Source organism: Sarcophilus harrisii, chromosome 1 (genome assembly GCF_902635505.1).
Source record: "Sarcophilus harrisii chromosome 1, mSarHar1.11, whole genome shotgun sequence".
Classification (NCBI taxonomy): domain Eukaryota; kingdom Metazoa; phylum Chordata; class Mammalia; order Dasyuromorphia; family Dasyuridae; genus Sarcophilus; species Sarcophilus harrisii.
This window is the reverse complement of record NC_045426.1, coordinates 58,054,737-58,115,684: the sequence shown is the minus strand read 5'-3', so window position 1 is coordinate 58,115,684 and position 60,948 is coordinate 58,054,737. Positions and strand designations below refer to the sequence as shown.

Below are 60,948 nucleotides of genomic sequence, written 5' to 3'. Positions count from 1 at the left end.
TCTAAGACAATTTCAAAGAACTCATGGTACCCCAGAGAGAGAGCGTAGTGCAAATTGAAGTCTCTCTCTCTCTCTCTTTCCCTGGCTTTCTCCTTCCTTTCCTCGAACTCCTTTCTCTCTTTCCTCCCTCCTCTCCCTCTCATATATAGTAACATCACATCGATTTTTCTTCTAAATGAATAGGAGAGGGATTGGAGGGCTTCCTAAATAAATATTTACTTAAGATTTTAAAAGTAGTATAAAAAAATCAAACCAAAGAAATGGCATTCTCTGAAGGCTTCTCACTATCTAGAGTAGGAGGACCTGGGTTCGAGATCCAGGTTGCACAAACTTCACTCCCCGTGTGACCTTTAGCTGGTCACAACCTCTCTGAACCTCATCCGTAATATAAAGGTACTGGACCCCTGAGGTCCCTTTTAGTGCTAATGGTCTGGATTGTTGCATTGGTCCTGTTCCTTGGTGGAGAGGTATGGCAGGGGGTTGCGAGGCTGGTGAGAGGATGGCCTTCGGGAGATGACCAGAGACTGTCTCTTTAAGAGAAAATTCAACGCGTCCCGCCTCAGACTGCTTCCATTGGTTACTTCTGCTATTTACTTTCTCTTTTAAGCCGAGATCTCAGAGTGCTTCAGTCCCATTGGCTACTCCGTGATGGAGAGGCGGGGATGGACGTTACACCCAGGGATGACAGATAAATTTTTAGTCCCTGCTGGTTGGCGAGTTTGGGTATTTTTCCACCTCCACAATCCCCTCCCCCTTGCTCCCAGCCTTCACGGACTGCCTTTCGGCTGGTCCCGGAGCCAGATGAGGGAGTCCAGGAGGGGCCGAGCTTCCCCAGACGCGACCGCGACTTCCGCGTTTCGGTGTCCGCCAGGTGAGGCTCTTGGGCGACGGTCCTTGCCCTGCCGGTCAGGCTGTTCGTTTTCCCCTGCCCCTCCTCCTCCTCCTCTCCTCCGCGTCCTCTGGGTCGGAAGCGGCGGAGGAGCCGGAGGAGCCCGAGGCTGCTGGGCCTTTGAGGGCCGGGGAGGGGGCGGCTGATGGGCCGCCCGGGAGTCGGGCGCTGAGCGGCTGCAGATTCGAGGTGTTCAGGTAAGGAGGCCCCCGAGGGCCGGCGCCTCTCTCTCCATCCTGTCCCTTCCCCAGTAGCCTTGGTCACAGCTGGGGCCGCAGCCTCCCAGTTGGGGGCACAGGTGGAGTGGGAACCCGTGACCCGCTCCTGGTCACAGCTGGTCACGGGGCGTCTGTCTCCTCTCTGTCACAGCTGGAGAGCGAGACACCCCCGCCACATCTGGAAAGAGATTTCCCCCTCCTTACCACATCCGGAGACAGACCCACAATCCCCCCTTGTTAACATCTGGAGGGAGCCACCCCCATATCTGGATAGACAGTCACCTTCTTGTGCGACTGGAGAGAGCCACTCCTGGAACACCACCTGGAGATGGACAGGCGGACATCCCCCTTCTCACATCTGGAGACAGAGCCATCCCCTCTTAAACTCCTGGCACAGCTGGAACAGAGAAGCAAGGAGGGTTCCGAAGGACCTCGGTTCGAATCCCGCTTCTCCCTGCCTGTACCCCTTGCTTAACTACCCAAGGGTAAAGTGAGGGAGTTGGACTAGATGTCCGCCAAAATCCTTTTCAGTTTCAGTGTAGTCTGTGTGATCTTTGATCTTCCACTTCCTCTCCTTGGGTCACAGCTGCTGCAGAGTCAGAACCTATTGTAGCTGAATAGACAACAGTTCTCTTATTTCTCAATTTACTGAGCAGGAAACTGTCCCCTTCCCACCCACTTCCCATAGGGAAGGGAATCCGGGCAGCCCTGGCCCCATCTCTAAATTCCGCATATCCATGAGCAACCCTAGGCCTCCTGTGTTGGAGAACAAACCTGTAAAAACCATCTGCTTTTCTGTATATGGCAGACAAAACTCAAGAGCAAGAGTTAGAAAAATTCCATCCTACCTGCTTAAGACACCTGCCAGTTAATTTCCTGAGACACACTTAACGTTTTTATAAATGTCTAACATGCATTCTTTACAGAAATCAGGGAAGAGTTATGGAATTGAAAAGCAATTCATTGCTCATGGGTAGGCCATGTCGATATCATTAAAAATGAATGTACCATCTAAATTTAAAAATGGATTCCTATACCAACTAACTAGTAGCCCAAAAGGACTATTTTGTAGGACTAGATGAAATAATTAATTTGGTTAAACAAAAGCCCAAGAACCTCAAGGAAGATCACAAAAAAGATGCAATTGTGCAGGTGACCTAGCATTTTTACTGCATCTGAAGTTGTACTATTAAACCATAGTCATTAAAACAGTTTGGTCCTGGTTTTTAAAAAAAATGGAAAAGTACATACGTGGAACAAGAAGTACCCAAAAGTAATTGAGCAAAGTAGCCTAGTGTTTTTTGTTTTTAAATAAATACTTGCTCCAAGCTGCTAGAGAAAGATCTGTACTTTACAAGAGCTGCTAGTAAATGTGGAGAGCAGCCTGCCAGGAGAGGATTAGATCTTATATTGCACGTGATTTAAACATGATATGTGTGTATATACTCACAGACATATCAATATATAATCAAATATTTGTATGTATGTATGTACACATATGTATTCACTGTATATATACACATATTTGCCATAATCTCCAAATGACTCTATGACCTAAATAGAAAAGGTCCCATTATAAAAAAATTAGAGGACAACAGAAGAAACTTTACAAAGCTATGACAAGGAATATAATTCTTAAACAAATGAAGCATAAAAGAAAGAATAAAATAGTCAAATAATATTTAAACTTTAAAAAATGATTTTTTTTCATGAATGAAGTAGAATCAGAAGTTTTTTTTAAACTATTTTATAGAAATCTGATATTCAAATAAGGAGAATTAACTCTAATATATGATTACCATGTGACTCTAATAAGTGGATAAAGGATATAAAAAGTATTGAAAAGGAGGGATGTAACCTATTAATAACCACATGGAAAATTGCTCAGAATCACTGGTAGAATAAATTAAAACAATTCTGAGACTTCACCTAATTCCTGTCGCATTAGAAAGATGATAATCCACGTTGGAGAACCAGAAGACTGGAATCTCAATATCCCATTAATGGAGCTGTGGATTGATCCAATCTTTCTGTAAAAGTAAATTTGGAATTACATGAAAAAGTTATTAAACTGTTCATCCCCTTTGACCCAACAATTGCTCCACTGGGCAGTCCCCTGAGGAAGTCAAAGACAAAAGGTCTTATGTTTGCCAAAAATATTCCAAGTGGCTTTTTTGTGGCTACAAAAGCTGGAGACAAAAGTGACTGCCCATTGATTAGGGAATGCTTTTTACAAATTGTGGCAGATGAAGGTAATGAAAGTCTGAGATTTTCCCATTCCTTTTCCTCCTTAAATACTATTTATTTTGATCCCTCAGAGTCCTCTCTGGCCACTTCATCCAATTTGGCTGCCTTTCCTAGCTCTTTGGATTTTTTAAGTGCTGTTGCTGACTTTGGCAAGCAGTGTTTAGCCAGGGACCACATCTTGATTATGTCACAGTTAATTAAAAGATGGACAGAATTTAAGATCCCACAAGATGCATTGGCTTATTATTTATCAATTATGAAAGACATTTAATTTGGTAGAACAAAACAGATTCTTACATTACAATGTGTCTGTTTCCTCACCATGTCAGCATCCAAAGATTCCTAGGAAAACACCACAGCAGAAATAACTCTGTTTGAGACAACCAGGTGGTACAATGGCTAATGTGGTTTCAGGTACTTAATAGCTTTGTGATCCTAGACAAGTCACTTAATCTCTGCCTCAGTTTCATCTGTAGAAGTGGAGATAATAATAACGTTTAACCTTCCAGGGTTGTTGTGAGAATCTAATAAAATAATATTCTTAAAATGCTTAACATAGTGCTTGGCTTTTTTCGTCCTTTCTTTCCTTTCTGGTCAATGATTCTCTGCTCACAAACATTAGGTGAAACATAAAATAGGAAGCTGTATGCTTACCAAAGGCATATGCTGGAGAGAAAGACACAGGTCAAAGAGGAAATTCAGAGGAAGGTGAATCCTCTGGATCCTTCTGTTTGCTGATGATATTTTGCTTATTGCATCAAGCCCTAGAACATCGCAGAGACTGCAAGAGATCTGCAATGAAAAGATTTTAATCCTAATCATCCACATAGGAAAGATATGTGGATGAAGAATTTTTATTTTGCCCAGATTTCAGTACGTCCAAATGGAGAGCTTGTCTATCACTATGAATGCTTAGGACAAAAATACCAAAGACACTGAGTTGGGCTCAAAACTTAGCTGAAAGCAGAAGAGATTGGGCTGGATTGCTCTCAGAAAATTGCAAAGCTCTTTTTTTCTGACCCCATGCCTCATGAAAGTGAAGACATGGAGATGTTTAGAGAATGAAAATTGAATCTGTCCCAGAGGATGGAAAGGCTTATGATGGGCCTGAGCAGAATGGGATGTGGAACTGTCAGAATCCTGAAGAACTAGAGCAAAAGCTGTCTTTGGGTCATCAATCAGCAAGAAGGAGGAATGAGAGGGGGATAACCAGAGCACTCTACCAGAGACCCTGAAAAACCAGGAGAAGTCCAGGAAGATCACAAGCACATGAGATGCCTCTTCCCTGTCCATCCCCAACCCAGAGTGAGCTTCAGAATGTCTGTGGGCATGAAGGTCTGGGGGACTGTGAATTGTGGCATGGGAAGAGCTCCTGAACTGGTGAGACCCCAGAGTATTACTGTTTCTAGCACCCTTTGTTGCTTTTTTCCAACAAAGTATTCATGATATTCAGGCATGAGTCTGGCTGCTCTCCTTCCTTTTCTAATGTGTTTTTCACTGTTCCCGGGTTCTTTTCTTCTGTGTATTTAAGTCACAGAGTATCCAAGATGATGGTTTAATTTGTAGGATTTCTGTGCTTCTCCACCCCTTAGAAATGGTGGTCTAAATGCTGCTGCTATTCTTAGTTCCTAGTTACCTTTTTGCAGATACTAAACATGTGAGCAATACGAGATGTCTGGAGGTTGTGTGACATGACAGTTTCCTGATGCTTTTGAAATGAATCCTGACAACTTGGCCTTTCTAAGGAGATCTTGGGAGTCATCCCGCCCTCAGCTGCAGCTCCCTTCTGTTCTCTGCTCCTGTAGTTTTTCTTTATTACAAATTTAATAATCTTCCACAAAAGAGATGATTGATTGTGTGTGAATCTACAAGCTTATGTATGATTTTCTTCAAGCATATATTACATCTGACAAGGTAGTCACAAAATAGTTCTGTATCCCCTTCTGACTCATTCTCCTTCCCCCTTCCAAATCAACACATATTGGCCAGTCTTGCTTTTCTCCACTGGTTTCATTTATGATGAGAATGTCAGTGGTGAAGATGCTTTTCCTCTAATAGTGTGTCCCCTCCTTGGCTAGGTACCTCCTGTGTTAAGGTGGTCTTTGTGGATGGCTGCACGATTAGGGAACTCTTAGCACCCTCGGACCCCATCTCCATCACTGTCACGGTCTTGCCGGGGAGGGCAGGTCTCCAACAGCACTAAGTTGCTGGGTGGTGATATCTTGAGTTGTGGTTGCCATGGCCAAGGGGTTGCCTCCTGGGGCCTGATGAGCCTTCTTTCCCTTGGCTGTCACTGGGTCCAAGGCCTTTTCCAGAGACAGGTAGCTTGCCCTTGGGTGCCTTGGAGGAGCCAGGGTTACTCACTTCTGTGATGATTTAGAGTAGAATTTGGTGAAGGGCAAAAACCTAAAGATGCTCATTTTCACAATGTGGCCTGCGATCTCCTTGGTATGGAGAGGATGCCTCCTGCCCTTCTGACCCTCAACTTAGAGTTGAAGTTTACTAGTGTAAAAAAGAGATGTCAGCCGAGGCAAAACAGAGGGGTTTCTGGGGTGCTGAGCCAGAGGAGGCCTTGGTTTGGTTTGGTTTGTTGTTTTGGGAAAAGTAGATGGTCTGTTCATTTGTCCTTTAGGAAGCAAACCTGGAACCAACTGGTTTCATTCAGGAATCACAGGAGGTTCGGGGTTGGAGCCAGCGGCCCATCTCCAGCTGGGGCAGCAGCTTGGAAGGGCATCGAGGCACACAGAAGGGCCCAGTCAGAAGAGTCACATTTGAGGCTGCCCTTCTGGGATATTTCCCTCCTTTGGGTCTTTGATTCCTCATCCCTAAAGTCAGGGTTTTGGCCTGGAGCAGGTGTTCCTAATCTTTCTCTGTTACTCACCCCTTGGTCAGCAGTCCGATGAAATCTCTGGATCTCTTCTTAAAATCAGTCTTTGAAATAAAATACAGTGGACTAACCACAAAGAAACCTTTTATGTTGAAATGCTATTTGTTATCTAGGTGTTTTAAAAAAGACAGAAACAAGGTCACAAACCCCAGGGGGAGAACTCCTGGCTTGTACATGTTCTCTTTGGGGCACCTGAGATTGCTGGATGTCTCTAAGGATAACAAAAGGTCCTATAGGCTGGGTCCGGGCCAAGATGGCCGCACAGTGCATGTGCCTCAGGACTCTCCGGGCACAGCGCCTCTGTTCCCTTAGCTGTGAGGAGCTGCTGGAGACTCATGCTGCCCACTGGGTGGTGTGGAGGTCGGCTAAGGGGCAGGCTGACCTTGAGAAGCAGGTGGGTTGCTTTTTGTCAACCTGGCTTTGTAGCTGCCAGCAAGTGATGGGAGACTGTCTGTCCTTAACGCTGCTCTGGGAGCCTGGGCCATCTGATGGGCTCAGAGAGCCAGGCTTTGTAGGGTGAGATGGCTGTTGCAGTGGGGAGGAGGATCCTGTCTGTGGCAGCTGCAGGGGGTGGGGGGGGAGGCACCCTTCACTTCTGGCTCAGGTGACTGAGAGGGCCTAACTGCCCTAGTTGGCCAGTCCCAAGGCTAGCCTTCCACCTGCCGCCTCTAAAGGCCTTGGCAATGAGAACACCGTCCACCCCCTTGCTTGTGTTCCCCAGCCCTCGCCCGGGAAGTATCCAATTCACAGGTTTGTTTCACACAGAAGTGCAGTAAATAGGTCACATTTCTGTCCCTCTCCTGAACATCAGACTGCCACATTGTTTTCTCTCTCCTTTCCAGAGATTGATCTTTAGTGTTTAGGGGAGGTGGGTTTCAGAGGAAGACCCAGGAGGTGACATCCCATTATACCCAAGGAGCCTGTCATTGCAGGTGCCGAGGAGCAGGGATGAGGGACGTGAGCGCCAGCCGGGATCCTTGGTGTCAGCCTCCATGATGCCCTGCCGGCTTGGTGCCTTGGAGCCCGAAGGGATGTCTTGAGTGTGCCCCTGGAAGTCACCAGGCCGGTAGAGCAAGTAACAAGCCTTAGTCACTTAAGACTTATTTGTTCTTAGATTCCTGGGCCACTTCCTGCTCCTCTAGTCCAGGTGGGACTTCTGTGTTAGGATCCCTGCCAGGAGGCTGAGAACAGGCTCTCCAGCAGTGGATTTTTTCCTCTTCCCAAGGTTTGAGGGGAGACTGAGCAATGGAAGGTCAGAGGGCCGGCCAGGGGTTAGCTCCCTTCATGCCCCTTTGCTCCTTTCCCCCCCTGGTTGGAAGGCTTCCTACTTCTTGTTATTTTCCCTTGGAGACCCGAGGCAGGGAGGCTATAATAAAGAAGAACCATCACTAGGTGAGTTGGGAGTCCCCAGACCCTGAGGAGGAAACTGAGGCAGAGAGAGAGCTCATGGTCCCCGCCACTCCTCTCCCACTGCAGTCATCATTGTGGCCAGCATTTCTGTAGTACATGAAATCCTGCCAAGGGCTTAACCACACATATTCTCTCCTTGTGCCCTCCAAGGTGGGTGGTCACTGCCCTCCATTATAGGAAGCCGAGTAGTGAACCTGGCTAATGAGTATCTGAGGTTGCTCTGGAAGGCTGATCTCCCTGACTCCGGAGTTTGTCCCTGCCACGGGCATCCTGTGGGCTGGGCTGATGGAGATGGAAAAGGGAGTCTGGGGGGAGGGGCTGAGGAAAGATGGCACTGGAGGCCCTAATTAGGTGGGCGTGGTGACTCTGAGGTACACCCTGAGCCAGTTCGTTTCTGAGCTTTTATGGGCTTGGTTGTGAATACCTGGGTAGCTGCTCACCATGGTATTTCCCTGCCAAACTGGAGAGAGGAAACTGAGGCCGGGGAAGCCACTCAGCAGGCCAGTGGGAAGCCAGGGCAAGAGTTGTCACTTTGTTCTTGTCCATAAGTGATCTCCCTCTGACTTCTGGACAGGATGGAACTTCCTCCTTCCCTGAAATGGGTTCTGGTTCTGTTCAAGCGTCCCCTCCCCATCCCTCCATTGCTTCATATTTGCCATGTAGAAATTTTGTGTTTGCTCCCCCAAGTACCTAGCATCTCCCCTCCCCTTGGGATGTAAACTCATTGAGGTCTGGGCTTGTTTGGTTTTTGTGTAGGTGCTTAACAATTGCTTGTTGAACAGATCCTGCCCTGCTGGGCACTGTCAATGTGAGCCAGGCAAGTCACAACTTTCTCAACCTCAGCTGGTCATCTGCAGAGTGAGGGCCTGAACCAGGGAGAAGAAGGGTATCCAAGGTCCCTTCTTCCTCCGAAAGCACAATTAGAGCACATTGGCCCCTGGCGCTCAGCAGGGGAAGACTAAAGAAGTTTCTTCTGACTTTCTGGGCCTCCGTCCCAGGGTGGAAGTGGGATTTCCAGTCATCAGCCTTTTTCCAAGGGTGCCAAAGATGGAACCTGGCACCTGGAGCTTGGGGCCAGGGATGAGAACCTTTCCCTGCTCCTTGCTGCTTCTTCTGGTTTCTGCTGTGCTTCCACTCACAGTCAGGACTCTTAAACAGGCCCACAGGTATTAGGCGCTTGGCCAAGGTCACTCAAGTAGTAGAGAATCACGCAAAAAGTCTCAGGACTCCTCCTTAGATCAATGTTTTCTCCCTTGAGAATGATTCTTAAATACTGGAGCATCTGCCAATATTCCATTTACTGATGTCAGTTGCAACACCTCTGTATTTCAGCAGGCAGTGCTTACCTGTGGGGATGGCCGGAAAATTAATTAGCTGGTCCTTCCCCCTGTCGTTTAGCTATTCTAATTATAATAGCAATCATTTATAGAGCGCTTTGCATAGCACATTACAAATAGATCACTTGATTCTAGCAATGACCCTGGGAGGGGGAAATTGAGACAAGTAGCTGTAGTGACTTGTTTAGGGCCACACAGCTACTAAGTGTCTGAGATTGGATTGGAATTCAGGCTTTCCTGATTGCAGGTCATTCCCCCTGGATACCTCATGATCCAAAGACAAAACACACTATCTCTGTCCTGGGGCCATACTTTCTAGCTTGTCCTCCATTGGCATCCAGAGCCCAGTGCTGCTTCCATGTGGTGATGAAAGATATAAAGGTGGGCTTTAGTGAGAAGAGCTCCCCTTTCCATGGAGCTTAAAAGTTTACCAAACCCTGATGCAAAGATTCCTGTCCCTATTTCACAGATGACACCGAAGGGACACGGGAGGGAAAGCGATCTGGCCAAGACGCAGTAGCTGCCGGTCAGGATCCCAGCGCTGTTCACCCAGCTCACTCCAGTGCACGTTTCCTTGTGCCAATGGGGAGAAACACCAGCCAGCTCACTGGCTTTTAAAATTAAGGCCCAGAATCTCAGTCTTTATTAAGTACACAAGACTCTGGCACAGTTCCCTTTTTAATAAGAGACCCAAGAGAGAAGTCTTACCTATGGACAGGGGTCTAGGAATAGCACAAACCTGCTCACTATTTTACTCGCAGTGTAAGGTGAAATACAGACTCATCCCCTGGGCCTTTGTAGGCCTCCGCTCTGACTTCAACTTCCTCCACTTACATTACTTCCCTTCACAGACTTTGTCCTTGTTCCTCTGAGCTCCATCTCCCACCTGCCTATCCTGGATGCGCTCCTTCCCTCCAAACAGTCTTTAACTTCCTTCTAGTAGAGTTTCCTTTCCTTCCTTCCTTTCCTAGTAGAGTTGAAGCCTTTAGGATTAGAGTCTCACCTTTAATTGGTATCAGTTTCTCTGTTTGCCAGTTGGATTTCCTTCCCCACCTCCCCTCCCCAAACCTTATAAATTAAGTTTCTGAAGGGCAAGAACTGTTTTCCATTTTGTCTTTTATTCTTTGCATCTTATATCTAATTGGTTCTTAATGAGTGCATTAGGTGGGAGTTGGGGTTATAAAAAGGAGGATGCTAGCAGAGAGTTCAGAAATCATTCTAGTCTTTTTTTGTCCATTTTCCTGATGAGACACTGAGGCCCAGGGGTTAAAGGGCTTGTTCCAGATTGACGCCCATCTGACTTGTGCTGGTTCTCAGACTAAATTTTATGTTTGGTTTCCTGGCTCACATAGCACTTCCTAGGAAAGTGTGTATCTGAAGGTGCTCCATTCTTACAGATGTTAGAATTCATGTAAGGAACTTTTTCAATTCCCTCTGAGTGATGGAAGGGGATTCTTGGAATGTCCTGGTAGCCTGCCCAGGGCTTCAGGAGATCTGCATTCTAGTCCTGACTGGTACAATTTTGTTATTTGGCCTTAGGCCAGTTGTGTTATTTCTGTGGGTCTCGGTTTCTCCATCTGTAAAATAAAGGGTTTGGACAAGATCAGAGGTACTGAAACTGTTAGATACTTAGAAAGCCACAAATTCACATTATCTGAGTTGTTTATATTTTTATTTAATAATGAAACATTCCCCAGTTGCATTTTAATCTGATTGGGTCAAGAGTTTCGCAGTCTGCAAGTTTGGAATAGATGATTCCTCTTGGGGCCATGGTTTTCTGTGGCTCCACAAGGCCTCATTTCCCCCCCACTGATTGCATTCTGACCTTTCTTTCTCTTGTCTCAGCTCTCTCTCCTTTTAGAGAATGTTTTCCCTATAAAATGCTTTGATTTTAATTGGAGGGCTTTTTCTGTCCTTACTTCATCCTAACTTGAGTTCTCAGTACACATTGCCCTCGGAGCCAGTGGGCTGGTTTTCAGTCATGCATCTGCCAGTGAGTAATAATGACTTTAAACATTTGGCTTGTCCATTTTTTTCCTCCTGAACATTTAGATTAGGCCATATCCTTGTTCCTTGAAAGGTATAATTCTGTGATGAATTTATTTGGTTTCCCTTGCTAACCTGAGGAGCTGAAAACCAGGTCTTCTCAGGCCACACAGATGACAACTGGTGTGGCTGCATTTCTCCATCTCTGGGCAGGAAAGGGGCACCCAGTAGATGTTTAATTTGAGAAACCTTGGGATGGGCAGTGAATATAGGCCCAGATTGGGGGCAGGCCACAGCCTTCCTTGCACCTCTACACACTAGGACAAGTTAAGTTACCGGGGTTTCTGCCGGGATACAGGACAGCCTGGCTCTCCCACTGGCCTGCCCACCATGGCCCTGCTTCTGGTCTTCTGTCCTCCTTCCTGGGCCGCTCCGTCAAAGCCATTCTCCAGAAGATGAGTGGCCATTGCTATCCTAGACCTTGCCAGGCTTGTGGTCCACTGGCAGGTAGGGCCTCCTTCTCTGGCCTCCAGCCCATTTTACTGCCTTGTTTGACATTATCTTATACCATTAAGTTCTCATCCTTCCTCTCTGACTCTCTGCCTCCTCTTGATAGTAGTAGTAGTGTTAACTAGCAGTGATAGAGCGCATTAAGTTTTGCAAAGCACTTCACAAACATCTCATTTTATCCTCACAACAAAGTGAGAGGTGGGTGTTCTTATTATACCTGTTTGACAAGGGAAGAAACTGAAAAGAATGAAGTGACTTGCTCAGGGTCACACAGCTAGCAAATGCCTGTGGCCGGATTTGTGCTCAGGTTTCCCGACTGGCCCGGTGCTATAGCCATTGAGATACCTGGCTGCCTCTTCTCCTCAGCTCCCCATCTGGGTGCTTTGTCTCTTGCTTTCTCTCTGCCTCCTCTCCTGGTGATTTCCATCCCCTCTGTACAGATGGATGCCGGATGTCCAGTTCCAGTCTGACCTTTCTCCCAGCTCCCCGGCCTATTAGATTGCCTAAGGGAGCACTCTCGTGGGAGATGGCACCCAGAGGGAGTTTGTTGTCCTTAGTCCCAACAAATACTTTCTTTGATTGCCTCATTGGTAACAGATTTTGGAGGATTACAGGGAGAGTGTGGTCCCTCCTCAGCAATCCTCATCACTCGCCGCAGTGTCAACCTCATTTTACAGAGCTAGACTTCACTGTCAGGAGATCAGAATTTGGGATCTAGAGCCAAGACTCTGCCACTTACTTGCTGTGTGACTTTGGGGGAGACTTTACCTTTTCTGGACTTCAGTTTCCCTCATCTATAAAATTAAAATATCAGATTTGCTCTTTCTTTTGAAGTGAGGGAATAAAAACAATAGACCAAGGATCCAGAAGCTCTTTCACACATCAAAATTTGGCCTTAAATTTTGGGTGGTTTTTTCCCCCCGTTTAAAATTTTGGTACAGTTGTACAAATAATTGACAGAATACACAAATTAGACACGACTTTTCACCAAGCTTCAGTTTCTATTTAAATTGTTAAAATGTTGAAATTTACAAGCAGAATAATCAGTAATTATGTAAATTTTTAAAATTGCTTCCCAGTAGAAAACAATCTCACGTGGGCAGTAACATTTCTAGTTTTGGGCAAACCCATCTGCTCACAGTCTCCCTCCAAAACAAAACATTTCCCATCACCAGGCCTTTGCACCAATAGCTTGCCGAGTCCATCTGGTAGAATCCCAAATTTTTGTCCAAGAACAGCTCAGGTGCTACTTCCTACAAAGAGGCCTTTTCCTGAGCTCCCCATTGTTATCATTTCCTTGAAATAATTTTGTATTTGCATTCGTGCATTATCTGTTTTATTCCCTTCCTTCCTCATTGTAGAATGTCAGCTCCCTGAGAACAGGAATGACTCCTTCCTGTCTCTTTACCTTTGTTCTTTCCTTTCAGGTCTCTTCATAATGGCATAGCATCCTTCTCAGACTCTTGCAGCCCTGCTCCACATTTCCCCTCTCTCCAATTAGGAGCCTGTAATTTAGGAGTGTAAGGGACTTTTGAGGCTAGTCCAACAACTTCATTTTACAAAGAAGGAAATTAGGAGTCCCCCAGGAAAACTGACTGCCAAAGCCTCCTAGGTGGCAGAGTTGGTTTGGATTTGAACCCAGGCCTTGTGCCCTCAAATCCAGGGCTCTTTCTGCCATCCTGTGCTGTCTCCTCAGTATCCTGACTTCTCCACCTCAGTGATTGGCATTTTCCAAGACCCATCTCCTCCCTGAGGTGAAAAGTGCTAACTGTTCCCTCTGGGGGTCCTACAGAAAGAGCTGCCTTTGAGGATACCTGCATCAGTTGAAGCTCGTATCTCCTGTTTCTGCTGTTAATCTCTTCTCCTCTTGATCTATCCTCAGGGTTACCGCAAAGGCAAGATGGCGGACGGGGACACTAGCAACACCACGCTAGCCCCCTCCCCTCTGCCCAACATCACCAGCCCGCACCGGTGTTTGCTTCTGCTCTATGAGGATATCGGCACCTCCCGGTGAGTGGGGGGAGAGGAGGCACAGCTGGGGGGTCTGTGCCTCTGTAGGGCCAGGGACATCCCAAGTAGCACCTCCCTGGGTCGTGTGGGGCCACAAGGTCCAGGGTGTCATGGGGATGGGAGGAAGGGGGTGGGCTGGGCTGGGCTGGACCTCCCTAACCCAGTCTTGGCCTGTGGCTCAGGGTGCGGTACTGGGACCTCGTGCTGCTAATCCCCAATGTGCTGTTCTTCACTTTCCTGCTCTGGAAGCTGCCATCGGCTCGTGCCAAGATACGTATCACCTCCAGTCCCATCTTTACCACTTTCTATATCCTGGTGAGTCCTGGGTTGTTCCTCCCCCCTCCTCCCCCCCCCACTTCCAACACTGCCGGCGGCGCCTCATTTTATAGTTGAGGAAATTGAGAACCAGAGAGGTCCAATTTTACTCGCCAGTCCCAGGGAATTTCCTTTGTTCAGATCCCTCTCTGAGAACAAAGGAGATAAGGTTTGTATAAACAGTGCTTGATACTTAGTAGGCACTTAATAAATGCTTATTCCCTTCCCAAGGTCCCTCTACTGCTGCTTGTTTGTTTTGTCTGGGCGGTTTCATAACTGTGGGCTTCTGGAGACTGGCAGAGCAGGTAGTCCTTAGGGACCCCACTAAACCTGGGAAGTGAGAGGCTCCAAACTTGGGATCTCTTCCTCTGGGACCCCGCCTCCTTATCCACCCAGGCCTGCAGGTTGCTCCCACCAAACACTGGTTTGGACAGCCCTAATTCTTTATCCTTTCTCGTCCTGCCATTGTATTTTAAAAGCAAGTTTGGCTTTTGGTTGGGGCCAAGGCTGTATAGTCTGAGACTTAACTGCTGTAATGGCGTTCTTTTGGGGGAATCAGTGCCAAGAGGAGCTGAAGGGGACTGAAGGCCTGGTTTTATTCAGGTCTCTTGGTGGCAGCTAGGTGGCCTAGGGGATAGAATACTGGACTGGAGTCAGGAAGCCCTGAGTTCAAATCCAGCCTCAGATATTAACTCTGTGATCCTGGGCAAGTTATTTAAATTTCTGCCTGCCTCAGTTTCCTCAACTGTAAAACGGGCATCATAATAGTACCAGAGTTGTTGTGAGGATCAAGTGAGATCATATTTGTCAAGCTGCACAGCACAGTGTCTGGCACATAGTAAGTGCTTAAGAAATGGTTGTTTCCTGTACAGTCTGAGGCTGGGAGCAAGGATTGGAGGCACCTGCTCAGCTGGCTTTCACATCCACCTCCAGACCCCAGAGAAGATACTGAATTTGGTGTCAGAAGTGCTGAGTGTGAGTTCTGTCCTCATCCCTTCCTCACTATAGGGCCTTGTTGGATGGATTTCAACTGAAGAAACATTAAATATGTACTATGTGCCAGGCACTGTGCTGAGTGTTGGCCCTAAATTTTATTCTCAGTAAGCTCAGGTTGTGATAATACTTGCACTGCCTACATCCTTGGGTGAGAGTTTTATGAACTGTGACATTAAATCACAAGTCCTGTTAAAATAATTATTTAAAACTTTTTTTTAACATCTTTTATTTTTACATTTACTTTCACTTTCTATTATAGTCTTCTTTATTCCTCTACCTAGAGAGCTATTCCTTATAACAAAGCATAAAAAAGAAGGAAGGGGGAAAAGACAATTAAGCAAAACTAGCCAAGTTCTCAACTGAACCACAAAGCACATCCAATGTTTCACATTCATGGGTCCCCAACTCAGCAAACAAGGGAAGAAGGTGCATTTTCTCATCCCTTTTTTGGATCCATGCTTGGTATTTATAATTACACTCAGCTTTAATTGGGGAGGGAGCAGTATTTTACTTTGCCATGTATATTCTGGTTCTGCTTACTTTACTCTGGATCAATTAATATGTTTCCTTTTGCTTTTCCTATTATTTTCAGATCCATCTTTTCTTAGGATTGCAGGCACTTGACAAATTCTCTATATGTTTCTACCTATCTATCTGTCTTTCTCTTTCTTTTGGTGCAGTATCTTTCATTGCATTCTTATACCACCATTTTATAGAATCATTATTATGTGAGACAGTGAGGAAATATGGCTAAGCATTTGCAAATTAGCTCTTGAAGCAATTTCTAGTCTGTCCCTTCTTGATCCTTGGCACCCATCACTCCTCCTTCTAGAACCTTTTTATCTCAGACATCCTCTTCCCTGAGGATTTCCACTTTCTAATTCAATTGGACAGGAATTGGATTATCCTGAGATTAGTCCACTCTCACTAAACTACTGGAGCATGTGGGTAAGCCTACTTAGAATAAGATCATAGGTTATGTACAGATAGATTCATAGAGTTGTTACAGATGAAGAAACTGAGGTTCAGAGAAATTAAATGATTCCCAGATTTACATATAGTCAGTAAGTGTTTGATGAATGATTTGAATACAATTCTTCCGGATTCTGTTCATTACATTAGACTGGCCTCACTGGGTCCAACATGGCTTTGCTGGGTCCGGAGAGCTTTGTGAATGTTTAAAAGTCAGTCTGACCAGCCTCGTGGACAAATCCCAATTGTTTGCAGCCCTTGCTTGGTGCAAGGAGCACAGGTTTTGCAGCACGTACTTTCTCTTGTAGTAATTCCTGTTTCTCCAGTACATTATGGCTTCCAAAGCTCCTTCCTCACAAGAACCTGAAGAGGATGAGACAAGGAAGAGTAGTATTCCCATTTTCCAACTAAGAAAACTCAGGTTCAGAGAGCTAACACAACTTTCTCCTTGTAGTCATAAGGAATGTCGTGCTTCCCCATAAGCTTCTTCAGGATCAGGACTGTGTGCTTTATCTTCCTGTCTCCAGTGTAGTACATTGTACACTTCCTTGAGTTATCTTGAATTTCACAACAAATTCAATGAGGTAAAAAAGGACAGATGAGACAGATCTGGAGAGAGAGTCATGTTGTAAGGGAGTAGCACAGATGGACATAGGACATAGGAGATAGACAGGACTAGGTGGACTAGAAGCCCATTTTCCCTGGTGTCTGGGCTAGTGCTCTTTCCATTTCACTGCACTGTCCTACAACATGGGTGTTTGTATGTGTGGGATGTGTGTGTGCAGCCCTGTTGGAGGGCAGAGAGAAAATCTGCTTTGTGTTCACCCTCCCTTTCACTCCCCCTAGCACTCAGCAAGACGGAGGTTAGTTTCCTGCAGCTCTAAACCCTGGATCTCCATAGGATTCCAGCCCAGCTCATTTTTTGCTACATCCTTTCCCTGGCTTGACTTGTGTCAGATGATTGCATGGGAAAGCACTTTCCATAGACGCCTGCATTGGTAAATGTAAATTGTTAGTGGCTGTGCTTCCTGGGTTCTCTTCTGGGCCCTTCCATCTTGGTTCCAGAGAATCATGAATTGAGACCTGGAAGAGGCCATCTAGTTTAACTCTCTTATTTTATATGTGGGGAAACTGAGGCCCAGAAAGGCTTTCCACGAGTTACACAGGTGGCAGAGTGAGGAACGAATTTAGGCCCTCATATTCATTCCATTGTTCCACGTCACCTGCCATTTCTTTTCTTGTGACCTATTTGGTGGAACTTTGCTCCCTGGACTGTGCTTGTGTCTTTGTTAGGGCTTTTCTCTCTACCAAATCACCAAATCATGACCTACTTTAATAGCTCTTTAGAAATCACCCCACTGTGATGCCTTTCTGGATTTGCCCCCACAGTTCCATTCAGCCAGTAGTTTTCAGACAGCCGTCCTCTTGATGTACCTGTTTGTCTGGAATGGTTTGAGTGTTTCCCGTGTCCCTGTCTCTTTCAACTTTGTGGGACGGGGCTGGTTCTGTCTCAGTTCCTAGACTGAGCAGTAGCAGGGGATGGGATGGGATGGGCAGGGGAAGGAGAGAGAAAGTCTGGGGCAGTTCTGGACTGCTGCCCTTGCCGGGCCATCTAAGTCTGGTGGCTCCGGCTGGCTGGCTTCTGAGTCTGGGATGAGGGGCGTCCTAAGCCTTACTCGTCATGGCCTTCCCAACAGGTGTTTGTGGTGGCTCTGGTGGGCATAGCCAGGGCCGTGGTCTCTATGACAGTCAGTACTTCCGATGCAGCAACAGTGGCTGATAAGGTAAGTGTGGGCATGGGAGGAGAAGCTGCTTATCTGGGTCTTGTCACTGCTCTGCAGGAGTGAACTGTTAGACTACAGAGGGGGTGAGTGTGTGAGTGTGACTGTAAGTGTGCGCGTGCACATGCATGTATGAGTGAGTGTGTAAGTGTGCTCGCGCACGTGTGTACATGCGTGTATGAGTATGTGTGAACATGTATACATATGGATGGGAGGTAAGTGAAGAGGATTTGGGGCTGGTAGGTGAGGGAAAAGGAGGCCGGCTGGGTGAGGGAAGAGAAATTAGGGTGTGTTTGGCACAGGGGCAAGAGGGCAAAGAGTGGTGGAGATTTAATACCCTGGGGTCTGTTTATTTCCTCTTTCACCTTTCCCTTAACTTTCTATATTTTTCAGATTTTATGGGAAATCACTCGCTTCTTCCTTCTGGCCATTGAACTGAGTGTGATCATTCTGGGCCTCGCCTTTGGTATGGATTGAGCTGAGGACATTGGTCTCTAAGGGCAGAGGGAGGGCAGTTTTCTGGGGAAACAGACTAGGGGCCTCATGTGGGCTCAGCTTCCTAGAGGTGACCCTCACTGGCCACTTGGGTCATCTTCTAGGTCACCTGGAGAGTAAATCCAGCATCAAACGAGTCTTGGCCATCACCACGGTTCTGTCCCTGGCCTACTCGGCCACTCAGGTAAAAGGGAGGGTGGGTTTGTGGGGGCGGCGGGGAGGGAAGGTCAGAAGAGTGATAGTGCTCCATGCAATAAGCATTTATTAAACACAAGGCAGTGGGGGTACAAGGACCAAAATGAGATAGGTCCTGCCTTCCAGGAGGTTACTTTCTATTGGGTTTCAAGGGAAATACAAGTAGACACAGAGCAAATGCAAGAAGTAAAGAGAGTGCACACAAGGTAATCTCAAGGGAGAAAATGCTATAGAGGGATATCAGGAATCGCATCCTATAGGAAGGAGCACCTGCACCAGGCTTTGAAGAAAGCTAAGGAAGCTCTTATGTAGCAGTGAGGAAGGGACTGTTTGGACAAAGTGTCATATACATGCATGCGTACATCTACCACACACACACATAAATAAAAATATATAAAGTGTGCATATATGATACATATGTCTATGTCTATAGACATAGGTCTATATGCATATAAATATGTATTTGTATATGTGTAATATGTGCATGTATTTGTATGTATATGTATATTATGTATGCAGCAAGTAGCAAGGTAGAAATATTTACTGCCTCTATGGCAGGGCTGTTCGCTGGGCTGCTGTTTTTATTAATTCCTATGTTAGAGACGTGAAATTTTGCAGTTTAAGTGGAAATCCAAATCTGTTGTGAAAGGTATGTGTTCTTTCACTTCTTTGTACAGTTGAATTTCTTTTAGATGTCTAAAACAAAAAACACCTCAGATTTTTCATGCTGTTTGTAGCCACAAAGAATAAAAATATTTGTTTAGGCTTTTGGACAGATTTTGGTGTCTGACAGACACCTGTGTTACCCCTTCTATTCCCTTATTTTGAAAAGAAAGGGCAGAGCCAAGAGAACCTCCCACAACCATGATATGAGACCTCAGCAGTCCATTAGTCCAGCACCTCATTTTACAGAAGGAGAAACCAAGTTCCAGAGGAAGGGAAGGATTTATTGGAGTCCGGTGGAATAAATCAGTGCCAGAGACCCAGACCCAGGGCTCCTATGTCCAGCATGATGGAGTATCTCTGATGGGGAGAGGGAGAGAAGAGCACCCCCAAGAAATCTGTGACCAATTATTCCAATCAAGGAAAGGGTATTGGCAGGCAATGAAGCCTTTGTAAAATCCAGAGGTTCTGGTGTGGGCGTCTGTCCCCCAAACTTTGCTTTGGGCCATCACAGGCTGCCCTGGAACTCCAAAGAAGGCTCGGAGGGGAGACCGCTCACTTTAGTAGGGGCAAGGCCTGTGTGCCTGGCGTGGCTGAGTGCCCTGTGGCGAGAAAAGAAAGTGCCAGGGAAGCAGAGAGCGCTGGCTCTGGTTGGGCAGCCCAGGCCCCCATGCGTGTGCCCGTATACACATACATGCCTACACACACTCACACACATACACACACACTCACACACATACACACACACACTCGTACAACATACCCCCTGAAATAGGGTCTCCTTGGCCGAACCCCCCAGTGCCTCCTGTCGGATGTGGCAGCAAGGGCTTCGCCTGCCTCCCGGCGCCGTAGACAGGGGGTGATGGGGGCCTTCTCCCCGGGGCAGCCTGCAGGGCCGTGGCCGGGCTCAGAGCGTCTGTGGCCTGATCGCTGCGGGGCTCCGGCTCATGGGCCTGGCAGGGTGTGCCAGAGAGCCCAGAGGGCTGGAGGCCTTTGCACAGGGAGGAACAAGCGGGAGATGAGCTCCCTCTGCTCTGGCCTCCCAGGGGACCTTGGAGATCCTGTACCCGGATTCCCACCTCTCCGCCGATGACTTCAATATCTATGGGCACGGTGGCCGCCACTTCTGGCTCGCCAGCTCCTGCTTCTTCTTCCTGGTGAGTCTGGCCGAGGTGAGGGTGGGCACCCTGGAGGGCCTGAGGGGGACCCCTCTCCCATCTACCACTCGCTCTTTCCCTTTGCTCACAGACATCCTGAGGGTGAGCTCAGGCAAACATCATTGTCCCTATTTTCTAGGGGAGGGAAACTGAGGCCCACAGAAATCAAGTAGCTTAGCGCGTGTCCCAAGGCTAGTTGGTGTTGGGGCTGGCTCTTTCTGCTTCAGGATGACGAAGTTCTTCCCTGCTCTGATTCCCCGCTGTGCTTGTGTCCTTAGGTTTACTCTCTGGTGGTCATTCTCCCCAGGACGCCTCTGAAGGATCGGATCTCGCTGCCATGTGAGCAGGCAGGAGTGTGTTAGAGAAGGGGAAGGGGGGGCACCTTGGGGAGGTGGGGCACGGCGGTGCAGAGGCGGCATTGGCTCACCTCCCTAGGGGCAGGGGGAGGGTCACACCTGAGTGGGACTCTGAGGGATGGAGAAGCCGCTGCCCAGGAGCTCCCTTCACTTTCCTGGGACCACTCTAGGAATTCAGTGGACAGCAGCCAGTCCTGCTGTGATGGCCTCAGCTCCACTTTACTCTTATAAAGCAGGACTCCTGGAGGGGGTTAAGGCTTTCCCCCTCAGCCTTCCGTGGATGGTGGGTAGTGGGTGGTGGGCAGGGCAGACTTTTACTGTCTCCATGCTCCCTCTCTGCAGCCCGGAGGAGCTTCTATATTTATGCTGGGATCTTGGCCCTGCTGAACCTGGTCCAAGGCCTGGGCAGTGCCCTGCTCTGTGTGGACATCATCGAGGGCCTCTGGTAGGAGGCAGGGTGGGGGGTGATGGAGGATGGGGGAGAGTGCAATGGGAACAGCCATTAGGAGAGTCCAAGGGGGGATGGGGGACAGCTGAGGTCCTGAGCCTCACTCCTGATCTCCCCCCCAATTTCTCCCCTTCCAGCTGTGTGGACGTGACCACCTTCCTCTACTTCAGCTTCTTTGCCCCCCTCATCTATGTGGCCTTCCTCAAGGGCTTCTTTGGGTGAGTGATCCTGCCCCCCAAGACTCCTGGAGAGAGGGTGAGGGTCCTAACCCAGAAGCTCCCCCAGCCCCAAAGCACAGCGGGAGGGTCTTTATCCAGGGGATGTGGCTGCCACCCTGTGGTCACATGTAGGAAAGCAGCGTCTTCATCTTGAAAGACAAGAGTGTGTGTGTGTTCTGTGTCTGCCTCTGTGTGTGTGTGTGTCTGTGTGTATTGGGGAGGGTGTGCAGGTGTGTGTGCAGGTGTGTGTGCAGGTGTGTGCCTCCTGTGTGCGTGCCTCTGGGCATGTGTACGTCTCTGTGGTACAGCTCTGTGTGTGTTGGGTGTGTGTGTGGGGGGTGTGATGTATATCTCTGTATTTGGGTATATCTGTGTATTGGGGGGTTTGTGTGTCATGGGCATGCCTCGGAATGTGTGTATCTGTCTGTCTGTTGTATATCTGTGTGTGTTTGGGGGAGGGGGAGGCGGGGGGGTCTCATTCCCCTCCCACCCATTCTGAGCACTGTCTCTGGGGCAGCTTTGGCGGATTGAGGGGCTGGGAGGATGCCTGCCCCCAACCTCTGTGTTATGTCTTCCCGCTTTCAGGGCCGAGCCCAAGATCCTGTTCTCATACAAATGCCAAGTGGATGAGGCAGAGGAGCCCGACGTGCACCTGCCCCACCCGTACGCCGTGGCCCGCCGGGAGGGCCTTGATGTGCCCGTGGGCTCCTACTCCAACACGCAGATCGACACGGCCGCCTACCTGGACGACGTGGCCTCCATGCCCTGCCACGTGGGCAGCATCAACAGCACCGACAGCGAGCGCTGGAAGGCCATCAACGCCTGAGCCCTCTTGGGCTTCTGTCCCCTCTCCTCCAGAAAGGGTGGGGTCCAGCAGAGGGTGGGCTTTACCTCTGGACTCCCCAGCTCCTTCCTCACTGAGACCAGCCTAACCCCAGTTGCAGGCATCAAGCCCCAGAGCTGATCACCCACTCCCTGTCTTGGCCAAAGCAGCTAGGGAGGTGCCCGGGAGAGGAGGGAGGCCAGGCCGAAGGATGCCCAAAGGCAGGGGCAGGGCCGGGTGGCACAGGACCCTAAGTGTAATGTCTCCGTGCCAGCCCGAAGGAGCCGGGGTGTTTGGGAAGCCTTGCTTGGGTGACGGATGGGGGGCAGGAGATTGGGAGAGGGCAGACTCAGGCACAGCGCAGGGGCCCCGAAGTAGAGGGCAGAGGCCCGGAGGAAGGCTAGGACAGAGCTGGCCAGATGAAGAGGAGAAAGAAGGCAGCTGGAAGTGGGGGCCATCTGGGAGAGAAGCCCGCGCCATGGGAGCTCGAGCCTTCTGGGAATGGGCCGAGGCGGCGGCCGCTTGTGTGTCAGAGTCTAAGCTGGCTCCCTCTTTGGGGCAAGTCTCCCCATGCTGCTAATCCCGGGGCCGCTGGGCGGTGAGCCTCCCAGAGCCAGACAGAGCGGGCCCGGGGCAGGGAGGGGGGCTGTGTTGTGAGGAGCTTCTTGGTCTCTTTTCCTCCTGCCTTTGAGAGAAGCATCTACCCAACCCTTGACCCAGAGGCGCTCGTGGGAGCGTGTGTGTGAGTGTGCGTGTGAGTGTGCGTGTGTGTGTGCGTGTGTGTGTGTGTGTATGTGTGTGGTAGTGGGGCTGGGGTCCTGGCCTTCAGGCCCTGCATGGGCCTCCCCTCTCCCCTGCTCTGCCCTTTGCACGGTGCTGAGGGGACACCTGGGGCCTGGGTGAGAGAAGAGGCGCTTGGGAGAGCCTTGCTTGGGCCTGAGAGTTGAGCCTGACTTGGGAAACGCGGGCCCTCTCCTGGCCGGGCCTTGTGCTGAGGTCAGGTGGGGAGGGCGCCAGGCTGGCTCTGCCCTCTGAAGGGCAGCTTTCCCACCTCCCTTTGCCCTCCCCACCAGCCCTGGTTAAGAGCCCTGAGGCCCACAGACCCAGCTCTGTCTCTTCTCCCCAGGCATGGAGGTGGCAGCTCAGCCTCAGCCCCGGGGGACCATCTTCCCAAGGAAGCTCCCCCCCCCCCCGCCCCCCGCCTCCCGTGAGCCTCTTCCCCAAGTCTTCTTCCCTTACTGTCTGCCCCATCATTTGGGCAGAAGGATCTCTAAGTTGTGCACATTTTGCTGTTCTCCCTTTGTTTTTAAAAGAAGAATTAAGAATAAGGGGGAAAAAGTCTTTGAATGATGTGGTATTTTGTCAGAAACAACTTGCTTGTTTCTGCCAGGAGCTTACCTCATGTGCGAAATGAGGCAAGGTTATTAACTTTGAGGGGGGAAAAAGGGGGAGCCGCGGAGGCACGAGGAGGAAGAAAAGGTTTGTAAGAGCCACTGGGGGAGCGAGGTCAGAAACAGCAGGGGCTTGGGGCTGGGAGGGCCCTAATGGGAAAGTCCCGCTCTGGGGTCTCTTCGGGAAGAAGGGCTAGTCTTCCCAGAGAGCCTCAGGAGGCAAGTGCTGTCCTTGTCCCCGTTTTACAGAAGAAACCGAAGCACCAAGCATTGGGGACTTATCAGCTACGAGTACCTGGGGCGGGATTCTGGCCTGAGGCTCTCTCACTCCATTGCCCACGCTCCGTCCTCCTGCTGCCTCAGAGCAGGAAGAACCCGAGATTGGTCTGGCTGTCGGTCACTGCTGGTGCTGGTGAAGAGACCCTTCCGGGGCTCAGAACCTGCCCTTCCTGGTTTGGTTCCTGGATGCAGCTGGGGGCTTAGCAGTGACTCAGGGAGACCATTGGCTCCCCTAGACCTTAAACTGAAGGAGCTGGACTCCCCTCTACCACTCACTTTACTCCCACTGTAGCTACATGAAGGTGAGCGCATACCTCTAAAACACGTGGCCCATGGATGCCAGGGTCCTAATGGGCCACCCTCTCCAGGGGCAAAGGCAGGGATGGAGAAAAGATTGCCCCTAAAGGAAGACCCTCTCTCAACAGCCAGCAGGCCTTTCTGACCTTGTTAAAAGTGAGAGCCACAGGGGTGGGGGGGACCAGAAGGGAGAGCAGAGAGACCCGAGTCTGATCTTGGACTGTCCAGGCTGGAAGAGACCAATGCAGAAATGGGCCAAAGGGAAGTGGGGGCAGGCCCAGGACTGGAATCTTCAGTCTCTGCAGACCCTGGCGCTGACCTTGGTGTCTGGGCACACAACGGGGCCTTGTCAGGAGTCCTCGCCCAGGCACTTTGGCTGTGCACCCCGCCGGGCTCTGTGGAGGACGCCCGGTACAGTCAGAAGAGCATGGGAGGGGAGGTGGCAGGGTTGGCCCCTGACGATGGTGGGCCAGGCCGTCCACATCTCCAGGGAGCTGAGGAGTTCATGGACAAGCAAAGGAAGCTTCCAGGTGTGAGTCTGAGGCCTGGAAGGTGCTAGGAGGGTGCATCGGTGCCCAGAGGAGGGTTTCTCTGAAGCTTGGAGAGGGGGGTCTCTGATAGACCTCATGCTTATCCTGCAGCAGTCTGCTGGGGAGCCGGAAGTGCAACGGCGTGGTCTGGCCAGGGGCACCCCTCCTCCAGATCCATTCCCAAAGCGGGTAGCTGGCTGGAGGGCGGCGGGTCTGGTCTGCAGGCCCCAAGAGGCAGCGGGCTCTATTTGGAATTGGCGTCCTTGGATTTGGCTCCTAACTCCAAAACCACTTAGGGTACTCACTGTGACCTCGAGGAAAGCACTTGCCCTCTCTGGGCCTGGGTTCCTTTACCTGGAAAACTGTCCTGGGTTGAAGTGATTTCTTCCGGCCCACAATTGCAGGTTTTGTTTTTATTTTTCCCTAAGGTGGAATAATAACCAGTTACTTAGGCTTTTAAATGCCTACTTTGTACCAGGTGCTGGGCTAAGCACTGGGTAAAGCTCAACACACAGCCACACACACATTCCTGCTGGGGGGAGACACATCGTGCAAACATCCACATAGAAATGGGCTACATGTAGGATAAATATCTAATGAGAGGAATTATATATAAAGGTGGGATGGCAGCTGAGGCTTGGAAGTCAGAGGCAGAGGGGAGAGAGGGCATCCCAGGCATGAGCCCCGCCCAGTGAGACACTGGAAAAAGAGAATTTTGTCTGAGAACCAGCAAGGAGGCCGGTGTCATAGGGAGAAGGCGATAAAGGGAAAGAACCTTGGAAAAGGAGCTGGGTCATGAAGGGCTTGGTGTGTGTGTGCCTGCGTGTGCGTGCTGCTGGTGGTGGAGTTTAAGGTACAAGACATCCATTTGAGGACGTCTACAAGAGTTGGAGAATCGACAAGTGTTGGGGGAAGAGTTAAGGACGGCGGGACCGAGAACTGAGCATCATTTGCATAATGGTAATTGAAACCCTGGGAGCTGATGAGATCACTCGGTGAAATGCAGCCGAGGTGTCAGGCTGCCACAAGGCCGTAAGCAACACTCCCAAGTGCAGCTGAACCAGATTAAAATATAATTGGAAAGTGTTTAACAAAGTAAAACCCCACAACGTCACGTTGATGTATGGCTTTCCCTCCGTTTGGGGCCTGCCGGTTTCTGTGGGAGTGTGGCGGGTGGAGAGGGAGGGCCCTGGCCGGAGCCCCGAGGACCCCGCTATTAGTGGGTGACGGCGTCTGACGGAGGAGGGAGTGGACCCTGGACGGGGCAGACCTAGCGAGAGGAGGGGGTGAGGAAGAGGCCGACGGACGATCCGAGGCCGCAGAGAGAGCGGGAGAGAGGAGAGGCCGGCGGGATGAGCAATTAGGGGAGCTTGGCTGACTTGGGGGAGCAGTTTCGGCTGAAGAAAGAGGTCACGAGGCGGCCGCAGAATTAGGGGAGTGAAACTCTCCCTGTGGATGCCCTTTGAGGTGTTAGTCCCAGAAGGGAAGGGAGCCACGGGCAGGTCTGGGGAAGGGCCTTGGAAGATGGGAGAGACTGAGCATGTTTGTAGTCGGTGCGGAGGTGGGAGGGAGGGGCTGGCTATTAGGGAGAGTAGAAGGGATGGAGGGACGGTTCTATTGGCCGTGGGCTCCTGTGCGTGTGGAGGGGTTGGTCTTGCCAAGGCGAGGAGGAGGAGGAGGAGGAGCAGGAGGAGGAGGAGGAGAGAGGCAGCAGGCGTTTGAATGATGGGAGCGCTCTGTAAAATGGCCTCATGTGCGAAATGAGGCAAGGTTATTAACTTTGAGGGGGGAAAAAGGGGGAGCCGCGGAGGCACGAGGAGGAAGAAAAGGTTTGTAAGAGCCACTGGGGGAGCGGGATAGCGAGTTAATTAGGGAGGCGGAGGATTGCTGTGCTGTGCGAGTGCCCAGTTGAGATTATTTAACATAAACATGCAGCGGATCCAATCAACACAGCCGAGTGATTTTTCTCCTGCTTTGTTCCGAGGCACCTGAGAAGAAACAAAGGCGGGGATGGCGGGAGTCATCCAAGACTGGACTTTGCAACGGCGGCACCGTATAGTGTCCAACTGGTGTATCTAGGGATCAGAAAAGGAAAGTCGTCTTCCGTCTGCCTAAATTTGTTAATTTTCTGTTGTATGACTGTCATTTATTTATTTATTTTTTTTGCTGAGGCAATTGTGGTTAAGTGACTTGCCCAGGGTCACACAGCCAGGAAGTGTCAAGTGTCTGAGGTCGGATTTGAACTGGGGTTCTCCTGACTTCAGGGCTGGTGCTCTATCCACTGCCCCAGACTGAGAACTCTTCATGCCTAAGAGAAACTGTAGTTGAAGCTGAGATCCCAGCATCATAGGCACAGAGCTGGTGGAACCTAGCGGCCGGGAAAGCCCAAGCCCCTCATTGTATAGATGAGGAAATGGACTTGGTAGGTGGGATCTGACCTCTGGTCCTCTGAAAAGAGTATCAGAAGCTAATAGCGTCTGGAAGTCCCAGCTTCATAGGTGGGAGCTGGTGACTGGCCTTGCCTTCCCATGTCCCCAGACCTGGGCTTTCACTGCACTGGTAAAGTCGGGGGCAACATGGAGCAGTGAGATGGAGGAAGGGGGCCGTGGAGAAGGCTGAGTCTGTGGCTTCTACCTGGAGTGACGAAGCATCATTCCTTTCACCGGAAGTCAGCCCTTGTAGAACCTTACCCAGTGCCAGAGCTGGAGGAAGCTCAGGCTGGAGCCAGCAGGGCCTGGCCTGGCCAGCAGCATCCTGGCCTCTCTTCTTGATTATTCAGGAAATTTTCATCCAATCAGTTTGTCAGTGTTCTGGTAAAGGATGGCAGGAATCCCTGTAACTGCACCAGAGGCTCTTATCCTTTTCTTGTATGGGACACGGACCCCGCTGGCGCTTGGGTGAAGAGCCCTTCTTACAAGAATATTTTAAAATAATTGAGGGAAACGTTAATTTCATTGAGAGGTTAGGGAAATTAGAGAAGTAATATTTTTTTCCAATTCAAGCTCACAGATCCCCAAAATCTATTGTGTGTGTGTGTGTGTGAATTAATTACAAAAATCCTTTCCCTGGTCATCATTCTGTCTGTTACATTTTCCCCATTACAGCATAAGTCCCTTGAGGGCAGGGACTATATCGGTTTTTATATGTTAACATCACCATCTAGCACAGTAACCGGCACAATAAATATTGCTCTGAGTTGGGTAATTTTTCCCTCCATCATGTCTAAATGTGCCCTTTAAAAGATGGTTGGTTGGAGCAGCCAGATGGCGCAGTGGATAGACATCAGCCCTGAAGTCAGGAGGGTCTGAGTTCAAATCTACTTCCATACACTTAGCACTTCCTAGCTGTGTGACCCTAGGCAAGTCACTTAACCCCAATTGCCTCAGGGGGAAATGGTTGTACTGATCCCACTGAGAAAATTATGTAAAGAAAAAGTGGTTTGAGATTCACAGACCCTAAATCATAGTTAAATTATCTTATTATGGTACACACTTGACTTTCCAAAGTGGATTGGCAAGCATCCTATCCTGTCTGAGCCTTATGATATCCCACCAAGGTGGCTGGGAAGCAGGGAATGTTACCATTTTGCAGATGAACAACCCGAGGTCCCCAAAGACTTGCAAGCAACGGCAGAACCAGGATGAATCCAGATCCGCTGCCTCTTAACCAACACACTTCCCACAAGACCCCTCTGGTGGGAGAGGAGATGGAAAGAAATATTGAGAGATTGTGCGAGAACGTTTGTGAGTTGGAGAGGGATGTAATTGTCTCTGCAAATCAAGATGAGCTCGCCGGCTGATGAAGCGTGCCCGGCATTTTATTTCTGGTATTGTTTGGAGATGGCGATTCAGTTGAGCGCGTTCAACAAATAAGGATCAAATAGCCTGCTGTGAATAATGTTTTAAACCCAGGTTCCTATCAGGATCTAGTTATAAGCTGATATAGTCCCTTGGATAAAAAATAAGTTCCACATGACTGGAAGCAGTATTGCTTTCTGTGGAAGAAGAAATCTGATTTGGAATAGAAAACGTTGAGTTTCTTCTTGGGAGGGAACAGCTCTGCCCCCGCCTCCAGCGGGGCCGCCCCTGGAGAGGGAGAGCTCACAGTTTTTCCTGAGAATTGTCTACCCCGGAACCCTTCTTCGCCCTCCTCCCGTCATTAAAGGCAGCCCTGCTGCTATTCCTAGAGAAGGAAGATGCTTAATTCTCCCCTTGACTCCAGATAAGTTGTCCCCTGGGAGCCACCCATTCCAGAACTCGGAAAGTGCCTCCAGATCCCCAACTTAATTTATTAAAGCAGGTCCCTTAAGTACTTCCTCTAGGCGATTCCTTGTTAGCCAAGTTTGAATGACTGTATGAGGTGAATTAGAGTTAAGGCGATGTGACTGCATTTTTAACCATCACCCCACACCTCATACATCTGAATGAGTATTTGAAGTCACCTTGGGAGGCTGAGCTCATTCTGATTAGGCTGCTGTGGCTCAGCTGGTTGTAAGACTCCTTGTGAAAGTAAGGGAAGTGCCTTCACAACCTCAGTGCTCCCAGGATGTGGCTTTGTTTTCTGGAGATAGGTTCTTAGGCGAGCAGTTGAATTCAGAAGAAAATAGATTGTCCCTGGAGTCAAAGGTCCCAGATTCAAATCCTCTCTGACCAGTCAATGAACCTTTCCATCTCTTTACTTTTTAAAAAGGGGGTTGGAGTAGTTGAAGTCCCTTCTAGCTCTATAGTTATGATCCCATAATCCTCCTTTAGTCAATCAACAAACATTTATTAAGTGGTTATATGAACTAGGTCCTGGGCTAGGAATTGGGGATAGAAATAGAAAAAAAAAAAAAAAAGAAACTTTCTTTGCTCTCAGAGTCTTACATTTTGTCATTTAGTGATTTAATTCAATTAACATTAAGCACCTGTTTAGTGTCTAGGTCCAAGGTACCGAGAGACACAGTGGGGAGAGATGTAAGAATGGAAACTGACTGACATAAGCTTTTTCAAGAAGCTTAGAAATTTAATAGATGGATATATATATATATAATATAATATATAATAATATATGTACATATACATATACACACACTATATATATATATATAGTTGATAGTATGTGTAATTTAACTATAAAGTGGACGTAAATTGATCATTTTTTAAGCACTTACTATGGTAGGTAGGTGCTGGGACAGATAGGTGGCACAGTGTTCTGAGTGCTGGGCCTGGAATCAGGGAGAACTGAATTCAAATCTATCCTCAGACACTTGCTAGCTGTGTGATCCTGGGCAAATCATTTACCTTGTTTGCTTCAGTTTTCTCCTCTGTAAAAAGAGTAGAGAAGGAAATGGCAAACTACTCCAATGTCTTTGCCAAGTAAACCCCAAATGGGGTCACTCTGAGCCAGACATGCCTGAAAAATGATTTTTAAAATGGTAGGCACTGTACTAAGCACTGGGAAAACAGATATAACCCAAAGAAAGACAGTCCCCATCTTCAAGAGCGTATAGTCTAATGAGGGATGACAATACATAAAAGGTAATGACGTGTATGTATGATGTAATGATGATGACGTAATGGTACATGATGCAATGATGATGTAATTATGTATGACATAATGGTGTGAGGTAATGATGATGTAATGGTGTATGATGTAATGATGGTATAGTCATGTATGATGTAATGATGATGATGTGATGATGTATGCATGTATATATGGAAGCGAGGAGATAGAGTCTGGAGAGTCATGTACTGATCTGGGTGTGGGATAAGAATGGTTGTCAAAGGTGTTTCCTTAATGGGGGTCTGGATGGGACTTCAGATGAGCTGGTAGAGGTGGTGCCATCTTGAGAAAGTTGCTGAGGAAAGTGCCTTGGGAGAAGAGAGAGAATTATCATAGAGTTGAAAGGGATCATCCAACTCAGTCCCCTAATTTTATGGAAGCATGAGAGATTAAAGAGGAAGATCATAAAATTTAGGACTGGAGGGACCTTCAAAATGATTTAATTCAGCCTTCTCATTTTGGAAATGAAGTAAGTGATTTGCTCCACAGACTCATCCAATATCATACTGGACAAAAATAATCATTTGGACAAAAGTTTGCTGAGTTTAGTTATCGTACATATTGCTAAGCGTTCTCACATAATCATTAAAGCAAGCCTTTAGATTTCGCTTCTAGGCGATACTAATTTAACATGAATTACTCAAAGGAAAATGTGATTTTTAAAAAACAAAAAACCCAGATCAGATCCTACAGATTTTCACATGTTTTGTGCCTGTGGATGATGTTTACTATTTGTTTGCATGGGAAAGAAGTGAAAAGGGAAAAAAAGGAAAGGGAAATAAACAATTATAGAGCCTACCATATACTAAGCATTTTTTTTTTTTTTTTTACGAATATCTCATTTGTTTGTCACAATAATGCTGCAAGGTAGATGTTCTTATTATCTCCAATTTTATAGATGAGAAGACTAAAGCAGTCAGAATTTAAATGACTTGTCTAGGATCATACAGTTAGTAAATGACTAAGGATGGATTTAAACTCAAGTTTTGCCAACTCCAGACTCAGCATTCTATCCACTCTCCTACCACCTCTCAAAGGAATAACAATCGACAGGGCTAGCAAATATTTCTTTTATTTAAAAACTTTTTAAAAAAATGATAGCTTTTATTTTCAAAATATATACAGATACTTTTCAACATTCACCCTTGAAAAACTTTTGTGATTTTTTTTTCTCACTCTTTTCCTCCCATCCCCTCCCTTAGATAACAAGTAATCCAATATATGTTAAACATGTGCAATTCTTCTACACATATTTCCAAAATTTTCATGCTGCACAAGAAAAATAAGATCAAAAAGGAAAAAAAAATAAGAAAACAAAAAAAAACAAGCAAATAATGACAAAAAAGTGTGAAAACACTATGTTGTGATCTACATTCAGTCCCCACAATTCTCTCTCTGTATGTAGATGGCTTTCTCTATCATCAGATCAATGGAATTGGCCTGAATCACCTCATTGTTGAAAAAAGCCTTGTCCATCAGAATTGATCATTGTATAATCTTGCTTTTGCCATGTACAATGATCTCCTGGTTCTACTCACTTCACTCAGCATCAGTTCATGTAAATCTCTCCAGGCCTCTCTGAAATCATCCTACTGATTGTTCTTATAGAACAATAATATTCTATAACATTCATATACCATAACTTATTCAGCCATTCTCCAACTGATGGTCATCTACTATTGAGTGTTTCCTTGCCACTACAAAAAGAGCTGCTACAAACATTTTTTGCACAGGTGAGCCCTTGTCCCTTTTTTATGTTCTCTTTGGGATACTGCCTGAATCAAAGGTATACAGTTTGATAGCCTTTTGAGGATAGTTTCAAATTGCTCTCCAAAATGGATTAGTTCACAACTCCATCAACAATGTATTAGTGTCCTAGTTTTCCCACATCCTCTCCAACATTCATCATTATCTTTTCCTATCATCTTAGCCAATCTGACAGGTGTGTAATGCGACCTCAGACTTGTCTTAATTTGCATTTCTCTGATCAATAGTGATTTAGAGCTTTTTTTTTTTTTTTTTTTTTTGTGAGGCATTTGGGGGTTAAATGACACCTAGGGTGATACAGCTAAGAAGTGTTAAGTGTCTGAAACCAGATGTGAACTCAGGTCCTCCTGACTTCAGGGCTGGTACTCTATCCACTGCTAGATGGAATTCTATCTGGAGAATTGGCTTGGGTGATCTCTCAGAACCCTTCCAACTCTGAGAGTTTATGAGCTCCAATTAAAACCTCTGATTAAAAAAATCAAAGCTTCTTCTGATTAAAAAAAAAAAGTTTGACACACAGTCAAACCTCAATTCCAATTAAGGATTAGGGTGAAGGATGGGAAGGAGATTGGCAGGATGGTTTATTGAAAGGGTCCTGGCTTTGCAGTAGACCTGGATTCAATCCTGGGTTATCTAGCTGCCCCAGAGCATTTTTTATATGACTAGACATGGCTTTAATTTCTTCATCTGAAAATTGTTCATATCCTTTGACCATTTATCAATTGGAGAATGGCTTGTATTCTTATAAAATTTTTTTTTTAATTTAATAGCCTTTTATTTACAGGATATATACATGGGTAACTTTACAGCATTAACAATTGCCAAACCTCTTGTTCCAGTTTTTCACCTCTTACCCCTACCCTCCCTAAATGGCGGATGACCAGTAGATGTTAAATATATTAAAATATAACTTAGATACACAATAAGTATACATGACCAAAACATTATTTTGCTGTACAAAAAGAATCAGACTCTGAATTATTGTACAATTAGCTTGTGAAGGAAATCAAAAATGCAGGTGTGCATAAATATAGGGATTGGGAATTCAATGTAATGGTTTTTAGTCATCTCCCAGAGTTCTTTTTCTGGGCATAGCTAGTTCAGTTCATTACTGCTCCATTAGAAATGATTTGGTTGATCTTCTTGCTGAGGATGGCCTGATCCATCAGAACTGGTCATCATCTAGTATTGTTGTTGAAGTATATAATGATCTCCTGGTCCTGCTCATTTCACTCAGCATCAGTTCGTGTAAGTCTCTCCAGGCCTTTCTGAAATCATCCTGTTGGTCATTTCTTACAGAACAGTAATATTCCATAATATTCATATACCACAATTTATTCAGCCATTCTCCAACTGATGGACATCCATTCAGTTTCCAGTTTCTAGCCACTACAAAAAGGGCTGCCACAAACATTCGTGCACATACAGGTCCCTTTCCCTTCTTTATAATCTCTTTGGGATATAATCCCAGTAGTAACACTGCTGGATCAAAGGGTATGCACAGTTTGATAACTTTTTGAGCATAGTTCCAAACTACTCTCCAAAATGGTTGGATGTATTCTTATAAATTTGAATCAGTTCTCTATATTTTAGAAATGAGGCCTTTATTAGAACCCTTGGATTTAAAATCCCCTCCCCCCAGTTTTCTGCTTCCCTTCTAATTTTGTCTGCCTTAGTTTTGTTTATACAAAACCTTTTCAATGTAATATAATCAAAATTGTCCATTTTGCATTTCATAATGTGCTCTAGTTCTGGTAGACTATGCTTTGTTTTCCTAATTTGCTTATAGTATCACTCTATGCATAATCATGAACTCATTTCTACTTTATCTTGATATATAGTGTTAGGGTGTTTGTCAGTGCCTAGTTTCTGCCATATTGTTTTCCAATTTTCCCAGCAGTTTTTGTCAGTGAGTTCTTACCCTAGAAGACTGGGTCTTCTTCAGTGATTTTCATTGAATATATCTTATGAACCTTACATATTCCACTGATCAATTATTCTATTTCTTAGCCAATACCAAATGATTTTGGTGATTGCTGCTTTATGACATAGTTTTAGGTCTGGTACAGCTAGACTACCTTCAACAAACATTTCTTGAAAGGCATTGTTTTTATTCTTTGGAAGGTAAAATTTTTGAGAACCCCAAAGCACAAAGGCATTCAGACCCAAATCTAATGACTAATAAGAAGGATATAGTAAGAAAATTGTTTTTTAGCAAATGAGGGCTAGGAATTATGGACTATAACCCAATAAGATGGTTTTTCCAATTTGGTTCCCAATTTGGCTCTGAAGGTCATTCTCAGAGAGAAGTTCCTGATGTGGGATCATTGCAGCTAGAAGGACCTCAGGTGATGAAACTGATGAATGGAGTGGTTAAACAACTTCTCCAAAATCACATTTCTAACAGACCAAAAATCTGCGGCTGAAAGGTAACTCAGAGGCCATCTAATCTGACCTCATTAGTTTAATGATGAAGAAACCGAAGCCTGGGAATATCAAGGATTTGCTCATGTTCATACCAGTAGCATATATCCCGGGTGGGATTTGAACTCACATCGTGTGACTCCAGAAGCAATGCTGTATTGTCCTTCTTTGTATTCATATGTGGCTCTAAGGCTTACAAAATGCTTTCCTCACAACAATCCTGTATTAAGTATGATGCATAGATAAATAGTGCAAACACTATTATTATTATTATTTCAATTTTTCAGATAAGATATTTGGAGAAATAAAATGACCTTCCAGGTCACCATGATTACAAACATTAGAAAAAGTCCTTAGATCCAGGACCCTGCCCTTATATCCAGTCTTCAAATTTAGAATTCATTGACTCTAGTGTCCTCATTTTGAGATCTAGAGAGTTTGTGGACTCCTCACGGTCATACATAGAGGAAACCTCAGACCCAGGGTTGAATCGAAGTCTACTGACTGCAAAACCAGGACCCTTTCCATAAACCATCCTGTCAATCCTCTTCCCATCCCTCATTCTAATCCTTAATTGGAATTGAGGTTTGACTGTGTGTCAAACTTTATTTTTTTAATCAGAGGAAGCTTTGATTTTTTTAATCAGAGGTTTTAATTGTAGCTCATAAACTCTCAGAGTTGGAAGGGTTCTGAGAGATCACCCAAGCCAATCCTCCAGATAGAATCCATTGATTGAGCCAGGAATGCCTAAATAAATGCATTTTCCTCTCCTATCAGAACTAAGGTCCAAAACCATCTGGACAGGGATTCTGGGCACAACCCAACAGGATGGATGAACATGCACAACTAGATTGTAAGCTCAATGAAAGCAGGTACTATAGTTATTCAAACTTTACTGGACTACCTCCATAATAACACATTATTCTGTGCACAGTAGATCCTTAATAAATATTGGCTGAATTTGTTATACTTTGGCTAAAGACACATCAGAGATGGGGGAGCAATTACTAACTCATACATATACACCAGGGTTTCTTAAACTTTTTTCACTCATGATCCTTTTTCACCCAAGAAATTTTTGCATGACCCTGGAGATATAAGTATGTAAAATAGCTATCCAAATTAAACACTTGCTGATAATAAATCATAATTTTGTGACCGGCACATTCAGTTATAAAACCTTATGTTGTGAACTACAGTTTAAAAAGCTTGGATATAGAATGCTTTCTGGTAATGCAAAGCACTTTTCTCACAAAACTTTCATTAGCAAGTTACTGTTGTATTAATATCCCCATTTTACAAAAGAGGAAACAGGTTCAGAGAGATGAGTAACTTGCCTTTGATCACAGTAAATTTAGAGTATCCTTGAAGTCTTAGTGCAGCTATTAAAAGTTTATAAAAGATACACCAAAATTAATCACTATAAAAAGCTTAAAACTGATCTAAGACTTTTGGGATACCTTGTATAAGTTGTTGTTTAGTCATTTTTCAATCATGTCTGTCACATGGCACCATTTGGGGTTTTCTTGGCAAAGATCCCGGAGAGGTTGGCCATTTCCTTCTTGCAGTTCATTTTACAGAGGAGGAAACTGAGGCAAAAAGATTTGTGACTTGCTCAGAGTCATACAGCTAGCAAGTATCCAAGGTCAGATTTGAATTGGGAAAAATGAATCTTATCAACTTCAGGCCTAGTACTCTATCCAATGTGCCATTTTATAGTAAATAAAATATTAGAGGCAGAATTCAAATCCAGATCTTTCCTGACTCCGAACCTAGCGATTTTTGTAGCAGCTGATTGGTACAGTATATAGAATGCTGGATCCGGATTGTGGAAGAGTTGAGTTCAAATTCAGCCTTTGACATCAGCTAAGTGACCCTGGGCAGATCAATTAGCCTCTGATTGCCTCAGTTTCCTCAAACTATAAAATGAGAATCATAATAGCCTCTACCTCCCAAGGTCAGGATTAATGAAATAAGATTTGTAATCAGGAACATGTTTTATAAACTTTGAGTCTCCAAATAAATTCTAACTTACTCCCAATGTGACTAGACCACAGACCACATGAGTCAAGAGCTCCCTTGCTTCCAATTGATCAGGAATCCAAAAATACAAAGACAGTGTGAGGTGGCGGCTAACAAACAAACCTCTAGATCCTTCCCCCACCAAACCAAAGCAAAACAAAAAGAAAACAACCTTCTACATAACTAATGAGAACTTAATGAGCTGCTTGGGCAGAAACTGGGTGTCCAGATGAAGGGCGGTGAGAAGCTCGCTGTTCTCTGTCATGATCTTATCATACCTGGAACAGGGTGTTCTGTTTGGGGCACAATGTTTTAAGAGGCAAATGAGAATATCTCGAAGAGGAGGATGGGTTTGCTTTAAAGTCTAGAAACTGAGTAAGGAGAGAAGGATTGAGGGAAGTCAGAAGAAAAGGGCTGGGGTTGTTATTTCAGAATGTCTGAAGGGTTGTTCTTTGAAAGATGCAGAACACTTCCATTGCTTGGGGGGCAAAAGGAGGACTAAGAGGTGGCTTTTATTGCTGTTGAGTCCTGTCCCACTCTCTGTGACCCTATTTGGGATTTTCTTGCAGAGATATTGGAGGAGTTTGCCATTTCCTTCTCCAGTTTATTTTACAGATGAGAAAATTGAGGAAGACAGAGTTAAGTGATTTGCCCAGTGGCTAGATTTCAACTCAGGTCTTCTGGACTCCATATCTGTCCCTAGCAGAGGTAGCTGGTACTGGGAAGAAATCCTGCCCCAGCGTAAAGGAAAATGCCCAATACTTACGGCTGGTCGCCAATGGCATGGCCTTTCCCAGGAGGTAATTTATGAGCCTGACCTCTGAACACATCCACACACATCCATCAATCAACATCAGCAGCTCTGTATTACCTCTGGGATCCTACTATCTCCTTAAGAGCAAAGTCTGTGTCTCATCCATAGACCCCTAGCATCCAGGCCATGGACATGTGTATACGAGGCACTTAATAATGTGTGTTTTACAGCATTCAGGTCACTGATGTTAGAGAACACAGAGTAAATCACGAGAAGAAGGCAGGAAGGAGCCAGGTTATAAAGGCTTCAAAAGCCAAACCGAGATTTTAGGTTTGGTCCTGGAGGCAATCCAGAGCTACTGGGCTTGATTGAATGGATGTGTGTGTATGTTTATGATATGGTCATTTGACATCTGAGTGGAGGATGAATTCGAGCAGAAAGAGACAAAATTATTGTAATAAACAGTCAAGCAAAACAAATTCCCCATAGTCCAACTATGTGTCTCTCCTGCACCCTGATTCTGTGCCAGAAGGGAAGGCAGTTTGGTTCATCATGGATCCCCTGGTTGGTTATTAGTCTTTACAGTGGTCCTAATCTTTTATGATTCTGTGACTAGCAGATGAAAGTATAGTTCTTTCTTCCTTCAGGAAAAAGAAAAACAAAACAACCCCCAGACACAACTAAATAAAAATAACATCAAAGAATCAAGCAACCACCACAAAAACCTTTGCAACCCTAATACTTTGGAGGGAATAAAATGTAACTGGGAAAAGCAAAAGAAAGCAGGATTGTTTGAGAGCATCCTTTTGCATTTTTGTCTGAAGCCAGTGAAATTCTCCCTTCCCCCTCGTCGGTGGTGGGGGCTTCACCGTCTCTGGAGAGTAGCTGCCAAACTTGTTCCCTCCTCCTCCTTCCCCTGTTCCCTCATGTGATAATAATGGGCGTCACCCCGGGGGCAGGGGTCTTCGGTCCCCAGCTTTCCACCTGGCTCACCCCGGGCACCAGGCTGCTCTGTCTCCACGCACTGCTGACTCACAGCTCCACTGCTGCTTGGAGATTGCCTTGTCCAGGCCTTGCTGACCCTCCTGGGATGCTTGGTTTCTGCATGAACAATACAGACTGCAGCAGCTGACTAAAAAGGATGCTGTGCTCTGTGGGAGGGGAACCTGCTTAACCAACAGAAGGAGTAAAAAGAAGGCAGACCAGAGCTCTATTTATTGTGAGAAGAATTTTAGTTGGAACAGTTGTCGATTCTAAGACCTTAATGATTCCTTAACAGATTGTGGGGGGATTTCATAGGAGCTATAACTGAGAATTTTTTCACCTGGGGCAAAAATAGTCAAGGAGGGTATGATTCTGATAGGGGGTGAGAGTGGGGGGATGGGGATAATGAAAAGGCTTATTTTATCTTGGGTGTAATTGCACGGGCAAAGGGGCAGCCTTATTCCCAGAATCCATGGAAAGGAAGGTGGGCTCCAGCAAAGGGGGACCATAGAGACAAGGTCTTGTTAATCTTGGAAAATATAGATATTATTACAGCGAGGAAGCTTAGCTCAACAAGAAACATGGCATCTCCCTGCCCCCAAATGTTAGTACCCTGAAGCCGTGCCCTATTGGGGCTCCACTAGTCATCACTCAGGGCTAGAATAATTTTGGGGCTGAGAAAATGCTGGGCGTATGGTTTATGAGGGATGTTGACCCCCAAATTCTTCAATTCAAGCTGGCCACAGGACCTGAAATTCTACCATTAGTGTGACCCATTCCTTTGTATTAGAGATTTGTTTCATGAAGGACTCAGTAAAAACACAGATCTTTGATACAGACGAGAAACGCATGAATCATCATAATCTCTTGCATTTGCATAATACTATGAAGTTTATGAAGTGTTTTGAGCAGGCATTGTTGGGAATGCAGTGAAAAGAAACAAGCCAAACCAAAACAACCACCGCCATTAAATCTTCAGTCAAAAAAATCTGAGATTGAAAGCTCTGATATTTACTACCCTATCACTAAATTTCCCTAAGCCAAGGTTTCTACATCTGCAAGAATAAGGATTATATAAATTTAACTACATCATTCAATTAAAGGAAGCATTTATAAAGTGCCTACTCTATGCCAGCTACTGCTCTGGACCCTGGAAATTCAGGAAATGTAACTATCTCCCTGCTCTGAAGAAGGCTGCATTTTGGGGCAGCCAAGTGGTGCAGTGGACAGAGCACTGGTCCTGAAGTCGGGAGGATCCGAGTTCAAATCTATCCTCAGATACTTAACATTTCCTAGCTGTGTGACCCTGGGCAAGTCACTTAACTCTAATTGCCTCAGGGGGAAAAAGTCTGCATTTTGGGAGAACATAATAAAATATACACGATAATTTAATTCAGTGCTCTCTCTGTCTCTGCATATATACATATATATATATACATATACACACCTATATATATGTATATATATATAGATATATATAGATATATATATATATATATAGTAGGCACTTTATAAATGCTTCTATTGAAATGATTTTAATTGAATGATGTAGTTAAATTTGTATAATCCTAGATACCTTGGCTTAGAGAGATTTAGTGATAGGACAGTAACCATCAGAGCTTTCAATCTCAGATTTTTTGACTGCAGATTTAATGGCAGTGGTTGTTTTGTTTTGCTTGCACATACACACACACACACACACACACACACACACACACACACGTTGTATTTAGCTTGCTCCGTAGAAGAGCATATAACTCCTGATTGGCAGAAAGATCTCTGAAACAAAAAGGTCAAGTATGTCTCCCTGAGAGAGATGTGACTTCAGACTGTTGATTGACTCCAAGAGGAGTGGTGACTGTGAACTTTTGAAGAGTGGATTGGAAATTTCTCTGGAACTGCAGACGTGGAGAAGGTGACCTTAATCATGTCCTTGCAATACCCATGTTATTCCTGGCCACCTGCAGGGTTGCAAGCTCTGGAAGTCAGAGAGATGGGAGAGGCCAGTATGTATCTGTAGCTCCAAGGAGAGCTCCAGTCTGTCATCCTGACTGCTTAACTCTGCTGCCTCTCTTAAAGTCCTCCAATAATTTGAAGTCATATCTCCCTCCTATACATTACACTCTTTGAAGCTTCACAAGCTCAGAAAGAACAAAGTCCTGTTCACCCCAATCAAGTTAGAGCTCTGAAAAGAGAGGAAACAAAGGGAAAAAATTCTAATTTCCTAGCCTTTCTGCACACCATCTTTGTATGACGTGATGCTTAGAAAATGAACTCTTACTTTGAGGTGTCAGGCTTTTTCTTCATTCAGTCATCCGGCAAAGTCACTTTGGCATTAAAAATAAGATAATACTTAATAACAGCAATATTACCACTTATATGGTACTTTACAATTTACAAAGTACTTTCCCGAATCATCTTAACAATCTTGAGAGGTAGGCAGTACAGGAATTATTATGCTGGTTTTACTAAGTGATAAAACTGAAACAACTTGAATGAATGAAAAAGCATTTATTAAGCATTTATTGTATTCCAGGCATTATGATAAGAACTGAAGATTCAAATACAAACAACTGAGCCATTAGAAAGTTACATTTTAGTAGGGGAAGACAGAATCCATAAGAGAGTGATGGCTAAAGGGAAATTAGAGAGAGGAGTCATTGGGCAGTTGAATTGAAAGGTCTTCACTGGGATGTAGTTCTTGGTTTGATTACTGTTATCAGAGCAAGAGATAGAAAGAAAAAGAGTGGATCTTTTGTTCTAAATAGAGCTGTAGGCTACTTGCATTATCTATGGCCCAGAAGTGACATATGAACAGGCTTGCCACAGCTGGCAAGTTTCGAAGCTGGGGCTTCTCACTCCAAATCTGGCACTCTTTCCACATTCTAATTTCAGTTAAGATGTGAGGGACAGCTCCTGAGCTACTCAGTCTCTGTAGTAGGCTGGCTTCTTCTGCGCATTCAGCAATCGCTTATTAAGTACCTGTTATGTTCAAGGCTAGATTGTAGAAAAGAGATAAAGATAAATTGAAGACATTTCATTCTTTTGACAAGCTTATGAAGGGGCTCCAGGAGGGTTTTTCTTGCCCTAGGTTGTTACCCATCTATTTTTGTAGGAAACCTCCATATATCAACGTGAAACTTTATAGTGCTGTTTCTTTGGGAAAGAATAGGATGGCAGTCAATGATTGGGTGGACCCAGGAAAATGAGCATTTGATCAGAAGCTTGGCAGTGAGAAACTTCAGATTATTCATTCTCAAAGAGGTGAGTCAAAGGAGGGACCGATGGAACTTTCCCTATATGCATAGGAGAGCTGTCACATACACTAATATTTTTTATTTGAACTTCTTCCATTTTTTCCTGGGTGCCCCTCATCTTCATTCTTAGATAATGTTGATGGTGATGGTGATGGTGATGGTTGACAACATACTCAGCAGATTCTTGACTCTGCTATTTGCTCTCTGCAAAATCTTGAGCAAATTCCTTTTCCTTTTTGGGACTCACTTTTCCTTTCTGCAAAATTAGAGGCTTGGGCAGTATTTCGCCTCTTAAGTCCTATGATACAGTAGTATAGTTTTATAGTTGGAAGGCAATGTAAAGGTAACATAATTCAGCCTCTAATATAAGATGGAAAATCATTCTATATTACCCCAATAATGATCCAATCTTTACTTGATCACTTCTGGAGGTTGTAAACTGTACATTTTTGTACCAGGGCACATACCAAAAGCTGTACCTGGGGCCAGAGGCATGAAGTGAATGCTGGGAGGAAACAAAGAGACCTTGAGACATCAGCCCAAGGTTATTGGGGAAGATTCCATTTGAGAGTCAGAAGAAATAGGATAAGGTTTAGTACTCTGAAGTGGGGATGGACAAATTCTGACCTGATCTCAGACATATTTTGACCTCTCTGTTTATGTTCCCACCATTGGGAAAAGAAGAATGAGTTACTCTTCCTTCCCTCTCTGTCAATCTGGACCCCATTTTATGGACTTCTCCATATTTGTCTCAAAATTATGTCACACTTACTTGGCCAGAGAGATGATTCCCAAACTCAAAATCTTGGAAGACTCGGTGACTATGTCACCCCTCCTGTCTGTGAGGGTGTTGGAGCTACATCTTTTTGGAGAGAGGTTATATTCATATATATATTCACACAGTAAACAAATATTAAGTATTTATTGATTGGTTATTTGATTCTGTATATATGTGTGTGTGTGTAAAGAATCTACCCAGTCTACCATTTTGTAATTTTCTATTTTAAAACAAAATATTTTTTGCTAACCTTACTGTCTAATTTTTTCTAGGTTCCTGAAATTCTATAAAACACTCTTAAAATTTGCTCACTTCAGGGCAAAATCTCAGTTGCCCCAATCTAGTTTGACTTGGTAATTTGACTTGGTAACAAAGAGTTTAGTATCATTGAGGAAAGAGATTTTATTGCATATTTTTCATCATTAGTTGCTTGTTCTTATGTTAAGCATCAATTTGCATCCCTAGACCTTCTCATTGATTTTGTGTAGTCCTCTGGAGCTACACAAAACAAATCTGTTTCCTTCAGGCCTCTTTTTAAGTCTTCTTGTCCCCAAGCTAAATACGCCAATTCCTTCTTTAAAAAAAAAAAGAAAGCTTTTTATTTTTTTTAAACATATGTGTGGACAATTCTTCAACATTAGCCCTTGTAAAACCTTGTGTTCCAATTTCCCCTCATCTTCCTCCACTCCCTCCCCTAGATGGCAAGTAGTCCAATATATATTAAACATGGCAATTCCTTCTTTCAACAGCCAGTTAGTTCAAAGGAAAATAACAGCAATGAAAACAATATAACTGAGTTTGACTGAATTGACCAATTGGTTTGGTCAAGTGGATTGACCTGGTCACCCAGCTTCTGCCCATTCATCTGTGATTCTCTCCCAGAAGGGTTCAGGCTTGGCCCAGCCTGTATTGCTATAATCTCTTAGGAAGGGCTCGATAAATTAAAGCTCGTCTGGCTGCCAGCATCGTAGACCAAGCGGCTGTCAGTGTGAGGTTGGGTGGCTGTCCCAAGTGCTCACACAGCTCATTAGCTGCTAAATACACAATGTACAGTATTTGTCTAAATAGAGCTGTCCCTGAAGCAAAGCTTCCCAACTTCCTTTCCCCACCCTGCACTGTAGTCCTGAAATGGAGATTTGTAATCATAGAACTTCGTATAGAAAGTTACAGCAGAAACTAACTTCAGAAGTAATTTCATCCAACCCCTCCATTTTGTGGGTGAGGAAATTAGGACCCAGAGAGGTAACGTCACTTGTCTGAGGTCATGCAGAAAATAAGGGGAGAAAGAGTCAATGCAAATCTCTGTAAAATGAGGAAGGGTGAATCCTTGGGTTTCTCTTCTGCAAAATGAGGTTAAAATGAGGTGTCCTCTAAGGTTCTTTCTAGCTTTAACATATGAATTAATATTTGAAGTTCCTCTGAAGTCCTGACATTTATCTAAGGTTCAATCCATCTCAATGTCCTAGCAGCCTATGCTCTCAGTCTCTCTCTCTCTCTCTCTCTTTCTCTCTCTCTCTCTCTCTCTCTCTCTCTCTCTCTCTCTCTCTCTCTCTCTCTCTCTCTCTCTCTCTCTCTTTCTCTCTCTCAATCTCTCTCTCTCTCTGCTGTCTCTGTCTCTGTCTCTCTTTGTCTGCTGTCTGTCTCTCTCTATTGTCTGTCTCTGTCTCTCTGTTTCTATCTCTCTCTGTCTCTCTCTATCTTTCTATTTCTGTCTGTCTTCTATCTGTCTGTCTCTCTCTGTGAGTCTAAGATTCCCTATCTGTAATCATTCCTACCCAACCTAGTGCACAGAGTTGTTTTGAGGATTAAATGAGATAACATAATATGAAGCCATCTTGTGAATGGCAAACTGCTGTATAAATGTAATAATAATAATACAAGTATGAGTTATGATCATCATCACTATTATTATGATTCCTCTCATTTCCAAGTGTTAGGACTTGCCATTCTCCAGTGGGGTTATCCATTGTCTGGGCCATAACCATCCATCCTTAATCTTATGGTCCCTGGATCTGATGCTTAGAAGGATGACTGGTCATTCTCTACAATTCTCCTGCTGGAAAATTGAAGCAGCCTCTGAGAGCACTTCTTAGAGATAGCTTTGTTCCTGCTGATTTTCATTCTTCGATGGCCAAGTGGGAGCCAAGAAGCAGCAGGGCTTCAAGGAGGGGGATATAATTAGTTTCAGAGTTCACTTTCATTTTAAACCTTGCTGATAATCTGTGCTGCTGATGTGATAAGGAAGCCATAAGTGAACTCCAAACACAAGGGAGCCCATGCCTGTGGTTCATAAAACCATTGAATGCTGGAGCTATAAGGGACCAGCCTCCCATCCCGCCCAAGCTAGGGGAAGAGTGAGAACGAGATCTCCTATCTTGAGTTCTAGTCCAGAGCTTTCCTTCTGCCCCAGCCCCATGCCTTGCTCATTTGTGGGTTTTATTTTTTGGGGGGAGTGGGGATTACAGTGGGATCAAAAGCCTTTCCCAGTCGCAAGGACCCAGGACAAGAGCTGTAAGCCCTGGGATGGTGTAGAGAGACTGGTGAATGCTGCCCACGGCCCTTGTCTCTGAAACTCGTGTACTTTTCTAGTGGATGGGGGGGGATCTCACCAAATCATGGTGGCAAATACAGAGAGCTGGTCCTACCAGTGGAGATAAGACTTGCATAGCCCAGAGCGGGAGAGGGTTAAGGATGCCATGGCTGCCAGTCTGGACAACCTAACATCAGATGAAAGGGCATTGAGTTTATAATTACCAGTGGTTAGGGATGAGCAAAGGGCCTAGAAACCATGGCCTCTGGAGAAACCAGGTCAACACAAGACCTTATTATTTCACGGGAATCCCTCCCTTTTCATTTGCCTCACCAGCCCCTGACCATTAAAGTTTAGTGGATCATGGCAGATATCAACTCTGACGAGTAAGATGCAGCTAGTCGGTGCTGGGAATGGATTATAAAATGTGGAATTAGGAAGACCTGTGTGTAAATCTTGCCAGCTGTGTGACCATGGGCAAGTTAGTTACTTAACCTTTCTCAGCCTCAATTTCCTCATCTGTATAATGGGGATGGATAATAATAGCACCTGCTTCACTGGGTTGTTGTGAGCCAAATGAGATAGCACAGAAAGCCCTTAGTGATAGATATTTTTGTTATTATGTTATCTCATTTAATCCTTACAACAACTCTGTGCAGAAGGTTGGGTAGGAATGTTACAGACAGGGAATCTGAGACTCACAGAGAGAGAGAGAGAGACAAAGACAGAGATAGAGAGACAGACAGAGATAGAGACAGAGACAGATAGAGACAGCCTGGGATAATTACAAGGACTCATCACTCCAGGAACTAAGCCTCCTAATCTAGTATAGCAGGAGTTTGTTCAGAAAACCTGGAAACTTGCTTCTGAGACAGGATTGGTATAGACATAACCATTCTATACATGTGGTCATTCTATGTTGGCTACCATGTGACTGGGAACAGTCTATTTCTGCTGACCACTGAGCAGTAGCTAGATTTTCCTGTGTTTTTAAATCTGATTTTGGTCTAGTCTTTCCTTTTCAGGGGGCAATCCAGGGATGAAGGACTCAGGCATTTACATCAGGGGCATGATGTAATAAGCCGATTTATAATACTACCTTGAATGAATCTTCAACTAGGGAGAAACTATTATTTCTACACTTCAATGTTCAATGCTTTTTTTTTTTTTAAATAAAGCTTTTTATGTTCAAAATATATGCATGGATAATTTTCAACATTCACCCTTACAAACCCTGTGCACTAATTTTTTCCCTCCCTTCCACCCCCTCCTCTAGACAGCAAGTAATTCAATATATGTTAAATATGTACAATTCTTCTATACATATTTCCACAAATATCATGCTGCATAAGAAAAATCAGGTCAAAAAGGAAAAATATGAGAAAAAACAAAATGCAAGCAAATCACAACAAAAAAGAGTGAAAATACTTTGTTGTGGTCCACATTCAGTTCCCACTGTCCTCTCTCTAAGTGTAAATGGCTCTCTTCATCACAAGATCATTGGAACTGGTCTGAATCATCTCATTGTTGAAGAGAATCCTGTCCATCAGAATTGATCATCATATAATCTTGTTGTTGCCATGTATGATGATCTCCTGGTTCTGCTCATTTCACTCAGTATCAGTTCCTATAAGTATCTCCAGGCCTTTCTGAAATCATCCTGCTGGTCGTTTCTTACCAAACAATAATATTCCATACTATTCATATACCATCACTTACCCAGACATTCTCCAACTGATGGGCATCCACAGTTTCTTGCCAGGGCCTTATTCTTTTGCCAACATCTCTCCTTACCATCGAAGCCCCATTTTTGATGCTCCACTGAGCTGCCATTCTGTATCTTTACCTGGAGCTCTCTCTTCCATGCTGCTTAACTCTTCAGCAGATGATGTCAAGAGGTACCATCTCTTGACAAGCTGACCCATAGAACCATCTTACAGGAGCTTCACTTGACAGTGTCACAGATCTTTCCCACCTCTGGGACATCTAATGTTTTTAGCTTATTGGAACTTTCTCCTGATAAACAGATTCCACAGCTCTGTTCTACCCACAAAGTATCTCTTCAGGGATTGTGGAAATATTTTTTTGGATGACATGAGGGCCTCTTTTTGCTCTTGGTGAATCCAGAGCTGCTTTTCTCCTCCATTCCCCATTTTCTGGGGGATGTGCTTACCACTCATATTAGCACTTGCTACCGAGCCTTTGGGGTCCAGAAAGGCACTCTTATTCTCTTTCTATCTGTCTATGCTTTCCTATCTTCCTCTGGGTCAGCTTAAGCAAATTATCCAGGGCTATTTCTCAGATATCTTTAAAAGGAAGGGGTGAAGTCAGAAACTTCCATCTCAGGAACATGGGACTCAGGGGGAATAAAGCAACTCCTCAGTTTATTACATTTTGTGATTCTGTAATTCTATTTTGAAATTAGAGCCATCCAAATGGGGTCCCAATATCATAAGAACCAAATTTTTCTTCATCAAAAAACTTGGTTTAGTTTAACAACAAACGTAGGCAGAGTTGAAGTAGCTCTGACCCTGCTTAGGAGGGTTTGACTAAGATGGAGATTTCTTGAAAGGGTGAACAGAGATATAAGGCATGAGTCATGAGTTCAAAGTGAGTGTAAGGGAAACTCTCAATTTCAGTTCTGTCTTAGGTGCTTTGAATACAAAGGTAAATGACTCAGGTCTGTTCTTGGGAGCTTACAGCTTTATGGAGGAAAGAAAGGGAAGAGAGACTGAATAAGAAAAGGACTGGAAGGATGAGTCAGAAAGGAAGAAATTCCAGGGGCTCACTTTTGCCTCTAGGAGGCACTCTCTTGTAGTACAAAGAAATGTCAGAGGTACCAGATTCAAATCCTGTCTCTGACCTTGGGCAAGACATTTAAATTCTCTCTTTCTAAGTTACCACATCTGTAAAATGTATGTGATGGTCTCTTAAGTCCTTTCTAGCTCCACGCATGATCCTATGACCCATTTGTCATTCAAAGCATTTCACAATTTGGCTATCTTTCTAGATTTATTGGACATTATTTTCCATTACACACTAAGTTTCATCCAACCATATTTGTTGCTTCCATGCTTGACTTTCCATACCCTGAGTGTGGCCCTCATGCTTGGAATTGCCCACCTTCTCACTTCTCTCTTTTTGAATCCCCAGCTTCCTTCAAAAACACTTCCTCCATGTGGTCTCTCCTGAAACTGCCATTTGTTTGTGACATTTTATAACTCCCAGAAATGATTTTATAGTTATTTGTACAAATAAGGGAGAAGGGATGTGATTCTCCCCTCCCCCCTTATTAGTGATAGCCACAGGATTTAGTCACAGATGATGAGTTTTTAATATTATAATAAGATTTTAAATTAACTATAAAATTGTGATCTTGTATGATGATCCCAATGCAAAGTATGAACACCTCTTCAAGTCAGAAGGGAAAAGCACAATTGGCTAAGCAAACAAATTACCCAATCCAATGGAAGTCTTAAATAACTAAACCATGGGGAATTCTGGATAGCTCTAATATGGGTATCAGGATTAAAGAAAGAATTAGATCTTTGAGAGGGAATCCTTATTTTGGGGAAGGAGAGGATTTCTCCACTCATTTCTTCTTTTCCCCTGGGAACATATTGATTTGATAGACAGGAGATACTGCATCCAGCAGGGAGCAGATAGATATGGATTTAAAAAAACAGTTATTCAAGGGAGAAATAGCTTTGAGAAATGGGACTTCTGGAAGCAGAGAAGAGAATAAATTATGGAATAAAGAATTCAAACTGTGGAAAGGGTGCCCAGGTGAACAACCCATGCTATAGAGGGTGGTTGCCAAAGGAGATGCTTTGTGAGGACTCTAAAAAGGCAAAAAATATTTGTAGGCCCTGCAGTACTAAGAGTTGTAGGTCGGCTTGGCTGCATAGATTCCCTACTTGTACACCCATTATCATTGTACTCTAAACTTGTGGCCACTTTCCATGGATAATGAGTGTATTTGTGGGAAGGTGTGACCCAGGTTTTCATGGAAGGAATATTTGTAACTACTCTTCTTTCTCTTCCATTTTGCTAAGACCTGATAGAATACTGGCTAATTGTTAATGGGCATGCAGATGGGGATTCACAAGCTGTATAGTGTTGAGTGGGTGACTGCGGAGTACTTTCCTTGGACTTTGAGGTAGTTGTCATCCCTTATGAAAAGCCAACCTGTGAAAGTAAGTAGGTGCTTAATAAATACTTGTTCAATGAATGAGTGAAGGAAGGAAAATTTTTTTAAAGTTACTTTTCTGTAGTGTTTAACAGTTTGCAAGGCATTTTCATATCCCTGAGCTCAATTAACAATGATTCCCACTTATACAACACTTCAAGGTTTAGAAGGATTTTTCACAACAGCTTTGAAATAGGTCCCGTAAGCACCCCCCTTTTACAGATGAAGAAACTGAAGTTGAGAGTTTAATGAACCTGACCAAGGTCATTCATCTAGGTATTAGTAGCGTCTGTCTCTAGGTTCAATGTTCTTTCAATCACTCCTGGTTGCTTCACCAAAAGCAGAACTATTTCAGTTTATAAACTAAGTGAATGATTCCTGTTATGCCTTTGAGACATCTTTCTATTTTTGTAATATTATCCTTTTGTTTAATTTTTTAAAAATTTAGCTTTGCTTCTCTTTCATGATGAGCAGTAAAAACTCTTAGAAAATGTAAAGGAAACTTTTAAGTCTTTTTTCTTGTTAATAATAGTGGAAGAGAAGCAACAGAAAAGTGTGAAATTCATTCATTCATTCATTCATTCTATGAATATGGCACAAAGGGAAGAGGAAAGCAAGTTTTTTTTTCCCTCAAGAAATTTATAATCTATTGCATTTAGAGTCACCTCCACAAATAACTTTGATAAAAGATAGCATGAGATAAATCCAGACAGAATGCTGAGAGAAATTTGAAAGGTCTGGAAAGGGGCATGTGTTTTGTGTTTGAGGGGTGGGGTGGGTGAGTAGGAGGGGAAGATTTCCTAGAGGAGGTACCATCTGAACTGGATCTAAAAGAAAGGGGGAGATCTTTACCAGACGGGATTGGGCATAGGGGTATGGATGCCATTCCAGACCCAGGTGACCTCAAGAGCAAAGTCATGAAAACAGGAGAGTAGGAGGCAAGGGCAGAGAGCAATTCAGTTGGCTAGAAATGTTGAGTGTATGAAAGTGGAGTTTGTGGGATGAGGTAAGGCTGATAGAGCTTGTCAGAGAGGAAAGAGAAACAGCCTCAAAGTGAGAAGAACCAGGTTCAAATATACCTCGGACACAAAATAGCTGTGTGAACATGGCCAAGTCATATGAGCCCTCTGGGACTCCAGAGTCTTTCCTAAAACTTTAAATCACAGACAAGTGAATGACTTGCATTAGTTGAGGCCATTTTTATTTCTTTTTTTAAAAGTTTTTTATTTTTAAAATATATGCATGGATAATTTTTCAACTCCCTGCCTGGATATTAGGGATCCTCCATTATCTGGCTCCCACCAGACAACAGGGGACTCCAAAAAGGAGTTAGAGGACCTTGCATAGCCTTGTGTTTCAGATTTTCCCCTCTTTCCCCCCACCCCTCCCCTAGAGGCCATTTCTATTTCAAGGAGTTTCTTTTGCTCATGAAATTCAGGTCTGACCAAAAATAAAGTAGGATCTTTTGTCCTTGCATTAGAGCTACAGGAGGCTTTGGAAATCTTGAATCTGATAATGATGACAAAATGATGAAGTGATTTGTTCAGTCACATAGATATAAAGTAGCAGAACTGGACCTGAGATCCAGGTCCTCTAATTCCAAGTCCACCATCCTTTTTGGAGTCCTCCGTTGTCTGGAGCGAGGTAATGGAGGGTCCCCAATATCCAGGCAGGGAGTTTATAGTTGAATTCAGTGGCTGCCGGGGCTGCTGTGTTGTTTTTATTTTGAGGAGAGGAGCAATAGGCTCCATTTGTTGAGAAGATGACTTGAGTAGGAAAATAGGGTCTGAGAGGAGCCAGATGGGAGCGCGGTGGCTGATGGCAGCAGCCCAAAGGTACCTATGGGCCAGCCTGGGGAAGCAGGAAATCATAACTTCCCTGGGACATGTTGTTCTCCTCTGGGGAAGATTTTGGTATCTCTCCAGGAGGCTCGAGCATACGCTTGGAAATGGGCTGACTATGTGAGCTTAAATTGGGTTTAATGATGCTCCGATGGGGGCTCCCTGCAGAAGGAAAGGCTTAAGAGAAACACTAGGCCCCCTTTTCCCAGATGGCAAAGAGCCTTATGTAACCAACCCACAGGGCCCTGCCTCCAAAACAGTCAAACTGCCAAGAAGGAGACAAACCTTGACATAACAGCAGAAATGCCCCAAAACGCAGCACGGATGACGTAGATACATGGGTCCGAATCCACAAATGCACATGGCCCCGTCCACACAAATGAAGCCCCCCTCCAGTCACACTTATACCAGAGATACCCACATAAACACGCCAGCATTTTACATGCATATAAGCATGTAAATATACATACAATAACATGCAGATCCTACAGCCACCACAGAAAGACCCCTGCAGGCCTGAAGCACCCAACAGCCTCCATCCCCTCCCACACAGAGGGCAGCAGCAGCCACGGAGCACACACCTGAGCAGAAGCGGCCCCACAAAGGCACTGACTTGCACTCCAGCCCCAAGGCCCCCTGCCAGGTCTGAGGCGCTGGGTTTTGGAGTTCCACACTCTGCCTCTGTAATTCCCCCAGTTGAAATGCCAATTTTCTGCTATGCTGGCATGACTGCTGGAGAATTGCTTCTGTTAATAAACTGCACAAAATAGCTGAGCAATTAGGCAATTAAACTGTTTTAAATTTAATTTAAAACCTTGACATTTTGCTAGAAGGGTTGTTTCCCCTCTGTTTTTTTTCTTCCTCTCTTTCTCTTTTCCCTTTGTCCTTTGTTGTTGTTGCATCAGGAGAGATTCCCCAACAGGAGCTTTCTTTGGCTCTGTCCCTGCTGGAAGGCAGGGGTGCAGATGGCTGCCCTGGATCGATGCTTCTTGCTCCGGGAGGCATCCAGGTGGGCCCAGTTTTCTGGAAACCTAAAACCTACAAACTCATCCATCATAGAGTCATTCTCATTGAAAAAAAAAAGTCTGGTTCTGCCTTCCCTGGCCGCCTGCCACTCCACCAATGATTCCCCCTTTTGTTCCTCCTGCTCCTTATCTAAATTTGATTTTTTCTTCCAGTCCAAATCTCAACCTGCTTTATCCCTAACTCCCAATCCAATTCCTCGGCTCCCCTGATCCTAGTTCAAATGCTACCCCTTTGGTCCCCTCTTTTCCAATCCAAATCTCATCCCTCTTTCACCAATTCCCAATTCAACTTAACTGGCTCTATTCCCTCCACCCTCAATCCAAATTCAACTCCTTGTGCCCTTATTTCCCCTCCTCTCAGACCCAAATTCTGCCCTTTTCTCCCAGATGTCCCAATTCAAATCCAACCCCAGCTCCCCTCTTCCAATCAGGGTCAAAATCTGACCCTCCACCCTTCCTTCCCAGGACCCCACCCCTCTAGTCTCAGCTCCCCCAGACTTGAGCTTGTGTTTATTGTCCCTATATGTGTCTTCCCACCATTCCGTTCACTTAGGCAGACCCCCCCCTTTACCTCTTTCTAAATCAAGTCTTGCCTCAGATCTTAGAACATCTTTGCTTTCTAGGGAATCTTAAACATTATCTTGGGCTATTTTGCTCTGTTTTATAGGAAGGAAGGAAGGTAGCCAGAAAAGAAAAAAAGGGAAGAAAGGAAGGATAGAAGGAAGGAGGAAAGAAAGAAAGGAAGGAAAGAGGGAAAAAAGAAAGAAAAAGGGAAAAAAGAAAAGAGAGAAGGAAGAAATTGAGGAGAAAAATGGAAAGAAAGAGGGAAGGAAGGGTACAAGAATTTATTAAATACCTATTATGTGCCAGGCTTTATGCTAAGTACTTTACAATATATATATTTGATTCTCACAAGAATTCTTGGAAGTAGAAGCTCTTATTATTTCTCTTTTATTGATAAGAAAATTGATTAAGTGACTTGCCCAAGATAATAGAACTAAGTATCTGAGACTGGTTTTGAAGTCAAGTCTTCCTAATTTCAGATCCTGACCTTTAATCCACTGAACCACCCAGCAGATGGGGTAGTAATGTGGGGAGAGGAATTCCTTTTTTGAACTTAACAGATGCTACTCTGTTGGAATCAGAATTTGAACCCAGTTCCTATGATCCTGAATCTAGAACTCTTTCTACTTTTTCATTTTGTCTTCTTCATGAAACCTTCCTTGATTCCCCTGCCCTATGTGGGTCTCTTTTTTTCCTCTAAATTCTGATAATCTTTCAGGTTTGCAACAAACAATCTGATTCTATATGACATTGTTCTGTGTCTTGTTCCTTGTGTGTAGGCATCCTCTTTGAATTGGACTGTGAGCTTTTCTAGGACAGATACTGTATCTTATACTTCTTTAAGATTCTTCTCCCTATCTTCCTTACCCCTAGGGCCTTCCTTCCATAGACCCAGAGCCATACTAGTCCCTTAATAAATTCTTGCTGAAATGAATTCTACAAGTCAGACACTGATTTTCACTCAGTATTATTAAAAGATCATGAAATGATCTGAAAATGGAATCGGTGGTCTTAATAGGTAGTGAATTTCCCATTACTGGAGATATTCAAATGTACATTAATTTTTAAAAATACACATTTCTTTGTGAATGTGAAGAATGTGGGAGAGAAAAATCAGAACAAAAGGGAAAAACCAGGAGGGAAAAATCAGAAGAAAAAGAAAAAAAAGTGAATATAATATATGTTGATTTATAGTCATTTTCCATAGTTTTCTCTCTGAATGGAGATGATATTTTCTGTTCAAAGTTTACTGTGATTGCCTTGGATCACTGAACTGCTGAAAAGAACCAAGTCTTTCATAGTTGATCATCACACAATCTTGCTGTTAATGATTGTATTCCTGGTTCTACTTGTTTTGCTCAGCATCATTCTGTGTAAATCTTTTCAGGCTTTTCTAAAATCAGCTTGTTGATAATTTTTTATAGAACAATACTATTCCATTACTTTCATTACCACAACTTATTCAGCCAGTCCCCAGTTGATGGGCATCTCCTCATTTTTCAATTCTTTGCCACCACAAAAAGGGCTGTTATAAATATTTTTGTACATGTGGTTCTTTCCCCTCCTTTATGATTTCCTTGGAATACAGACCAGTAGGAGCACTGCTGGACCAAAGGTGTGCACAGTTATATAGCCCTTTGGGGATAGTTCCAAATACCTCTCCTTACTGGAGATACTCAAGCAGAGGCAGCAGTACTGTCTGCAGGGTGTCAGAAAGAGGATTTTAGCTTGCGGTGACCTTTAAAGTCTCTTCCAGGCAAGTCTATGATTCTAGATCAAATAATCAGGTTACAGACCCAGCTATCAGGGCAAATGTGCAGGGGGCAGCAGTAACCCTAATTGTTTCAAGGCGTCGATTGAACATCCATCAGGCAGATTCAACAAATGGAGCAGATGGGTTAAGGTTGCAGAGCATTTGAGAACACAGGGTCAAAAGTCAAGAAGGTGCCCTTGGCATGAATGACTGCTGTGAAATTGTGTTTTGCTGCTCATACCAGGACAGTTCAGGCCGCTGATGGCGAGGACCTTTGGAGCTGGGAGGAGGTCCTGAAATTGGATCATGGTCATGTGAATAGAAGAAAGAAACTTATGTTACAGATGTGGCAGAAGTAGAAATGATAAGGTTTAATTTCTCTTCATCAGGGCTCCTGACTTAACCTCTGCCATCTATGTACAACATACCTGGTCACTGAGCTCTCAGTTCTGCCCATGACTCCAAATTTCATGCCTTCCTTGACTTGCCCAGCTTCCCGGCCTGTTTCCCTCAGTTTTTGGAACATATACCTCTTCATAAGTTGGGGATTACTTATACAACTCGGTTATCATCTGCATGAAGGTTCCCTGTCTCAGAGATCCCTGTCCAGGATCAACATCTGCCAAGGATTGTCTCTGTGACAGTGGGCACATTTCTGAATGTTTTTGAACAGAGATTCCCTCTTTATCTTGTATGTAGACTGCTTTCTATCCTATGATCATGCAAGGCAACCTAATTAGGGAAACAACGTTTAAAGAAATGTTTACAAAGCAGTCCAGCCTGCAGTCTGATATGTGTGTGTGTGTGTGTGTGTGTGTGTGTGTGTGTGTGTATGATTTTTCTGGGTTTCAATTTCTTCATCTGTAAAATAAAGGATTTGGATTCAATGATTTTTGAAATCCCTTTTGAGCCATGGCTCTTTAACCTTATGATTCTTTAACTTTATGATTCTATGTGTCTGAACTTGGACAAGACACTTTCCATCTCTCTGCCTCAGTTTACTCCTTTGTAAGATGAAAAGCGTTGACTAGAATACCTTTAAATGCCTCTTCAAATGCTAAATCCAGGAATCCTGATCTGGTTTGGGTTTCTTTGGACTAATTCTTTGGACTAATTCACAGTCTCCTGGGCGTCTGGGGAATAAGATAGGTTGGGGAATGGATTTCTGGATTTGAGTTTGGTGGTTATGCTAATTCCAGGGAGAATTCCATGACCTGGGTGACTTGGAGATGGAAGAGACTTGTTGAATTTGGGTACATATGGGAGGGGGCACACGGAGTGGGGAAAGCGAAAGGCAAAAGGGATTCGATGTTCCAAATGAAGACCGCAGGGAAGCATTCTTTACTAATGATAACACGAACCCATGAGAAATAGAAATGAGAATTTTCTAATGATTCCTTCTCAGCCCCAGTGCTGTAACTTGTCCCAAGGAGATGTATTAATGACCTTAGAATACTTAACAAATGACATTATAGCACCAGTTATAGAGCCACTTATCAAGGAAGTACTTAAAAGCATTCCTGCTTGTCTCTGCCCTGCATCCTACTGGCGCAATCTTATGATAATTTATTAGGGGACAATAATTAGTGTTATTCACTTATTAAAGCTCAGGCTTCAGCATGAGTGTTCCCTTAAGAGTTTGTCATCATCTTCCCACGGCTGACGATGGTGGGAAAAGCCCCCTGGGAGCCAGGAAAGCTGGCTTCTCGGCCAAGCTCTGTCATGGGGGAGGCAGGAGGGAGCCAGGACGGTGATGAGGAAGGTAAGAGGGGGGTAATTCTTTGTGGGGAGAGGAGAGATGATTAGTTCCATTTTCTAAAGGTCAAGTTTGGCCTTTTAATAAGACAACTTTTTAAAAGGACTTTGAAAAAATAGAACTTAAGGGATGGTGGAAAGTTTAGGGCTACATTTATAAATTTGGGAGTTGTCTGCATGAGCATGAGAGGTGAAGATTGCCAGAGGAGAGAGTGTAGTGGGAGAAGAGGAGAGGACTGAGTCCAGAGCCTTGGGGGACATGTGGCAGGAGGAGAACCAAGGCATTGGAGTGGTATGGCAGTACCATGTTGTAGGAGAAGGTACCAAATGTGGCATCATGGGACAGAGGTTCAGACACTAGTTCTGAGTTTCTTCATCTATAAAACAAGGCGGTTCAACTACATGTCCTCTGAGGTCCTTTCTATCAGCTGGGTAGTGCAATGGAGAGAGCACCGGGCTTGGAGTCAGGAAAGCCTGAATTCAAGTCCAACCTCAGACACTTACTAGCTATGTGGTTCTGGGTAAGTCCTTTCACCTTGTTTGCCTCAGTTTCCTCATCTGTAAAATGATCCGGAGAAGGAAATGGCAAACCTGTCCAGTATCTCTACCAAGAAAACCCCAAAAGGGGCCATGGAAGGGTGGACATGACCAAAATGACTCAACATCATCATCATTATTACTCCTGGTTGTGACTTGTTGATTCTACAACCATAACATATCACACATTTTCTCTTTATTCACATGGAGTTCAGACCCTTATTATTTTTCACTTGGCTTATCACAATAGCCTTTAAAATAATATTTTCATTTCCCCCAATTACTAAAAACAATTTTTAACATTTGCCTTTTTTTTAAAGTTTTGAGTTCCAAATTCTATGTCTTCCTTTCCCTCCTCCCCGAGGTGGTAACTGCCTCTTAATTAGCCTCTCTCCATCCAGTCTCCTCCCCAGCAGCCAAACCGATATTCCTAAAGTTCAGGTCTGAGCAGGTCACTCCCCTGCTCAAGAAGCCTCCTAGACTCCCTATATATAATCTTCTTGCCTGCAGACTTCCTCTCAGTGGCATTTAGAATCTGTCACAATCTGGCTCCAGCCTGTCTTTCAAGATTGAGGTCATATTACTCTCCATCACATAGCTTCCATTCTGCTCACTTGGTCTGCTTGCCGGTCCCTGTACGTGACATTCTATCTCCTGGCTTCCCTTTGCACCACCTGTCCCACATCTCACTTCGGAGTGTAGTCCCCCTCCTCTCATCTCCCTATCACAGAGTTAACATTCTTCAATGCTCTGCTTGAGTATCATCCTGACTTTCCTGATCTCTTCCCGTTCTCAGTGTCCTAATCCTACCCCTCAATGATCAATATTGATTTTGTGTTGATTTATCAGCATGCTTGTTGTTTCTCCATAGTAGAATGTATGCTCTTGGAGGACAAACACTATTATTTAGCACTGTTTAGTGCAGCTATGACTATGTCACCCCCTTACTCAATAGACTGTGATTTTCTTTGCCTCTGGGATTTTTAAAAGCCTTTCATAACATGACTTTCTACTCTTCCAATCTTATACTTCTTGTTGTTTAGTCATTTTTGGTCCTTTCTGACTGCAATCTTATTTGTTTTTGTTTTTTTTTTGGGGGGGGCAAAGATGCTAGAGTAATTTGTTATTTCCTTTTTCAGTTCATTTTAGAGATGAGGAAACTGAAGGAAACAGGGTAAAGTGATTTGCAGCTAATAATTATCTGAGCCTGAATCTGAACTTTGGTCTTCTTCACTCCATCTACTTTGTCACATGTGCACTATTTTTTGCTATTCCTCCCACAGCACACTCTTTGCATTTTCACTGGCTATCCCTCACATCTTCCATGCTCTTTTTCCTTACCTCCTTATATCTAAAATTCACCTTCTTAAGCATCCCTTTTCCAGTCCCCATTATTGCTGTTACCTTTCCTCTGAAGTTTCCTCTAGTTTATCTTGATTGCAGATTATCTCTCTCCTTTGATTGGGAGCTCCTTGAGGACAGAAGCTATTTTTACCGTTTTTTCCCTTTTTCATATACTCAGCACTTCATATAGTATGTGGTATACCAGGTTTGCTTGTTGATTTGATTTATTGACTGTACCTGTACAAGTCAGACCTAAATTGTTCTTTGTTCTGTTTTCAGAGAACCAAGGATGTCACGTTGTTGGAAAAGAATGGTTGATGGGTGTCTTGTGTTAATAGTATTTAAGTGAGATAGAGTCCTCAGCTTCACTATTTCTTCCACAATCAGTGAAGACTGTGGCAAGGCAAAAGTCAGGAAGATTGGTGTTTGCCTGGGATGCTGTGGATGACCCTGGTGTCCTTGATGTCTGTCCAAGTTCTAAGTGATCCACAATGCCTGCTTTATCCACTTTCATGGTCCTTGGAACAAACTGTTCTCATCCACCCATTCTAGAAGTGCGAGACTTCACATGCTTGGGGTAGACACCCCCTGACTCACAACAGATTTTTAGGCCCATTGGTTATCCTCACCCTCCATCTTCCACAATGGTTTTTACCAAGGGATGACCGCTGCGTGTGCTGTAGCTCCTTGGAGCTACAGGTGAGAGCTGGGTGAAGATGGACACCAAAGGTGAATGAGGAACCCTGAAAAGGGCTTGGAAAGCCCTTACATGCAGGTGTGCTAATTCTCCCTGAATAAGCCCATGTGCCCAATGTACTTCACTTGTATGATTGCTATTTAAACTCAGCGTACCTCAATTCTCTCCTATGAAAAATTTGCCTTTTATGAAGAAGGTACTATGTAAATGAGTGCTGTTGTTGGTCCCATATTTGAGATATTTGGAACATGGATAGGACTGATATTTTCAGAGCCCTTTAGAGATCTAAACAGTGCATTTGTATGGCATACTCTTTTTAGAAAGCTCCCTAATGCTTTTAAAAAAGAGGATTTAGGGGTTCAAAAATATCATTCAGCTCTTCGGGATTTGATTATTCTGGTCTACCTTGTCCTAGAGCAAGGACCTTCATGGTGTCTTTCCATCTGTGTGAATACTGGCCCAAGTAGCCCTAGGTTGCTGGGGGCCCTAGGTGGTCTCTTTTGTAATTAACAAAAAGCCAGAAAATCTTTTGCTCTATTAAACACCAGGCCTGTAAGGGTCAAAGTTTGATGGCTTCTCCCCCCAGGTTTTAATTTGATGATGTTTAATGGATTCATGTCAAAGGAAGAAAAAAAAATCCTCAACTGTTCAGGGATTTTCCAGACTGTCAAGGTGAAAGTTAATTCAGTTGTTAGAGCTAGGGTGGTGTTTTCCCAATTGATTTTCAGTTTTTTGATCTATAAAAATGAAAGGCTTGGGTTACAGGACTCTAAAGGCCATTTCTGTTCTAAATCCCAAGATTCACTGACCTTTGTATGAATGGAGAGATATGGAGAAGCACCTTTCCCTTAACCCATCTCTCAAGATGAATTATCAAATGAAATCTATAAAAGCATAATATATATTAGTTCCTATTAAATGGATTGGAACTCTGAAGGCAAAGTTCCCACTATGCTCTAACTCTTTCTTCAAAGGTGAAAATGGTGGAACCAAAAGATAATATGAATGAATGAATCAATGAAAAACATTTATTCAACATTCATTCTGATCATGACTTAGTTTTAAGTGCTAGGGGAAAAGCAAGACAGTCCCTGCTCTCAAGGACCTTATATTTTAATGGGAGAGGAATCATATCGAGAGGAGTGGTTAAAATGGGGAAAGTGGTTTTGTTGGGAGAGGAGAAAAGAGATGGCAATTTCAATTTTCTAAAGGTCAAATATACCTTAAAACAAAAATAAAGTGTTAGAAGGACTTAAAAAACCAACTGGACTTGAGAAATGATGGGAAGTTTATGGCTAGAATTAGAAATTTGGAGAGTCTCTGTATAATAATAGTTGAAGGTGTGAGAGTAGATAACGGCAAAATTAGAACAAAAATAATTGTTGTTCAGGTGTGTCCAACTCTTTGCAACCTCATTTGGGGTTTTCTTGGCATAGATATTGGAGTGATTTTCCATGTCCTCATTTTATAGATGGGGAATCTGAGTCAAACAGGGACTTAGCTTGTGTGACTTTAGTTAAGTGTTTCAGGCTGTATTTGAATTTGGGAAGATGAGTATTCCTGACTTCAGTCCAAGCACTCTATCCACTGTGCCTCCTTAAGTATTATTAGCCATATTTTTTACAGGTAAATCAACTGAGGTAGACTGCACTTAAGTGACTTGGGGAGAAAATTAAGTGAAGTGTTGATGGTCAAGAACAGAGGACTGAGGAGCAGAGAAATGATCACGGTAATGAAAGGAACCTTTCTCTCTTTCATCAACTTGTTACATTCTTCTCCCTGGTCTTTCTATGTCTACTTTTGCCTGCTTCCACCTTTCAATTCTATGTTCTCCAACACAAAGCAGTTCCATAGCTGGCGGGCAGGACTAGGAGTTTCTGGAAGATTAATGGAGGAAAGTTGTTCCTCCCTCCCCTGTGCTGGATCTCCAAAATGGAAAGGGGAAGAATGAACTAGGAGGTTGCTCTGACTGGACAGTTCTCATAGCTCTGCCAGATAGAACTCCATTAGTCTCCGAGGCTTTACTGATGATGATGGTGGTTGTTGTGATAGAATAGAATGAAGGGAACCAGGATGTGAAGGGCTTTGGAAACCATGTCCTCTGGATTAATTAAGGAACTGGATATGTTTATATCCAGGAAAAAAGAATTTTTTCTTCTCCCATTTCGACAGTATGTTAAGATTTAGAAAGTACAAACTTATGAGATAGGCAGAGTAAATGTGATTCCCATTTCATGGATGAAGAAAATGACATTCAGAAAGGGAAAGTGTCTAGTCCAAGGTTATGACTAGAAGGTCACAATCAGAATTTTAGAATATGAAGGGATCTCAGCAGATACCATATCCAACTGACACCTTCCAAAGTATTCTTACAGCTAAGTGGCTCAGTGGGTAGAGAGTTGAATCTGGAGTCAGGAAGGCCTAAGTTCCAATCCTGCCTCAAAAATTAGCTCTTTGTTGCTCAGTTTCCTCGTCTGTAAACTGAGGATCATCATATCCTCTACTTTACAGGTTGCTGTGAGGTTCAAATGAGGTAATATCACTAAAGCACTTAGCACAGTGCCTGGCACATACTAAGTGCTTAATAAATGCTTGTTTCTTCCACTTCCCTAAAGCATACTTGAAAAGTGGTATCTAGTCTTTATTTGAAGACCTTTCATGGAGGGGAATGAACTCCCTATGGAACCACTGAGTATATACTCTTGACCCTTTTAATTGTTTTATTTTTTCTGGTTATACATGCATATTAATTTTTTAATATATGTTTTTAAAT

General features: G+C 44.4%; 1 protein-coding gene across 3 annotated transcripts; it reads left to right on the top strand.

Annotated features, from left to right (window-relative positions):
- The first annotated feature begins 458 nt into the window (after window positions 1–458).
- On the top strand, window positions 459–23,254 carry TPRA1 (transmembrane protein adipocyte associated 1). 3 transcript variants are annotated; one of them, XM_012543697.3, is made up of 11 exons: window positions 459–871; window positions 13,367–13,494; window positions 13,677–13,809; window positions 17,475–17,561; window positions 17,952–18,024; window positions 18,158–18,237; window positions 19,958–20,068; window positions 20,347–20,407; window positions 20,767–20,869; window positions 21,010–21,090; window positions 21,676–23,254. In XM_012543697.3, exons 2-11 carry the CDS (start codon window positions 13,385–13,387, stop codon window positions 21,914–21,916), a joined length of 1,080 nt encoding a protein of 359 aa, XP_012399151.1. In that variant the 5' UTR covers window positions 459–871; window positions 13,367–13,384; the 3' UTR covers window positions 21,917–23,254. The 3 variants fall into 3 exon arrangements, with proteins under 3 accessions (XP_012399151.1, XP_031812065.1, XP_031812069.1); XM_031956205.1 differs by lacking the exon at window positions 459–871 and adding an exon at window positions 880–1,086; XM_031956209.1 differs by lacking the exon at window positions 459–871 and adding an exon at window positions 14,682–14,784 and having other exon boundaries at window positions 13,402–13,494.
- Window positions 23,255–60,948: the final 37,694 nt, after the last annotated feature.

Excerpts from the sequence above, each read along its gene's own strand:
- TPRA1 (XM_012543697.3), top strand. The coding sequence starts at position 13,385 with ATGGCGGACGGGGACACTAGCAACACCACGCTAGCCCCCTCCCCTCTG. Across the intron at positions 13,495-13,676 it reads GAGGATATCGGCACCTCCCG|GGTGCGGTACTGGGACCTCG; the intron begins GTGAGTGGGGGG and ends CCTGTGGCTCAG. Across the intron at positions 17,562-17,951 it reads CAGCAACAGTGGCTGATAAG|ATTTTATGGGAAATCACTCG; the intron begins GTAAGTGTGGGC and ends TATATTTTTCAG.